The sequence below is a fragment of the Lytechinus variegatus genome, chromosome 6 (genome assembly GCF_018143015.1).
Source record: "Lytechinus variegatus isolate NC3 chromosome 6, Lvar_3.0, whole genome shotgun sequence".
Classification (NCBI taxonomy): Eukaryota; Metazoa; Echinodermata; class Echinoidea; order Temnopleuroida; family Toxopneustidae; genus Lytechinus; species Lytechinus variegatus.
Window position 1 is genome coordinate 26,666,539 of NC_054745.1, and position 72,089 is coordinate 26,738,627.

The window sequence follows — 72,089 nt, forward strand, 5'->3', positions numbered from 1 at the left end:
TTTTCTTAGTTTCATTCAGAGACTTTTCAATTTGTTTTCTCCCTTGCCCTTTTACATGTAAAATTGCTTTAAAAAGGTCCATTTTGATGAAAGTATGTTTTCGTGAAATTTGAACATAACCCTGAAGCACGTTTGAAACAAACGGTTCAAGAACTAACTGCATTCGCAAAGGTCAGGTAATATGCATACATGTACATGATGAGTTTTACATCAAAGTTAGATTGAAACCATCACAATGTATATGCATATTGCAAGCATGTTTTAGCTTTGTTTTACACAGGTAGACCGATCAAACAGCATATTCGGGCTGTCGAACAGGTCCAGGTCTGTGAAACATACTATAGTTTTTACCCCATTTTTTTTTCTTCCTCTGGAGCTTCTCGCGCCCCACCAGTGGGTCGTGGCCCTCCGTTTGAGAAGCGCTGGACTATATACATCTCTATGCCTTCATCAGTGCATGAGTGCTCAACAATGAGGAGCGCCGTGCTGCATAGTCAGGCCTGCACCAAGAAATAATCCTCAGGATAGAGTATACTATGGGTTAGAGGCTGTGGGCACACGACAGTAAGCCAGTTCGTAGTTCCTTTCTACGCATGATCAAAAGATTCTACGCATGATGAGAAGAAGGTCGTTTGTACTTTTTAAGTGATATAGTGGTTTCAAATCTAATGAGATAAGCACCAACTTGGATGTCTTGATTCAGAGCTACCAAGTCTCACGCATTGTGCGTGAGACTCACGCATTCAGGGTCCGTCTCACGATCTCACGCATGGCACCCATTTTTCTCACGCATCGGGACCCAACAGAAAAAAAGAGAGAAAAAGTAGCATTATTCGCTAGATTATACGACTGGCCGACCGCCTTCGCGTCTAGCCCGGCACGCGAGACGAATCGAGAGTGCAGTCAGCGCACAGCTAGTACGTGATACGATGAATCGTGTGCGTGCATCGCATGGTTTGGTAGTGGATCGATATCATGATGAAGCCCATATCTCATGCGCCTTTTTGCAACGTACGAGTGTAAATCATGAAAATCTCACGCATAACATTTTTTTGAACTTGGCATCTCTGCTTGATTATTCATTTATTCTTTTGAATAGTGGTTTTTATTTACATACGCAAAAAATAATGATGCGTCCACGAACGACTGGTATTTTCACATTTCAAAAATACCTTGATAAAGTGTTCATTGGTGTGCTATTCTAGTCACCTGTTCTATTCAATTTCTTCATCCTGCTATGTAAGGCAAGTTTACGTAACATCTTGCTTGGAAATCTGCCTATCATGATGAAAGAAATAAAAGGTAATTTGACCAAAATTATCCATGAATTATAAACTACGAACTGGTCTATAGACCCAAACCCCTGTTAAACCCTGTGCATTCATCCATGCTTGGATGCACAACTCAGATATGCTGCATAGTCAGGCCAGTCAAGGGATCTTATCCTTACTTGGAGAGTCAGATATACCGGTACCGCTCAGAGGACGTGTTTAAACTACTACAGTACAACTCCTCTTCGCCCTTTATCTCGATAATCCGGGTTTCTTCTTACCTGGCTAATCCCCGAGGTGCATTTACAATAGGAACCAAAAGGTATGGTGAGACTACCACATATCGACCACCTCCTTTGAAACCAACCACCTTGCGCGCATTAAAATTATTGCGTATTACAAACGACACACGCGGGAGAGTAGGCGCAGTGTCCATAGAAACGATAAGAATCGATTTTACGAGAATGAAATAAGCAACAAAAAGTAAAAATTTAGTAGAATTAATCAAAATTGTAATGACCAGACCCAAGCCCCGCTGAAAAACCAAGAAATCCGATGGGAAACGGCTTTAGAACAAATATCCGTCGTCAATCGTCGAATCATGTGCCGGAGCTCGCAGTGGAAGTAGTGAGACGATCATTTACCATGTTGACGTCATAGAACTGATATGGAAGAGTAAAAATATTTCGCCACCGCGACAAGAATCGGCCGTAAACTTGGTGTATCGCAGGTGGTCGGTTTCAAAAGACTGGTGCAAATGAGCAAATGTAAAATTGTCGTATTCGTTGTTCGTCGATATATACGCGGATTGAATTGGAGCCGCTGAGCGAAACATGGGAATCTGATCTGCTCAATTTTCTGCACAAATGAGACGAAAACTGGGTAAAATTGATGAATATTTTTGCAAATACAATGCTTGGAAGATTAGGTGGTCGATAAGGGGTAGTTCCAACCATACACCTGTAAAGAGCTGTTTGTATTTTTTTATACTGATAAGGCCCCCAAATCTGTGCAGTATCCCTTGTCTGTGCATACATGTATCTGGGCATTTTCTAATAACAGAAAACACTCAACACCAAATTTAAGCAAAGTATTTATAAATGTATATTGTCGCTTCTTAAAACCAAGCCAATATTTTTACCATAATTATTAGGCTTGGGCTCTATGACACCAAAATTTAGTAGTTACTTTGCTTAAATTTGGTTTGTCAAAGTAAAATACAGAACCTGTCTATAGTGACCGCCCAAGGGAAACAAAATGTGGCCTTTATAGACATGTGGCTGCTACGGACAGGTTCTTATACACACACTCTGCTCCATGGGAATCAATTTTAGTGGCCACTATAGGCAGGTGGCTGCTATAGACAGGTGGCCACTAACACAGGTTTGACTGTACTTTAATAGAATAGAATTGAATACAACAGTAAGCATTTTTAAAGCAAGCTAAAATAAAAAGTACCGTAATTTACTTTTTTCAATCAATGAAAAATTGGCCTTGAAGTTTGATATTTTTAATTCCTTTACCATTACATGTATGTATTTCAGATTGTTTGGTTGAAAGTCTAGTTATGTCAGCGGTGGGTGCCATGGCCCAGAGCTCGCTCTACAAATCTATCCTGGCGAGCGAGATGGACATCGACCCGGAGATGAGCAATCTAAGCTTTGCGCTCAGGTGAGTGTGAACTCTTTAAATATTAATGATAATAATAATAATTTAAAGATAAATTGCCAGTTGTGGTAAAGATCTCAAAATGACTTTTCACAGAATCCAATATAATGACCACCCAAGTGTCTGTTTGTTGAATAAAAATATGTGCCAAAGGATTTTGGAAGAAATTGTGTAATTGCTGAGAAATAAGCAAAAATAAGCAACGATTCAAGCACTTTCGTTGGGTCTTTATTCCAACAATAATATTATACACTGTCCCACCTGTGCCTATCTGTGTTGGCGATCCTCAGTGTGATCGTTTTTCAGCCTAGATTTTATGATTTCATGAAGTTCAGTTTAACCGTACCAGATCTAGATCCTCAATGATATCGTGATAATTAAGCCTGGTTTAACAGACTTTCTTGTGAAATCAGTGTTTACTGCAACTACTCTTATTTATCTTTAATTTTGTAGCACACCGTTTGACCTGGGTCATGAGAAACTTCCTGGACCGCTGCCTCCTCTCCCTGCTTGGATGTTGGACACGCCCATGTACAGTAAACTCCCCATGGTTCCAGCGCCTAAGGGCAAGATTGTTCTCTTCACTACCGGTCTATGTAAGAAGGTATGTATAATCTGACACAAAATGGTGGGAAAATAATGAATTTGGGGCATTTCATGTGAAGGCCTCAAACTGCAGCCTTTTTCATCAAAATTCCCAAATTTTGTGCAAAGTGAATTGGTGCGCAGACATCGGTTACCTTTTTTTTTCAATCTGGAAATGACCACCCAAGGTTTTTTCCAAGAAAATCATATATTTTGTGTAGTACACTTAATAATAATATATAAGGAACATTATCTTCTGAGAAATTTTGAGAAATCTTAACTCAAATTGTTAGATGTGCAGACTTTGGGACCACCATCATATATTAGTCGGACACCTGTGCTGTCCAGCAAGTCGAAACCAAGGACAGTTGCAAGATTTGACAATCTGTCAGACCGTGACAAATGTTGATAAAATGGTTTCCAGGCCCTACAAAGATTTACAATCGTAACTATAGAAATACATCGAGTGTCATAATTTTTTCTACAGGAAATTTGCAAAATGTCCTTTGTAAACAAAGGAGAACACACCAAATTGTCAAGAAATCAATGAATTTATGGATACACATTCATATCTAGATTTTTTTTTGAAAAATATGCATTTTATATGTTGACATTGCTGGCCGTCCATAGTTGCAATTGATTGGATCAATCTCAACTCTTTGTAAGATAGGGCCCAGTATAGTGGTAAGCATTGGACTCGGCAATTAATGCAATGTTCATGAGCTCTGCATACTTTTACCAACATGGCTGATCGGTCACTCAAACGTTCAAGGAATTCCTTCCCACCACCCGGTCACCCACGAACTACACATGAAAGGTGAGTGTCGATAAATAAGTGCCTTGCCAAAGGACTTAAGTGCTGCATTGGGATTGGAACCCCCACCTTTTGCTTGAAAGTCTAGGGACTTATCCACTGATCCACAACACATTGCTTGCCACAATGATCAACCTCTTTCGTCATATTTCCATCTTGTCTTTAGCTTCATCAAACACCAGAAAATCTTGACTTTGATCCCGTGGCTGCCGGGTTGTGCTGCGAATATAAGAGCCTCCATGACCCTCACCTCAAGAGCCATTACACGAAACAGGTCACCTACGACAGACTCATCAGTTCGGGATATATCACGCATGATGGCATGGTAAGCAGAATATGATTAATTGATGGTCGTACGAAATGTGAGATTGGGGGATACATTGAGTGAACCATTGAAAAACAATATATAACTAGATAAACAGATGGATCAAAGATAAACAGTTGGATCAATTGCTACAGTAGGAAGAGATAGATGGATGGATGGATAGATAGATAGATAGATAGATGGATGAATAGATAGATGGATAGATGGATGGATGGATGGATGGATAGGTGGATGGATGGAGATAGATAGAAACAAGTAGATAGATAGATAGATAGATATAGGATAGATGGATGGAGATAGATAGAAACAAGTAGATAGATACATGTAGATAGATAGATAAATAGATAGATAGATAGAAATGAACTGATGGATGGACGAATGGAGAGAGGGATGGAGGGAGGGAGGAGATGGATGGATGGATGGGTGGGTGGATGGTTGAATGAATGGATGGATGGGTGGATAGATGGATGGACTGACAGACAGACTGACGAATGGATAGATTCATATATGCATGGATGGTTGGATAGTCTCATTAAACCTGCATCTCTTGATGTTCTGGTAGGCTGGAAATGATGGATTTGTATGAAATGGCTAGATAGTTGGACGGATTTTTAAAAAAGATGTTTTTTGTATGATCTTGTACTAGATGATGCACTTTTGTTCCCCTATGTTTGATCCTCCAGGTCAAATGTACACTGAAAGAGTTCAACGACTATCACCAGTATCTGAAATCTGTTCAACTTGAAAAGATAACACAGGAACGGAAGAGAACGGTGAGCTTTTAAACCTTTTCATATTGATGCAAGAGGCATATCCTTAAAGCCTGTGTATAGCTTTGGTAAAGGGTCAATAATGTGATTGATAATCGAATATCATCTAATATGACAGTCTTACTGAAGCGTAGAGACCGTTAGATATTTTTCCAACTGCACTTCTCTGAGAAAATTTCAAATATTCAAATCTTGGATATATAGCGCCCTCTCTCGGCGATGCTTGTTTTAAATTAAAAAATGGGCATTCAAGCACTTATCTTATAAATTTAGTGATTAGATATCCAAAAGTTACAGACAAAGAACATATCTTGAAAGTTTCAGCCCATTCCATGATTTGGAATAGGATTTAATTGAAAGACAAAAACACACAGATATTTTAATTTGATCGGGTTACCAGATCGAGTTAAATTTCCATGTAAAATCGCAAAATTTATCCTGTAAAACACATTTTCATTTCATATCCTCCACATCATAACTGTTATAGGGCATATCCATTCATATTTGCTAGCAATGAATTGGAATAGTGATAGGTGCATTTTGGTGGATTTACCAAAACTATACACAAGCTTTAAAACACAGACATGAGCAAGCATACACTGTACCCAAAAAAGTGGACTAAAGGCCACCGCATACCATTCGACTGTTCGCGATCCTATTTTGGAACAAATTGCTCTTTGCTCATTTTCTGAAAATGTGAATGGAACATATCATTTTATTTGAGGTTATAATTAATTCAAAGAATACTAATATAACCATTTTGAAAGATTGCAAACTTTTATTTTGGAGTCAAGGCCAAATTAGTTTCAAATCGTATGACGTCTTTCCGACTAGATATTAAATTTATTTTATTTTATACGAAGGATGAAAGCACAGTCACAGATTTGAACATAGGTATTCGTACGATGATTTCAAACATTACACAGTAAGATATTCCAAGTCTCAATATTAGCATCAAATTCTTCAACATTTTATTCTAAAATCGGGCCGAGAACAGTCATAAGATGTGAGGTGGCCTTTGATGACCATGTGGAATGTCATAAATTCTTTTTCTAGTTTCCATTCTTTTCTTGCTATACATGTTCATAAATCATTTCTTTCCCTTTTTTGGGTGCTTTATCATTCTCCCTGTCTAAATCTGTGTACTTGTTTTTCCTCACGTCTTTTCCCATGCACATAATCTGTCTTTTGAGTTTTCTTGCTTTTTCTCTCTCTATTGTTTCTCTCTCACTATCTCTCTGTGGCGTCTTTCTCTCTATTACTCTTCTCTCTTTCTTCCTCACTTTCTCACTTTCCCTCGTACTCATTCAATCTCTGTCGTTATCTCTCTCCTCTCTTTCTCTCTATCTCCATCTTTCTACCTGTCTACCCGTTTTCTCTCGCCGTCTTTTCCGTCCCCAAGTTGCATGAGGAGAGGGACCGTCTCCACCGACAGCGCAAACAGAGCATTCGCAAGGATGTTAGCGAGAGAGACCGGCTTATCAAAGATTCTCTCATAAAGCAAAAGAAAGTTAGGGAGAAAGAAAGAAAAAAGTAAGTAGGGGGAAGGGGGAAGTATGGACAAAGCCCCTATTTTGCAAGGTTTTTATGACTTCCGGAAGGAAGATATACATATGATAGACTCTTTATTTTAATTTTTTTAAAGGAAAATGAAACCTTTGGTACAAGATCGCTTGTGTGTAAACAGAAACTCTCTTAAAAAGGTAGGTCTTAAGTTTAGTTTTGAAGTTGGTAATAGATAATGCATTTCTTGTTGAGAAAGGGAAGAAAGTTATCGAGAAAGGATAATGTAGAAAGGGAGAGAGATTTTTCTCTCATTAAGGAGGAACATTTAAGAAGAAAGGAGAAATTAAAAAGAAAAAGAGAAAAATGTCAGATCACCAAAAATAATGATTCTTCAAATAAACAATTACTGTTATTCGCTCTACTTAGGTTATCCCGCAAGCTCCAGAATGACTACAGGAAGACGATGATGAGGCTGTTGGACCAACGCCGTAAGAAGAAGGCGCTCCAGCAGAGCAGACGCAAGGAGAGCGAGGAGAAGCATCACAACATCAGGGCAACGCTGGAAGAGGAGGTGGGGGGAGAATGACAGGTGGTGGTGGTGGTGGTGGTGGTGATAGTGGCAGTAGCAGTGTTGATGATGATGTTGATTGTGGTGGCGATGATTATGATGATGATGATTATAATGAAGGCAGAGGTGCCAAGTAGTACGGATTTTCAGTATTAAGTACTGAAAAAAAAGAAGAATGCTGATGGTTTCTTTGAATTCTAAAGTTTCAGTTTAATGTGTTGTCCTGTGATATTTCTTTCAAAATACTGATTTCCTCACCAAAAATATTGATTTTCAGCTTTAGAAATACTGAAATGTTCTTGTTCAGGTTGGCAGCTCTGTGAAGGTGATGATGATAGTTGTGATAGCAGTGGTGATAATGATGATATTCTTGGTGGTGATGAAGATAAATATGGTGGTGTTGATTTGTGAATGGGATGATGATGATTGTGGTGATGATGATGGTGATGATGATGATGATGATGGTGGTTATGGTGATGGTGAAGTTGGTGATGGCAGCGATGATGATGATGTGGTGGTAGTGAAGATGATGATGATGACAATGATGATGATGATGACAATGATAATGATGATGATGATGATAAATGATGATTTTGGAAGTAATGATGATGATGGTGGTGGTGATGGTTTTGATTTTGATAATAATAAAGTGATTATGGCATGTTGAGGGTCATAATGGCGGTGATGGTTGTGATGATTAGATATAATGTATTTTTCATTATCTTTTTAACAATTTGATGAATGTATTGGTCATGAGCTATATAAAAAAAAATCAAAAGATTGAAGTTACATTGAAATAAAAATAAATAAAAATAAATCTTCATCAACCCTTGCAGTATTGATTTACACATACGTATGATAGTGTCGTGTTTAATATTTAATAACACACCAAGCCTCAAAAATACCTTGTATCCACAAGTTACTCAAAGCCTTTTTTTTTGTTGAAGTATATGTACAGACGTTGATTCAGACGGATTATACAAATTAGTTTTGAGAGGCAGACTGTGGTGCAAAAACAATGTGGCCCATAAAATGGTACTGTGTCTTTATCCGGCTTGATCCGCGCCTGCAATATGTGCAGTACCATGTACAAGTACTCTTTGTTCCTATTTCTACAAAATAAAACTTTGTTTTTGAGTTGCGTTTGTATTTTGAAAGCTAGAGCTAGCTTTGTCCTGAAAATTTTGATAGTCAATGACCTGTGCAGATGTACTTTCTAAGTGTAGTGTGTACAGTTACTTGTTTTACTCGACATTTTTCTCATATCTTGATACGAGATACTCTGTTTGGATACTGAAGCGAATGCAACTTAGATGTAAAATTGTTTTTTTCAACCCTGGCTCTCGATCATAACAGGCTCAATTAAAGAAGAACATGATCAAAGCTAAAAGAACGTCGGAGGAGATCAGACGAGAGGAGCAACTAAAAGCTCAACATGAAAAGGAGAAGGAGGAAAAGGAAAAAAAGGTAATTCAAGATAATCAAGGAAAAAATGAAGCAATTGATTTTTTTAATTCAAATTCATAGCACATCATGAAAAAAATTAGAAATTTAAAAAGGGTAATATGCAGCGATGAATGTGAATGCTTATGTAGCCAATTCAAAGCATACAGGCTTTTCATATGAGGCTTCAAAATTCTATTTGTTACCATTTCTGATTTCTGGTCAATGTAAGCGAATGTCAAAGTTGAAGATCAGTGGACTAATTGGACTAAAAGCTAGATTAATGAATTAAACTGTTCTTACAAACTCCCCTGAACAGGGGAAAAATTACATAGGGGTTTCTGGGGGATTCCCCCCCCCCCAAAGAAAATATATATATATATATATGTGTTTTTTATGTATATGTATATTTATATAGGTTAAAAAACAAATGAATAAATAAATTAATTAATTAAATAAATATATGTATCAATAACTAAATATATGGATGAATAAATCAAATTAAGAAAAAAATAAATAAATGAAAATCAAATTAATTGTATAAATATATCAATAAATAAATAATAAATAAATAAATAAATAAATAAATAAATGAATGAATGAATGAATGAATGAATGAATGAATGAATGAATGAATGAATGAATGAATGAATGAATGAATGAATGAATGAATGAATGAATGAATGAATAAATAAAGAAAGAAATATGAATAAATAAATGAATAAAGAAAGAAAGAAATATAGAGCAATAAATATAAAGAAATAAATCTAAAAAAATGAATTTAAAGAAATGAAGAAATTAAAGTGAGAAAAATCTTATAAAAAGAAATGAGCAAAATAGCCATGGAATTTTTTTTTTTCGAAGAAAGCCTTCGGGAGTAATCCCTATTCACTGCATGTTGATGCTTGTCCAATGTTACAAATTTAAAAGTGGCTCCTGGGAATGAAAAATTATTTTTCTTTGCCCGTCGTGACGTTACAGTTGGAAGATCAATGGACTCGTCGGGAACTCGCCCGGGCGAAGAGGATGATGAGAGAGAAACTCCTAGAGGCCCAGAAGAAAGAGGAGATGCAAGAGAGAGTGCTGAGGAGAGAGGAAATGGTTGCTAAGCAATGGGAAACACAGGAAGGTAATGATGCTCTTTTGTATAAAGGCCACCGCACACCTTACGACCCGACTGGCTTGCGACTGAGTGAGGGGAGGTGTGACGTCCCAGCCCTTGTCAGCTTGGGAGTCGTAGACCGGGTCAGAGACAAGTCGCAAGGAAAATCAGAAGGATTCGACATGTCGAATCCTTATGACTGGATCGCAAGCTCAATCCAACTTCCAGCCAATCAGACAGCAGAGTTGCACTACGCGTATATGATAAAAAACGGGCATACTTAGTAGTAAGCGCATTTTTCTCAGTTGCTATGGCAAAAGCAAAAAGCGCGGGCATGAATCGCAGATAGCATGGTAGTCGGGTCGTAAGGTGTGCGGTGGTCATAAGAGATTTCAAAACTCGGCAGCACGTCTAGTTTCCCTCACTAAAAAAAAACACGACCATATAATACCTTCTTTTAAACAATTGTACCTGCTTCCCCATAAAATTTTGCATAAAGTTCAACGTCTGCAACGTGGGCGCGTCATGGTCTAGTGGGTCTGACTCTTGCCTTTCAAACAGAGGGTCGTGGGTTCGAATCCTAGTCATGGCGTGTTTTCCTTCAGCAATAAATTTATCCTCACTGTGCTGCACTCGACCCAGGTGAGGTGAATGAGTACCCGGCAGGATTAATTCCTTGAATGCTTGAGCGCCTAGGCAGCCCAGCTAAAGCCGGGATAATAATAGCAGGGCCCACTGGGAGAACAGTTTTCGGAACTGAAGTGGCTACCCTGGGTAAATATACTGCTATTAGTACTATTATATTATTATTATTATCCTAACAATCAAATCTCTTCATGTACAAGCTCCAGAATATCTCTCTGAATTAATCCAGGCACACATTCCCAGTAGGTCCCTTCATACTGAAAGTAAAAATTTCTTAATTTTCAAGGAAGCAAAAACTAAATTTTGGGGTAATGGGTCCTTTTCAAGCTTTGCACACATCTTTGAAATACTGTACCCTTTGTTGCATCCCCAATATCATATTGTTCAGATCCAATCTAAAGACTTATCTCGCAAGAAAAAGACATATTCAACATAGCTCCATTTGCAGTGACCTTGATGTTTTTAAATTTTTTCATTATATAATCTTAAGTTCTCTGTTTGTATATTTCAAATTTTCTACAAGGTAAAGCGCTATATAAGGCTAAATTATCGTTACTATTTATTCCATAAAACAAAGTAAAAATATTCATATTTTATTGTTTGAGATAGTAATCAGAAACAGAAATCCTCTGAAAATTATGTTTGCCCAGTTGATCGTGGGCACGGCAGCCACTGAGCAGCACAAGATTGACATAGCTCTATCCATTAAATCGTTGAACACCAAACACAGACCTGCCAACCAGTACGTTTTTGCAACCAAAATATGGCAATACGTTTTTTCTTTAAAAAATATGTTTTTGTAAAAATTATTTTTTTTTTAATAAATCATAACTTATTGAGAAAAATCATCTCTATATGTCTCTATTTCATAAAACTTACACAAATATGGTTATTAGATCATTGTAATTTCAAGTAACTTTTTTTTTTCTAATCATTTTATTAAAACCTGGGTGAGATATGCACATGTTTAAGTAATGATTTTTTTTCATCTGCAAGAGCAGTGCGCATTTTAGTTTGCATGCAGCTTGAGCGCCACGCATAAATACACTTTTGGGGGGGAAAATACACTTTTTTTTATCACAGAATACAATTTTTCATTCCCAGAGGTTGACAGGTCTGCCAACAGGGTAGCAATAACTCTCCCATCTTTTAACATTTTGTTCTGAGATGCCGCCTGCACCCCCAAAGCGCTAAGTCACCAAAATTAATTTTGAGATTTTTATTGATTTTGATAAAGATCGTTCTAAGTTTTCAAATAATATATAATTTCGTCGCACGCACCATGAACCGTCCTCTCTGCGCACTGCGATGCGAAAGTTACGCGCACTGTATCTAATCCATGAACCGTCCTCTCTGTTGCGTTGCCCACTGTGGCGTAAATAATTAACTTCAAGAAAATATAAAGATATGGGATGAAACTTTGGAACCTGAACTTTTTGACGAAGACACTTGTAAATAATTTGCTCTCCTTGTAGGTGCACTTATTGCTGGTTTAAAAAAAAACTTTTCGTTAAATGTGTTTTCTGCAAAAGTAACTTTCACATCAAAGAGCGTAGAGAGGACGGTTCGTGGTGCGTGCGAAGATTTGTCGAAATTGATAAAAAATAACCCACAATAGTACTGAATGTAGAAGAAATCTACTGAATAGATAGGTAAATAAGATAAAATATAAATCATGGATAAATGAAAAATAAACATATGATTAATGAATAAAGGATTGAGTATTAAGTAAAAAGATAAAATATTGAATAGATAGAGAAATACATTTTTTGATGACAGAATAATTGAATACAAAGTAAGAGATGAATTCAAATAGAAGACAAGATTAGTTAATTGTCACTATTTTATCGTGCAACATTCTCTACTGTGCACAGGCCATAAGTTGATTCAGCTGGTTCCATGACATTTGCTCCGGCGACAATTGCTTTGATGGAAAATCTGCACTTTAAGCCAAACATAAAACCTAACCAACACAAAATAAACCCTAATCCTTGTCTTAACATTACTCTGACCCGAAAACTATTAATCACAACTCTAATGCTATGCCCTCTGAAATATTAGGACCGGAGCAAATAGCAAGTTTTCGATTTTGCACGTCGACTAGTGGACTACGACGAAAGTGCGTCATAATAGTCTGCTTTATGTTTATGGTATACAGAACCGCTGGAGTAAATCACCACGTGGCTTCAATCAATGGGCAAGGATTTTATTGCTCGTTATCTACATTTCGAACGAGCGTGATCTGAGCAAAATCCACGGTCGTCATCATGAAGTTGACGTGTCAGGAATGGCTTGCACATGCTCAGTGTCTTCCAATCATGTGCTCGACTGACTTTGTATACCATCAACACAAAGCAGACTATTATGACGTACTTTCGTCGCAGTCCACTAGTCGACGTGCAAATTGAAAACTCCCTAATGTCGCAGGAGCAAATGTTGTATCCCCAATACTACTTAACTCATTGACAGAAGTCCTTTAATCAGTTTTACCAACCTCATCAACATTTTTTTCATTTTCCCCCTTATTCTGGCTCAGTTACATTTCATATTCAATTCTTTAAAGAAATATCATTTGTTAATAATTTCTTTCTTATTTTATTCATGCAAGCTTATGAATGACTGACTTTATCCCCACAGAATCATATTGTGGTTACAACTATCCAATATTACTGTTATCCCATGTATAAAATTATTCTAATCTTCTCCTTTCTTAATTTACAACATATAACATTTATTTATTTCATTACTTTTATATGTCATTTTGTTATAGCAATTGTTATTGTATATATTTTGTATTTTACCTTGTACAGAATTTCGCAATTCAGCCTTTGGCTGCGATGAAGATTTCTGAATAAACCATTTCAATTTCAATTTCAAAACAATTCCCATGTAGGGTGCTATGATAAAGAACAACAAGTCATGTTGTTTTCCTGTTCACAGATAATCTCACCCGTATTAGAGAATATAGACAAAAGTCGGCCTTACGAAAGGAGGTCTTCGTTGCTGAGCGACTTGAGAAGAAGGTCGAGGACTTGTGCCGTAAATACACCGCAGGACCAAAACGTAAGTATGAAAATGCAAAATAATGGAAAATTGGTGATACCATACATGTACTTCAGGGCCCTGACTTAAGAAGAATTACGATTGCTCCGATCACCCTCAAATATATGGAAGTCCATCAACATCATACTATTTTTCTTCAGGAAATTTGCAGTGTCATTTGTAAACAAAGAGGAGCACGGCAAATTTTTAAGAGAGCAATGAATGCATGAATACACAGCTGATCTACTAATAATAATAATAATTGTAAATTTATATTGCGCAATTTCTATTTGGATATACTCAACTGCGCATTACAATACATAACAGATAAGCAGAAAAACAATTATTAACAGGATACGCAAAAATTTAGTTCACTAAATTAATCGAAGAAAAATAAGTAAAGATTAATTATTTCTACAAAATACATAATCAAGAACATGAAAAAGTGACTTCTTATTAAAAACTATCTTGAAAGAGGTGGGATTTCAGTTTGGTTTTAAATAAGTTGACAGAGGATGCATTTCTTATTGAGGAAGGGAGACTATTCCAGAGTTTGGGTGCAGCACTGATAAAGGCACGGTCACCTAGTGTGATCTTTGTTTTACATGTTGGGAGACTGAGGAGCATTGTGTCATGGGAACTACGAAGCCTGTAAGACTGGGTGGGTGATTTTAATTTAAGGAGTTCACTGAGATAGGTGGGGGCCATGTCATGTAGTATCTTATATGTTAGGAGCATTATTTTGAATTTGATTCGCTGACGTACTGGAAGCCAATGTAGATGGATGAGTAGGGGCCTTACATGGGAAAATTTTGGCGAATTACAAATGAGTCTGGCACATGCATTTTGAACACGCTGTAATTTGTTTATCTGAGAATCTGGTAAGCCAAAAAGTAGTCCATTACAATAATCCAACTTGCTTGTTACAAATGCATGGACCAGTGTATCAATACATGTGCTGCTTAAATATTTTCGGATATGACGTAAGTTGTAGAGATGATAAAAGGCAGTTTTGCATGTTTTGGATATGTGGGTTTCCATGTTTAGCTGCGAGTCAAACCAGACACCAAGGTTTTTTGCAACCATGGTCTGCTTTACTACAGTATTTCCAACTGTTATGCAATCTATATTTAGTTTAGACACTTGTCTAGGTGTTCCAATAATAAGAAACTCAGTTTTGCTATCATTGAGTTTCAACTTACTGCTCAACATCCATCTACGAAGTTCCTGTAGACAGTGTTCAAGAGACAAAACACAGGACTGTTCTTGTTCCCTGACTGGGCTGAAGGAAATGTATAATTGAGTGTCATCTGCATAACAGTGACAAGATATTTTTTCAGAGTATGCTTTGATAACCGAAAAAAGCCTACTAGAATAAAGGGAAAAAAGGAGAGGTCCGAGCCTGGACCCTTGGGGAATGCCCCATCTAACATCAAATTTCTTTGAGGTAATGTCACCAATTGATATTTGTTGCTGCCTATCGGAAAGGTAAGACTGCAACCAAGACAAAGCAGAGTCTGTTATCCCAAAATCAGTTTCCAATATTTCACATATCTACTGTAGGAAATGTATTGAACAAACATGTATCATAGATGTTGGCGTTGCTGGCTTTCCATAGTTGTGGTTGATTAGATCAATCGTAACTCTTTCTTATCATTCTTATCATTAGGCGGGAGGCGGAGGTTCCCACCAATCAATCCCAAGCTGACTACCAACATGACTACTTGGAATGTGAAAGAGAAACTCTGCAAGGAGAAAGAGGAGGCGGGCTCCACTACCACTAGTACTGATAAGCTTCCTCCAATCATCTATTCAGGTGGGGGTGATGATGATGATGACGATGATGATGGTGGTGGTGGTGATGATGATGGTGATGAGGATGATGATGATGATGATGGTGATGATGATGATGATGATGGTGTGATGATGATGATGATGATGGTAATAACGATGATGATTATGATGTTGGTAATGGTGATGATGATGATGATGATGAGGATGATGATGATGATGATGATGATGATGATGATGATGATGATGATGATGATGGTAATAACGATGATGATTATGATGTTGGTAATGGTGATGATGATGATGAGAATGATAGCGATGATGATGGTGGTGATGGTGATGATGGTGATGATGGTGATAATGATGGTGGTGGTGATGATGGTGGTGGTTATGATGATGATGATGATGATGATGATGGTGATGATGGTGATGACTGTGATAATGATGGTGGTGTTGATGATGATGATGGTGGTGAGGATGATGATGGTGATGATGATGATAATGATGATGATGGTTATTATGATAATGATGATTATTATGATAATGATGACAATGATGGTGATGATGGTGGTGGTGATGATGGTGATGAGGATGATGGTGATGATGGTGGTGATGGTGATGATGATGGTAATGGTGATAGTGATGATGATGATGATTGTAATGTAAGGGTGCATTTATTCGACACTTTTTTACCCTAGAATCATGATTAGAATCATGATTCAAATCACGATTCTGCAGAATCACGATTGCGTTTAGTCGAAATTGAATATAATCATGATTAGAATCACAAACATGAAACACGAAAAAAGGGGCGTTTGGAAAGACGTTTCTGTAGAATCACGAACGAAAAAGGTCGTATAAACGATATCGTGATTTGAATCATGATTCTATGACGTCATTGTGTCGTGCTTCTTCCGGGTTCGACTCAAAGGCGCGCGCTGTGTTTCGTGCAGGTTAATTTTCGTGTAGCAGTATTGCCAGCATTTAGGAATTATCATTCTGTGTATTGTACCCAGGGGCGTAGATAGCGGGGGGGATGGGGGGATGCATCCCCCCCAGAATTTTAGGTGGGGGGGATGGTGTGTACAATCATCCCCCCCAGGTTTCTGTGGGGGAAGAAGCAAAACTATACAGTAATAAAGCAATGAATGCTAGTTAAAATCAATCAATAATAATAGCAGTAATAATCATAACGTACAGCAATGACAAACATGATCAAAATTGGACTTTTATTCAGAGTCAATCATCTTATATATATTTACAACTTTGCAGGTATCGGAGCAAGTTTTAAGTAATAACAACTGTCTTGCGTCGTCATATACATTTAAGGATCGTTATTCAGAGTTTCACCAAGTACATTTCCTTATAATAATTATGTATTTGCAAAGGAGATAAGTTCAAAATATTTCATTACAGATTTAAGAAAGTGTCGCTTAATCACTCCCTTTCAGAGCAATTGCTTTCATAACACATGAACACTGTTCAAACGAATTAATAAGAAATTACCTATACACATACACTGACCCTTTTCCCTGCTGGCCATGTCCTCAACCCCTACTTTGCAAAGGAAAGGTGAAAATTTTCAGTCTCTAAGGAGCGAATTAGTAAATGAATGATTTTGGAATGAAAGTGCAAATTTTGGATGGCCTCAGTGATATCCGAGGTTTTTTTCACTCAATATTCACTCTTTCATATATTCACTCCTTAAAGAGTGAACTATTTCATTAATTTTTTCAGAGTACTTTGCACTTTTCAAAGAAGGTAGAATCATCCAATATATAGACATGCCTTAATTCACGAAGGCAGATTGAATCAATCCAAAGATAAGATTAATTTATGGTCTAAGATCACAGAACAAGCCTAACTCGACCCTCAGCGTGTTCATTGTCGGACCTTTGACAAAAAACATAATCATCTCGCGCATTTACGCGATAAAAATTATCTATACAGTTTACTTCCGACAACCCGGTGAGGTTTATTTCATTTCCATACTTAATTCAATCAAGCCTTTGTAATCATGGTAATTTTAAACAGAGTGTGCTTATCATTTTAGTGTCCGCATATCTGCACGTGGATAAGAAATATAATGTTGAGCTTTTTTTATTTTACCCCTATTACTATAATTGTAATTGATATTTTTTTAGTTATTTGGCTGTTTATTTGTTTATTCCTTTAGTTGTTTAGTTGTTGATTCATTCGTTTGATCATTAACAATATCGCTACTTTTAAAAGAGTATACTACTATCATTGACTATACTAGTAAAATAAGGAATACTAGTTATTCTAGATCATGTTTAGCAGGACTGTCATGACCAAGATGATAACTAGACATCCGACAAATGACATTTCTCTTATGATCATCTTTACTCATTGTCATTAATCAAACAAAAGATTACTGCCATGAAAAATGTGCAAGGAAGTTTATTACTGGATGCCCTGTTTATTGCTGAAAGCAAAGTGATAATCCATGAGGCAGATCGTGTTATTTTGTTATCTTTAACTCGTCTGCTTTGGCCCATGATATTTTGTTTTTATCGAGTACGTTATCTCCTTCATTCTTTATATTTATATATCAATTATATATATATATATATTTATATATATATATAAATATATAATTTGTATATATAATTTATACATTTATACATATACATATATATATATATATATATTCTATATATATATATTTATACATATATATATATATATATATATATATATATATATATATATATGACCCAGCTAGTAGGGATCATCCCCCCAGGTCTAAGGACCTGTCTACGCCACTGATTGTACCCCCGGAGTTGTACTGTAGCGTCATTTGTATATTTCATTGTTTTCATCAATCATTTCTTTAACTTCCAAAGGCACAAATTGGACTGATCGACGATGAATTAACTCAGGGCTCTCCTTGTGCTTTGGGCTCAGCCTGAAGCACAAGCATCCCTTACCGGGATTCACAGAAATAAGACGATCCCTTTCAGCGGCGCTTGCGAGGGAGGGATTTCAACGGAGATGTGGCACCGCCTGTCGAGACAAAATTAACAGAATTCGTGCCCAGTACAGGACCATCATAGACAAGAAAAATCGATCGGGAGGTGGGAGGGAGGATAATGACCCTTTCTGGTTCCCGATCAAAAACAATATGAGGTACATGTACAATACACGGAATTCTGGAAGTAAAAGATTTATTTTTCGGAAGCCGAGTAAGCGTTGCACTTGCACAAACGTTTGCTCGTTAGCTCCGGCGGCAGCAAAAATCTAGCAGCCGACGTGAAGTTAGAAACACGTGCGAAAATGTTGACCTATACTTCCTGGGTCAAACTGCGCACTGTGATGCGCACTGGATCGGCCCGAATTCAGGGAGAAACAGCGTTAGAAAGATGGTCGTATAAACGCTGATTCTGTCGGATCGTGATTCATGCTGCTGTTTTGAATCATGATTCAAATTGTGATTCAAATCATGATTCTGGGTCGAGGTCGCATAAACGCAGCCTAAATACGCACGGCTTATGGCAGTATGAAGACTGTCTACCACCATCTATATAATTGTGATTGCAGCTTTAACATTTTCATTTTGTGATCGTTTTCAGATGAATCAGGAATAGACAAACGTCGCAGTGCCCCACCCTCTATGGTCATCTATGAAACATCCTCTTTACCTTCTGTTAAATCTTCAGGTAACACATTGATCATTTAATACCCTATCACATTGTTCCGTGCAAGCCTTGTGGGTGACTTGATGATGACTGATTATGCTACCTGCAGGTCACCCGCGGGTCGCACACATCGACATTTTCTTGTATATACATCATCTCGCACGCAGGAGAGCAACAAATTTTCAATACTCCCTGAGCATGTGGAATTACCATTGTTGAACATTTTATGGTTCAGTCAAGTTGGTTCTTACTGTCAAATCTGTAAAAATTGAAATATTGTTTAATTCAAACAATAAAAAACAAAAAGAAATAGACTGAGGGCCATCATCAATTCTCTCATGCATGTGACTAAATTGTGCATATAAATATTTTGTGAAAACTAAGCGAAACTTAACTTTCTTATTTTACATCCGATTTCGATGAAATTTTCAGCATTATGCTTGTTTGAATTTTCTCGATTGATTTAAATAAAAAAAATTCTGAGGTGGACTGGGGGGATGTTATATTTTTATTTGTATTCATATTTGCTTCTCTTGCTATTTCTTTATTATTTCTATCATTTTATTCATGTCTATATGTTTATCTTTATGATTCCTTTGATGCTATTCCTTTGTCTAGTTATCTTTGATGATTCCTAATCATTTTTCTTCACCTTATATTCATTTTGTAATTGAACAATATAACCTTGCAATTATCCACTTTTTTAAATGTGAGACCCATATTTGTTTTTCTTTTACGTCGCTACCTCACTGAATGAGCTGCTCAAGTCAGAGCAATTTGAGAGTATTTCAACCAACTAGAAAAACATAAATAAATGATTTCAATATAGAATTGCCCAATTGGTGAATTTTTCCCTCTCCATTTGTTCATTCATTCACTTCATTTATTTAATTTATTCCATTTTTTGGATGACATATACACATACATGTATGTCTGTATGATCATGCAAGCAAATATTATATGGTAGTTTCTATCTTCTTTTTCATATTTTTGTGGGGTTATTTTATCATCTTTTTAGAGTTTTCCAAGGAAATTGTGACCATATTGGAGGAGTTTGAGCCTCCGACTTCAGGTAGGTGATATGTTCATAATGATGATGTTGATGACGGTGATGATGACCATTATGGAAGAGTTACGAGTTTGGGACTACAGGCAAAGTCTTGATGATGGTGATGACGACGATGATGATGAAGAAGATAATTATGATGGCATTGATGATGATAATGATGGTGATGATGATGATGATGATATTGATTGTGATACATTGATTGTGATGATGGTGGTGATGATGATAATGATGATTATAATAATGAAGAACGCACTGATACATTGATTAAGATGATGGCTGGGATACGATGGTGTTGGTGTTGATGATGATGTCACCCAGTCTCACTAAATGAATGTGAAAGAGTGACATCACAATACGGGAGGAATATTAAGGATTAATCATTAATCTGTAGAATGAGAAATTTATAATGAACGTTGATGCAGCATTTGTGAAAATGTTGTGGTGTAGTGGTTAGGTCACTTGACTCTTAAACCAAGGGTTGAGGGTTTGAACCCCACTCGGTGCTATTGTCCTTTGGCAAGGTACTTACCCACGTTTATCACTCTCCACCCAGGTGTTAAATGGGTACCTGGTAGGATGTGAACGTCAATGTGATTAGATTAGGATGTGTGCATCGATATGGTTGCCTGGCCAGGATACTCACCAGGGAGTGGAGACGGTGTATGTGTGGAACAGTGATGGATCCTATGACCGGGGTAATAATAACTACAATGTAAAGCACTTAGAAACCAATGTATTAAGCGCTATATAAATGTAGCTATTACTATCATGAAATGCTTAAATTTCTCCATAATATCCTAGTGGAGTCTATGGGGGATGCCCCTGTATCTATGCCAGAAGTCCTGGACTCCTTCACAGTGGTTGCCAGGCAACTCGTCTCTGGCGTCTTTAAGGAGCTGAAGGCCGATCCAGAGTTCGATGACGTGGAATGGGAAGAGGGAAACGATGGCACATGGAAGACGGATGGACAGAAGGATAGAGCTCCATCAGAGAGGTGATGAAATGTTAATTGATTATTGATGATAATGACATTTTATTTTCCCACTTTGCCCAGTTCAAATTTGCTTTTCCAGCGATCCCCGGGCCAACATTCAATTCGATAGTGACAGAATATTGGTGTTTTACTCAGTATTTTGCTTAAGTAAAACACTTAAAATATTTTTTTCTTTCCTCGTTTTGATGTGAAACTGTTCGATTCCTTTCTTACCACTTGCTATTGATTTTTTATAACCTTTTGTGATTCATTGAAATTGTAATTTCTATTTTTGTTTGTTTTTTGCCTTTTTATAGGTCTGGTAGTCCTGATGTCTACATTGATGTAAGTATCTTGTTAAAAGGGTACCCAATACTGAAACAACTTTCTTCCATATAAAATCACATGATTTATTTTGCAGAAAAGAATCTGCATGACTTTCCAAATTATCTGTTGCATTTCTATTTATACAAACAGCGAATAAGAAAAAGTTCATGAATAATAATGTCATTTTACATATCTTGTGCGCATCAGCATTTAAGCATGACTGTAAGGCACTCTCACAGAGCTGCTAACCACTACGTTTTGGGCGTATTTAGTACGTTTTTGCAACCAAAATACGACAGTAAGTTTTTTCTTGTAACAGTACGATTTTGTAAAAAATATTTTTCTATATATATATTTTTTTGCAAAATCATAATTTATTGAGAAAAATCATCTCTATATGTCTCTATTTTTTTTAATTGATTGATTGGCCGATATGGCCTTTTATTGCATCCAAGATAAAATCATACATTTAACATGATAAAACAATATTTACAAGTATTATAAAGAGGCAAAGGGATAAAAAAGCAAAATACAATTTTAGAGATAACAATTACAACAAATGAAAGCACAACATACAAGTACCGGATGCAGGGGACCAGCAAAGGCCAAAGGCCTATCAAGGCTAGTCCCCGAACATAACATAACAATAAATAAATAAAGTATACACCAAATACAAAAGGGCAAAAAAAACAGGCAACTGAAAGTCTATTTAATGAACGATTGATTAATAAGATATGATTTGTATTGTCTTTTAAAAAGAGACATTGACTGATAAGATTTCTGTTCTGATTTCAAATTATTCCAAATAATAGGTCCTCTATGATTAATAATGGAACGAGAAAAATCATATTTGTACTTTGGCAAGTATAGATCATTATAGTTTCTTGTTGCATATTTATTGACTGCCTTTTGAAAAATAAATAAATCATTAAAACATTCAGGCAAAACATTTTTAAAATACTGATACATAAATATGGCAACGCAGTACACATTCAGGTCAAATATTGTTAATATTTCACAAAACATACACAAATATTGTTATTGGATCAATGTAATGTCAGGTAACTTTTTTTTTTTCAATCATTTTGTTAAAACCAGGGTGAGATATATTCATGTTTCAATGTTTGTTTGTTTTCATCTGCAAGAGCAGTGCGCATTTCAGCTTGCATGCAGCTTGAGCGCCGCGACGAGCGTGCGCGCCACGCATTTTATTATGAAATACAGTTGTTGCTTTTTTTTAATCATAGAATACAATTTGTCATTCCCAGAGGTTGACAGGTCTGCACTCAAGTTTTTGTGAAACACCAACTTCCCAAACAAATATTAACCGTCAATTTTTTTTTCGTTGCTCTTACTAGGCAAGTGAGGTCAGCCCCTACGCGAGCCTGATGGTAGCCAATGCCTTGAAGAATGTCTTGAACCAGGTAGAAGACACTCAACCTTCCTTGATACAGGTATTCAAGGTTTATTTTCATTTCGTCTAATGCCAATTCGTCTAATGCCAATTCGTCCAATGCCAAGTCGTCCAATTGCCAGCTCGTCTACTATTATTTGATTTGAATAGTAATGAGTCAGAAAGAAGAGGATCGAGGGTATTTGAATTCCAGTTCATCGTGGCTTAACCGTGAACCAGAATAGCCTGGTGGTTGAGTCGCTGCCCGGAAAGCAGTAGATGGCAGGTTCGAATCCCACTGGTTCCAATTTTTTCTGACTTATGATTTATGATTTTCATACAGATCGAGCATACTGATCTTATGATTTTCATTACAGATCGAGCATACTGATCTTAAACAAATAGGAGTAATGCCGAAAATTTGTTAAACAAATTATAATCTCCTCCTATAAAAAGCCTCTTAATTTACTATTATTTGATTGATTGAAGGATTTTATTAAAAATATCCATTCTCGCAGTCCAAAGACTGAATTACAGTGGTTACAATGTACAAGATAAAATAAATAATACAATTAAACATTTGAATCAAGAAATAAATAGTAAATTAAGTAGTTATATACATGCACAATTGAAAGTAGTACTTTTTGTGGCAATTATTAATGAGAAATAAATGTGTATTCACTGCGAATAGCAATTCAATCTAGGAAGTATGATATTACTAGAAAGTTATTAGAATTTAATATTTGGTATACCATCAGTTCATTCATTATCCAAATGGTCTCTATTGCCAATTTGTCCACTCACCATTTTGTCTGATAACTAGTTATTATGTGAAACAAAAATTGGATCCCTCTTTGAACAATTGGGAATTGCTTTTATTGAAACCTTTTGTGCACAACTGTGTGTCATCCTTGATTCTCTCATTTGCATATTGCCCATGTTGTGTGCATTAACTGTTTCGTGAAAATTAGCAAAACTTTAATAATAATCCATAACCTTTTTTGTGTTTATCTTATTTTGACGAAATTCACAGCATTATGCTTTGCTGATTTTTTTTTTTTTATTCAAATCAACCTTTTTTTTTGGGGGGGGGAAGGTGGAATTGACTTCTAATGGGAACAGTCATGTTATTCACTTGTTTACGTGTTTATTGTGTAAGTTTATCCATGATAAAGATACATGTACACACGGCATTCAGATAAACTTCATGAGAATTTTGCATGAACTGTAGAAGAAATTTTTCAGGAGTAGATTGTCTTAGTTTCCTGTGAAAACCGCAAATTACGCAATTATTCTGATTTTATGGAAGGTTGACTTTGACCTTGTGCTGCAGACTTCATGGTAGATAGATTTCCGAATAGTGATGGCAAAAAGTTAAAATGAGAATAAGAAGAATGGAAATTCATAATTTGTCCAGAATAAAGAAGAATCTTTTGTCACTATATCATTTAACCTTGAATAATTTTATAAAAAAAAACACAGCCTCTTTACGTTGAGGCCACTCCATTATATTTTAAAATGTCTTATGTCATTTCCTAAGTTTTATTTCATGACCTTAAAATAATAATAATAATGAGAATAGCCAATTTTTATAGAGCGCTTTCCCCAGAAAGGCTCAAAGCACGTTACAGCATATTATTACCCCGGTCATTGGATTCATTTTAATCCCGCACGAAAAGTGCACGATTTCAACTCCCTTGGGAGCATCCCTTGCATTCATCGCAGCCTCATTATGGTGCGGGCAAAATCAAACATACAAAATGGGTCTACTTTTTAGACCATGAGCCAGGTATTGTTTTTCGTTTTGTGTTAGGTTTCCATGATTGAAGAAAGGGCTCCATCTATCGTATCTAAAGTTTAGGAGGGCGCACTTCATCATTAATAATAATAATAATAATAGCCAGTTTTTATAAAGCGCTTTTCCCAGAATGGCTCAAAGCACGTTGCAGCATATTATTCTGTAATCATTATCATTCTATCTGGTCATGCCTTCCGCATATAAAAATGAGCCAAATTTATCAGAGTATGAGCCGATTTTCTTCTTTCCTTTTATGTTAGATTTCCACAATTGAAGAAAGGGCTCGGTCTATCGTCTCTAAAGTTCTGGAAGGCGCCATTGAGAGTATCTGTCCATCGAGTCTTGTAAAAATGGTGAAGAATGAGGTAAACTACAGTAATATGTTTAAAGTTTGGCTGTCTGATGCTTTGTGGACAAAGGGTGGTTTCAAGTCCAGTGTTGGCCTTGGTGTTGGTGTTGAAATTTGGATTGCTTCCCCTAGCTCCAAAACTTATTCAGAGTTTGGAAAACTGATCCAGATCACATCATTGACATCTCAACATCTAGTGAGTGAGTTTTCGGGACAATCTTTATTTAATGTTTGGTATTATAATCATGTATAAATTGACCTAACACCAACACCAAAAGGTCAACACTGAACTTGAAATCACCCAAAGAGTAGCTCTATAACAACTTTTTCCAAACGACGTATTCTTTGATGTTTGAAGGTTTGCATGGTGGTATGTACATGTACAATCTCGGAAGTTGTTAACCGTACACCATGTGTGAAATCCTGGGCCCGTCTTTCAAAGAGTTGTGATTGATCTTATCAATCGCAACTATGGACGGCCAGAAACATCAACATCTATTATGCATGTTTGTTCAAAATATTTTCTAGCTGTGATGTATATTCATGCATTCATTGTTTTCTTGAAAATTCACTGCGCTTCTCTTTGCGTAAAAAGGACATTGTGCAAATTTTTCGTGACAAAATTATGACACTGATGGATTTCCATAGAGTTACGAGTGATTGGATCAATCATAACTCTTTGTAAGACGGGGTCCTGGACAGACTGAGATAGAAAACATGGATAGAAATGGTAATGAAAAGGAAAGGCGAGAAGGTGGAGAAAGCCTGTGCCTACTTCTCAGCCTACCACTCTTAGTTTACAGTCCTTGGACTACACTCATTTCGAAAAGAATAATCTACTTTTTTTTAATTTCCACTTTCGCCTTTCCATTTCACAGAGCTGCCAAATAGAACCGATTTTCAGTATTTACATGTAGTACTGAAGAGTGAGAAAAATACTGACAGTTTAATGTAAAATACTGATTTCTAAAGTTTCAGCTTCATGTGTTGTCCTATGGTATTTTTCGAAAATATTGATTTCCTCACCGAAATACTGATTTTCAACTTTAAAAATACTGAAATGTTCTTTTCAGGTTGGCAGCTCTGATTTCACCTCCATTTTTATCCACTTTTTCTTTTTCTGTCCCTTCAGGACTTTACACATGGTGTACCACACACCACTTCCGCGACCTAATTTTTTTTTTTTTTTCAATTGGATAGGTACTCAACCAATTTCTTAGCTTGCCTTGTATACCAATCTGAGTTGTTCAATTGTAACAGAGGAAGCACTGCATAAACTAGGGGACCGTTTCATGAGAGTTGTCGGAAAGGACAAGTTGTCTTTCTCCGACAGTTACCATAGCAACAATCAGAGGCAGTGCTTCTCAGCCAATAAAATGCAAGAATCTCTCTAAATAGCCAGTGCTGATAACTTTCATGAAAGCCACCCCCCCCCCCCCCCCCCCGTGACGTGACTTGTAGGTAACGTTCATTTGCAATAGGGAAAGCTTTATTGCATTATCCGGCTTAAACTTATTGACCAAATACCAAACATGACTGAACGCTTTGTTGTTATTCTTTAAATATGATCGCAAGCATATTTTAATGAAATATTTTATAAAATAAAAATAATCATAGAATCAAAGGATTTAAAATGTGCTCTTCAACTTTATTGCCAATGACCCCCATATGCTCATGTGCAAATAGACTGTCGTGTGGTCTGGTGGTCAGAGCATTGGACTTGTGATCGTAAGGTTTAGAGTTTGAATCCCCGCTCTACCATTGTCTCCACTGTGATAAAAAGACCCGTGAGTAATTTCTGTTATCTGTAAGATCAGCCACTGTGCCTGATTATCTTTGACATAAAATGTTTCTATTTAATTGGTTATATACCAGTTTGGCGCTATACCAATCAAAATCTGTCCTACGAAGTTCCTACGGGAGTTACCCTAACATGAAGCTAAAGGAATTCCAAGAACAAAGGTGCATGTTAACAAAAAATGAAATTAATGTTGTTTACCCGATATGTTTCTTACAATAGCGACCTTCATCGTCCGAACGAGCCAAAACAATCGTCTTATCTGCCATTGAGGGCGCACTGACCCGTATCCAGACTGCAGAGGATGTGAGTGACGGAGGTCAAAGGTCATATGATTTAGATGACCGGCTTGGTGAAGAGACTGACGAGGCAGTGGATCTCTCATCCATCATTGAAATCTTTAAGGTAAACAGACGATTCTTTGAAAATTTGTATGGAAGCTTTAACCCTAAATAGACTGGGCTATTTCAACGCCTAAGAAGACTGGGGGGGGGGGGCTGATTCATCGCATGATCGCGAAGAAAATTGGCACACGCGTTACCCATGGCATTATCTACAAAACTATAACATCAAATTCTGCAAAAAATCTCATGTCTCATTAATTATGCTAATTTATGCGTAAAATCATAAGTTTGCTCTTATTAATAAAATAATGCCCCTGAAATGCTAATTTTTGTTTCACATACTCTAGATAGGCATCTGATCATATTGATTTTTTAAAAAATTCAAAATCACATTTATTTTCTTATGTATTCTATTGTTTTCTTAATTTCTTATGTATTTCTGTGTTTTTCGACTATTTGTTTTTTATTGTTTTTTCAATGGAAATTGTCGGGGACTTTATTTTGACCATAAAAAAGATAAAATTAATTGATTTTAAGCAATAAAAGGAAAAATAATGATGCATTTGTGAATATTGGCTAAGAACACTATTTGCATTGGATTTGTATTGGATTTTTGAGTAATTTGGGGTCTGCATGCAATTACGAAATGTTGCGTAATTTTGGAACCCCGTACCCGGGGGTCACAATTTTGGTCTCAAAAGTTGCGCGTGACTTGAAAGTAAAAAGTCATCGAGCGGCTGAATCGGCTGAATTTCGCGCGGCTGAATCAGCCCCCTCCCAGTCTTTTTAGGGTTAAAGTGCCAACAAGATGCCAAGACGACCAATGAGAAGTTGTAAAAGTGATTATAAAAAGTAAATGGTGGATTTAATGTGACACCCACATTGTGTATGCACCACTTCCTGTTTGAAACAAAACCTGGGCCCTGCTGTACAAAGAGTTACGATTGATCCGATCAATCGCAACTATGGACGGCCAGCAACGTCAACATCTACATGTATTATGCATGTTTGTTCAAAATATTTTCTAGCTGTGATGTATATTCATGCATTCATTGTTTTCTTGAAAATTCACTGCGCTTCTCTTTGCATAAAAAGGACATTGTGCAAATTTTTCATAGAAAAACTTATGACACTGATGGATTTCCATAGAATTACAATTGATCGGATCAATCGTAACTCTTTGTACATCAGGGCCCAGGTTGTGACATGGAGGGCTATAGATCGAGCTGTGGATTAAAAAATATTCTTGCCATTTACCTTTTTTATATGTCACTTTGGCGGGGTAAATTATCTCCTTATCTCGCTGTCACTTTACAGCTTCCGTAAATTGAAGTAGGCATTTGTCCATTGCGCCTTGTCCACTAGATCTGGCTGTGGCGCAGGCATAGATTTATTTTGGCCACTTGCACTCAAGCACCCGTCAAGTTATCTCTTTCTGTTCGTTTCTCACCTTGACCAGGAGCCCGTTGACTCGATCCCATCCATCACGCACACCCAAGCCTCTAGTGAAAGCGAGAGCGAAGCCGAAGAAGAAGGCGATACTGTCATCGGCATCGTGGAAAACCCGATCCTCATGGACGAGATCCAGCACACCGGAGGCCCGTCGGGCGATACCGACGTCGACGAGGGCCTGCACGTCGTCATGCACAAGGCCGATGACGGTCACTTGGTCATGGAGGGTGCGGTGCTGACTGCTGAACACGACACGCAGACGATCACGGAGAGAATCCTTTCCAATATCACCTTGGAGAGGGTTTCAGGCAGTTTGTCAGGGGTAAGGCTACACTAACAACTGTTAGAAGCTATTGATATTCTTAAATTTCATTGGTTGATAGCAATCATGACACGCAGACATCCAAGAGGCAATTCTATCCAATATCACTCACCCTGGGGAGACTTTCAGGCTGCCTGTCTTGGGGAAATTGTATACTACATTATGTTTTCATTTCTGATCGGCTGATTGAAAATTTTTCATTGAAATTTGTTGATACGAAGCCTTCATACAAAGGGTTCCATGACATTTGTTCCGGCGATAATTGCTCTGATGGAAAATCTGCACATTAAGCTGAACCTAAAACCTAATCTCCCAAACTAAATAAACCCTAATCCTTATCTTTACATTATTCTAATCCAAAAACTCTTCTTCAGTCCTTACTCTAACCCTTTGCCCCCTGAGAGCAAGTGTCGTGTCAGCATAAAAAGACCCAAGATTCTGGCATGTAAGTGTTGACGTCATGTCTGAACTGTTTCCAATCAGGCATCAAGCTCCCGCAGCGGACTGACCCGAGAGGAACCAGCAGCGCCCTCATCAAGCAGCTCCGAAGACGAAGGCGAAGAGATCCCCGAAGACCACTCCTCGATCATCCCGATCTACCAAAAGAACCTGATCAATGTCGGAGGACACATGGTGGAGTCCCATCTCTCTGCGATCTCCATGAAACCTGAGGCAGATGGGAAGTTCCCCAGCAAGGGCAAGTGCGCTGCCAGGAACTCCTTCAGGAATATCTTCCGTCCAGACATGACGTACTGTCAGGGTTCAGCCAGGATGCTTCGGGATACCCTGGTCAGAGACATCTCGAGCCGCCACACGGCCAGTCTGCCGACGGGGATGGACATGGTCTGTGAGGTTTTGGAAAAGGAGGAGCAAGTAAGTATTATAGCTTTTCAAAATCATAATCTCACATTTTTCAAAAGAATCAGCTTGTATGAAAATTGGTAATTGTTGCTACACTTTGCAAGATTTGTATGTTAGAACAGCATTCCAATATAATGCAGATCATTAAATGTTTATTGACTTCAAAGAAGGATTGTCTGCAAGGGAGGTCAATTTGACAAAAAACAATCTTGTATTCTTTCCATACAATTCCAACAAAAATTTTCTATATTCATCAAAGTGAATCCATTCCTTTTTTACTCTAACAATTCTGTTTTAATGTTAATAAAAGCTGGATTTATGTGGCACTTTTTGCCAGGGTCTTTAACTCGACTACCTCTTATGGGGTGTTGCTAGTAACTTGCAATCAATTGCAAGTCTATTTTTGGTCCCTAAATCAATCATATGTCTTGTAGTTAATTGCAAATTAGTGATTGATCGCCAATCTTCTCCTTGAAACAAGAAGTTTAATCTGATTTGCTACAGCTAACGTTGATCTATCGGTTGTAAAATTGAAACAGACTATTTGCAATTGATTGCAAGTATTTTCTTGCAACACCCCCTAAATCAACAACCTTCAGTGCATTCAAGGAATTTATTTTACCGTGTCCCCATTCACTGTGCCTGGGTCAAGAACAGTGCAATGTGGATCAATTTCTTGCTGAGGGAAATTATGCCATGGCTGGGATTTGAACCCACGACCCTCTGTTTCCTTGTAGGACATCATGGAGAAGCATTCGGACGAGGCTCTGGTCGGCGTGGAGGAGACAGAGGGACTTTGTTACCTGCCAACCAAGAGGAGACCCAAACCGGCCCCACCCCAGACACCTGCCCCCGAGCCGGTCCAGGGAGAGACTCCTGCGACTGAGACAGTTCCTGCCACCGAGCCACCTTCAGCTTCTGAGCCGGTCCAGGCTGAGCGGACACCTGCCACCGAGCCACTCCAGGCCAGGACAGATCTAGACGCCGAGCCAGAACAGGTTAAGAAGAAATCGAGTGACACTCCTGGTAATGATGGTAAGTTTCTTACGCTTTTTGAATCTGTCAAAGAACCAATGAAACAAAACCCCGTTGAAAAAAGGAGGCCATTTATGTCTAAAGGCCACCGCACACCTTACGACTGTTTGTGATCCGATGTTGGAACAAATTGCATTTTGATCATGTTCTGAAAATGTGAATGGAACATATCAGTATATATGAGGTTAAAATTAATTGAAAGAATACTAATATAACCATTTTGAAAGATTGCAAGCCTTTATTTTGTATTAAATTCCAAATTAGTTTCCAATCGTAGTCAATCGTACGACTGCTATGACGTCATTACGACTAGTTATTAAATTTGCTTTTTTTATTCTAAGAAGGATGATAGCATAGTTACAGATTTGAACATAGGTATTCGTAAGATGATTTCGAACATTACACAGTAAGATATTCCAAGTCTCAATATTAGCATCAAATTCTACTATGTATGTTCCAAAATTGAGTGGCAGACCAATCATAAGGTGTGCGGTCGCTTTAGATTATGTTGGGTTTTGGAAAACTACTTTATCATCGAGTCATCCTTTGCAGCATTTTTATGCCTTCCTCCACCGTAGATGGTTGACAAAGACATGTTTTCAGGTTGTCTGGTCGTTCATCTGTCTAGCTTTTGTTCTCCTAATTAATAACTAAAGAAGTATTGAACAGATCAACCTCGTACTCAATCAATTTTTTGCTCCCTTTTCATAGATTACTGCAGGGAAAAACTCGTGTTGTTGTTTTTCATATTTTTGCTAAATTGGGAGGCCTTGTACAACACAAATAGCGAACATTCTTATTTGTGCAATGGTGCAAGATTTTGCATGAGCTGGAAGAAAGATGCTCTATTCAAGAGGCGTTGAGTTGATTAGAGCGTCTCTTTCTTTCACCGAATGCGAAATCTCGCACCATTGCACTCATGCCTATTCGCTATTTGTATACTGTGTCTTACAGGTGTCCTAACAGCAAAGAGCTCAGAAGATAGATCTACCAAGCCTGATGGTGATCGTAAGGAAGCTTTGGTGGATGCTGATGGCACAGGTGGTGCAGATGCTGCAGCATCAGCAACGGAAGGGAATCCAAAAGCTACCACTTCATATCATACTGAGCATCAGGTCATTCCATCATCCAAGTCGGCTGAAGAGGCACAAGAGAGGGCGCTCTCCGCAGAGAGAGAAAGCACTAGGCGTGAAGTCTCCACGCACTCTGTCGACGCCTCCCCGAACCTCGCCGATAGCAGCTCAGGAGAGGACAGTGAATCCCCCAAGGGTCGGAAATCGAAGAAGGTGAAGTCTTCGGGCGGGCTGAGCGGGCTGTTCTCTCGCATCAGCCATGTGTTTTCCGGGACACGCAAGTCAAGCGCCAGCATCCCGTCACATGAAAGCTCATCGGAACCGGCTAGTCGGCGGTCATCAAAGAAGAGCATTGAGAGATTTACCGTCGGGGCTTTGTCAGATGGTACACAAGCACCCGAGGAAGCACCTAGCAGTAAGTCACAGAATACTTGGGTTAAACAAGGGCTTGGCGCTGGCTTGTAAATGATTTAATTTTCATGCCTCTTAAAGGTGAATGCCAGTTGTGGTAACGATATCAAAATGAGTTTGTACAGAATCCAATGAAAAAACCACCAAAGTGTCTGTTTGTATGAATAAACAATATGTGCCAAAGAATTCTGGAAGAAATTGTGTAATTGCTGAGAAATTAGCAAATAAGCACAGGATTCGGGTCAAGCGTCGGGCCGACATTCAAAGCAATAATAATACACTGTCCCACGTGCGCTTATATATGTTGGTGATCTTCAGTGTAAACATTTTTCGGGCGTAGATTTCACAAAGTTCGGTTTATGTAACTGTACCGAATCTAGATCCTCGATGGTATACTGACAATTAAGCCTGGTTTTACTGACTTTCTCATGAAATCAGTGTTAACTGCAACTACTGGCATTTCTCTTTAAAAAAACCACTGGTATTATATTACCTTCACAACCGAACTCTGTCGAGACGGCTTGTTCCTTCAACAATATTTCCCTTTCTTCTTTTTTCCCATATTGATCAATCATTTCTTTTGGATGTCATGGATGGGGAGGGGACATACAGACTACTCTTATCCATCTCCTTTCGTTGCCCCTTGCCCATATTTTAGATATCTTATAGGGGAAAGTGACTGATAGTATGAAGTATTGTAATGGTAGATTGTCAGTCAGTGTTTACTTTATTTTAATGAGGTGTCAAGTTGAACATTGTTACCACGTTAGTTGAAATTGAAGGCAAGTTACCATCATGATAATTTTATCAAACTTTTCTGCTAATCTGCCCAGTAAATCATTAGTAGATGAGTAAAGACAACTTCCCTTTATGGCAATAACAACTATCAATTCAATTTGTTTATTCTTTTCCATTTGATAAATACAATCAAATGTACATTCATGTTATGAACAGTTAAGGTATTACATGGATATTAAACAGATATATCAGGCTTTGAGAGAGAATAGTGGAATTATTTATCCGAGGTTGGTCTGGCAATTACTATCCCGAGGGAAATATCGTAGTTTTGCCAGTCCAACCGAGGATTAATAATTTCCACTATGCTTTCGAATGAAACGCCTGATATATTTGTTTATATCCTACTTTTAATAATTTATAAGCAAAATCTATCGGCAGAGCTCGCAAGTCCGGTTACTTGTGTTGAATTACCTACTTTTCTCCGAGCCACCGCGCTCAGCGGAACGCAGATTAGTGCCTGCACCGACGCATCACGGGACTTGCCCGGGAGAGAGAGCTCGCTGGCGGGTGCGCCCGAGAGCTTAGCTAAATATCCAGTTTTCTGAAATAATCACGTCAGAATATTGGTATAGCAAAAAATATATCGAGGTCTGACATCACGCAACGTCATAGTTGCAATATATTTGGTCACATGATGCTATTTGAACCAATCACTATACAGGATTCAATCTATGTTAGATATAAAAAAATATATATATCAAATACATCACCATAACAAAATAAAATTATGACTGTAAGATTTTTTTAAAATGGGAAATCAAACACCTGTAGAAACTTTTAGAAATGCTTATTAATGACGTGTCAAAAAAAAATTCTATTACAGATATGTTTACCTACCATGCGATAATAAATGGCGCATGTATTTGAATTCGACACCTTGCCCCCCCCACACTATCACCATCAAAAACAATGGCTGCATCACACCAAAATGATGTTAAACAATAAGAGTAGCTTCTCCCCTCTTTGTCATTCGACAATGCAAGGGATAGAGCTTCGTCAATTTGGCGTTGCTGCTGGGCCCACGATTAATTGGGCAAAACGTATTTCTGAGAACTTCTGTTTCTGATTTGTTTCGAACCATAAAATATGGATTTTTTTCATCATTAACGATATCAGGTGAGACAAGCCAACCTTCCTCCGTCGGCTTGCACCAAGACTCGAGCAACCTCCAACGTTCCAGCATCCACCGCGGCTCTAGCATTCACCACGGCGCCAGCGTCCATTTCACCTCGAAGACCGTCGACCCTCCAGCCAGGAGAGAGAGTATCTACGCCTCCCACCGACCCCAGACGCCCATCCCTGCTATGCATCATGATCCAACCCTCGATGATGACGACGATGATGATGACGATGAGGTGGTCATCGATGCGGAGAATCCGAAAGGAGATGGTCCGGTTCGGGAAGGTGTCAAGGAAGCCAGTTCCGAGGCTTTGGCAACGGGAGAAGATGCACGTGCAGCAGACAATGAAGGTGAGTGTTATCTGGATAGAGGCTTTCTTTGGTGCATTATCCCTTTGGAGACTCAATGGCCCGAATTGGGTTGAACCCATGGTTTATGTAGATTTCCTGTATATATTACATTTATTTACTGCGTATTTTGAACAATGTGCAATGCTGATGCGTGCTTTTGTCATAGTGCGCCAAATTGACGCTTGTTGCCGTAGTTATCCACGCTATTTTATTCACGAGTCCACGCTTCAAACAGTGGACTCATGAATAAAATATTGTACTTAACCTTGGCAACAGGCGTCAATGGTTTTCAAAACCACCTTTGTGAATTTGGGCCAGTGGTTTTGCTATAACACATGTTTTTCATACTCTCCAGCCTGCATAATTATTATAATAATAGTCAGTTCTTGTATAGCCCATAACACATGAAAAAATCTCTATGCGTTTCCAAAGGACTTGGATATTATTACCCCGGCTGTAGCTCAAGCAGCCTTTCCAGTGATTGGCATCTCAAGGAATAAATTCCTGCCAGGTACCCATTCACCTTACCTGGGTTGAGTGTGGCACAGTGTGGATACATATCTGGCTGAAGGAAACTATGCATATATGCAGGGCCTGTCTGCAATGAGTTAAAACAGTGTTTTGGTCTGTCAAATTTGACTGTGCCATAACAGAGCATATTGAATGATTCACAGAAATATGATTAGTTCCCCACAGACTTAGGTACAAAACATGCTGTTCATTATTGTGGTGCAGTGCATGGTCTAAAGAACAATGAAAAAATAGCATAATAGCGATGGTGATTATATTGGATGGTATTTCATAAATATGACACTTGTTAGGCCAATATTGCACTCAACTTCATTGTCGGACCAAAAAAATCAATCGTTCCAGGGGCCCGTTTCATAAAGCTGTTCGTAAGTTACGAATGACTTTACGCACAACTGAGGACTCTTTCTTGTGCTATATGATATATCCCTATGTAGCTGACTTATGTATAAGAACATGTTCCAGTCGTTCGTAAAGTTGTGTGTAACTTTACGAACAGCTTTATGAAACACCACCCAGGGCCAGTAAGAAATGTGTTTCGAATACTAAATTATTATCATCAGATTGGATATTCCTATTTGTATTTACAGAAGAAAAGCAAACACCACCTACTGATCAGCAAGAGAAGGCTGTTGCCATGGAATCAGATACCGAGGCCGAGTCTGTTGTCATGGAAACAGCCACCACTGGTGAGGCCGAGGCTACTCCTGCTGAAAATGAGCTTCCGAAAGCAACAGGTAATGTCAAAAAAGCAGAAATAGCAGAAATGTTCCATTTGAACATAACTCAAATATTCAAACTCAGATACCGGTAATCAAACTTTATATCTGTTCAGTATCGAGTTGACTTTGGTTTTGAGGGCTTGGCGATTCGACAGGGTCAATGTGAGTCCATTACAAACATATCTAGAGGTTTTTATGTAAGTTTTACCCGGTGCAATTCAGTCTTTCAGTATTCTAGTTTATTATGTGGTTTTCTCTCGAAACTTTATCTCCTGAAGATGAGAGCTCTGTTGCCATGGAAACTGATGGACACACCCCTGAGGAAGAAACACATGAGCCAGAGACTAAAGGTGCAGATGAAAGGACAGAACCAGCTGAAAACACTGATGATGTTCCAGGTGAAAAGGAAGTTCAAGAGGACAAACCAGGTACGTGGAGCCTCACTTGAATGCAAGTCCTTTCAAATATCAATTTTATTTTCTTGAGCCGTTAGAGATGGAACCCACATATATGTAGACTGGGGTCCTTCATTCAATACAGTGAACTAATTGTTGCGATGACCCTTATTAAATAGCGTCAATTTACCATGCTGTTCTAAAAGAATGCATTCATTATGTAATGCGTTCTCAATATGCTGAATTGGGAGGTGCAATAGCTCAGCCGGTAGAGTGGGGGTTTCAAATTCCCGTGACCGGGGTTTGATTTCCAATGTGCGCAAGTTCCCCTTTTTAAGGCATTTATCCTCATTACCAGGTCCCTTGGAGAGGACCTTATGCCGTTGTTCCTCTGGTTGCTTGCTTACAAGCATTCATGCTTAGTAATCGCATAAATATTCAACGCCATTTACTATTTACCAATTGAGCATAATTTAATGCAAGATATATGCATTAGCCATAGATTCAAATCAGAGAATCTAAAGAAACTTTGTAAATTTGGGACTAAAATCCTAAATGAATAATAAAAAAACTCTATCATGGCCAATTTGAAATGCAATAATTGTAAGACTTTGTAATTCCTGATTTAATTTTCATGTCATGCAGCATCTGAAGATGATCCGCACGCTGAAGATCCCTCAAACCCTAATACTCCGACAGAACGCCCGCTGCAAGTCGAGAATGACAGCAACAATTCAAACACCGATAGCGGTGCCAAATCACCCGACCGTCTTCCCTCCATCCGTACGAGCCAGCTGCAGTCCCCACGAACACCCAGCTCGTCATCATCTAGCCGAGCATACGGGGTGCCTAGTCAGTCGGGAAGCCGCGCTTCTCAGGCTAGTCCACGGCCCATGCCCCCAACATTGAGGCCACCATCAGATCGGAGTCCCTCAGGGTCCCATTCTATGACCATCACTGGTCATTCATTGACACCTGCAGGATCCAAGATGGTCAAGTCAGTGACATCGACCTCGGAGAAAGGAAGGCATGGTGCCCTGAGTCCTAAGGCTCCAGCATCCATGCGGAACAGTCGGGCAGGGCTGTCGAACCACAAGCGGATTTCTTCCCCGCGTAAGAAGTCTACCGTGTCGAGCCAGTCAGCTGGCAAGGTTAGTATGCAACAATGCTTTGCTTTGACAGTCACTCCCCACTTACTCACTTCTCGTTGTTTCTTTGGGTTCTTAAGTTCCACAAATGCTACTCTCTACAAGCAATCCCCATGTGCTTGGGGTCCTAGTTTTGCTTCTGTTCCCTGGAAGTGTTAGATAGCAACTATCCTCTCCTGGCAGTCCATGTATGTACCTGTATTTTCATTTCTCAAGCAATTTTTCAAAAGGGAATCCGTACAGATCTTTATAGGACATGATACATAACAGTAAATGCCTCACCTAGATACCCTTACACACCCAAACATGTGATTACAGCAAAACTGCCCAATTGAACATTTCATTGTATACCCCTGTCTAGAGAATCCCTCTCCTGCAAAGTGTGTATACTATAGCATTTTTTAAAGTGAATCCTTGATCTTTGAACAGGAAGCATACATTTACATGTATACTGCATAATAAAGTATCTTATATTGACATGCTTACACACCCACACACACAAAAGGTGATTATGGCCAGATTGCCCAACTGTAACTTGGATTGGCTGTCACTTTGTGTACCCCTTTCAAATGACGTAATTTCCTTCAGCTAGAACTTGATCCACATTGTGCTGCACTCAACCCAGGTGAGGTAAATGGGTACCCGGTAGGATTAATTCTTTGAATGCACCATGCGCCTTTACCGGCTGTAGCTATAGCTGGGGTAATGCATATTGCGCCATCGGATAGGTAACTAGATAATCGTTGCCGCCTCATAAATGCTATGTATTTATTTCATGAATAACTCTGCCCCTTAGGTCAAGAGTGCGTACGGAAGCTCTGCTGGTCTTTCAGTAAGTGGATATCAAATCCTCCCTACCAAGCCATCCAAATCGACTTCCTCCAGCAGACGTGCGTCTCGCAATCAGGCCAGTCTGATCAGTGCGACGGAGCTTGGAACATCGCGGACTTCAAGGACCAAGCAGGGGAGTCGCGGTAGCGTGATCATGCCTAGACCGCCCTCTGGTATCAAGCCGTCAGGTTCCGCTCAGTCTGGTCATCGTGGAGTCAGGCAACCATCGGGAACTCAAGGTAGGTTGATATTGAGAATGATATGAACTGGTGAATACGATGGTGGTGGTGAAGATGATGATGACGACAGTGAGGATGACGATGAGGGTGATAAAGATGGAAAACACTAAAGAGAAAAGGGGGAAGGAAGAAAGTGAGGAGGAATAGAAAGATAAGATGATGAAGCAGAAGGTGATGGAGGAAAAGCAAAATACGCAGAAAAAATAGATTTTTTTTTTTAGTTTATTGTAATCACAATTTTAATCTTGATTGCCTAAATATTTAGCCCTTGATGGTAATCCTCTATCTTCCTGTTCCTCTACAGCCGTGTCAAACCCAACCCTTACAACCTCCAAAGGTAGCTCTTCAGTTCTTGTCAATCATCGGAGCTCCAACGAAAGGCTGCTGCCACGTCGGGCATCCCTTGAGAAAGAAAACCGGATGGAGCGCCTGTCTACGGAGAGCGTGACTAGCAAAAGATCCAGCAAGGAGAAAGTCGGGAAGAAGAAATCCAGTGGGACCCAACAAGCAACAGGTACAAAGTAGTAAAATTGGCAAGGCGTTATCTACAATTGCCACCCTCCACCCAGGGATTCGTTGCAGAAAGAGTCGTGTTTGAACGCAAGTCAAAAAATCAATCGCAAGTCCCAAATGCGCGCTGCTGATTGGTAGAAAATCAAGTTGCGCATGATTTTTAGGGTTGCTATCGATTGCTACTATTTCTGCAACGGGCCCCAGGTGTAGTAAATGGGTACCCGGTAGGAAGGAATTCATTGAATGCTTGGGAGTAGTCTTGATTCATATACCATTTGATAAAACAATGGAAAATATATTTGCCCATATTCTGAAGTAGGTTTTGACCTAAACTCAGGTTTAACATTGTGGTTTAAGTATGGATAGCCAATAGTTATATAAATCACTAACAGTAGAGATATCACATTTCGGTTTATTTGGCTCTCGAATCATTCATAATTGTCTAGGAAGTATGAATAGATGATTGTCTTCACCATTAAAGAATCGGGAAAGAGCACAGTAAATACAAGAGAAACATACAACTTAATAAAAATTTGGACACTTTTGGCTTCCCGTAATTTTAGCACAGAGTTAGACCATGGTCTAAGTTAAACCTAACTTCAGAATACGGGCCATTGGAAATAGCAGGTATCTCAAATTGTGATTGCTCTTCATCTTGATTAATTACACTGTATGGATCCTGTTATGTAGACTCCTGTGCTTCTGACTAATATTGATATAAACATACCTTTTGGAAATCAAGTTAGGTCATTGCATGGAATCATGCTCTTTGGAATTATTTTCCTAACTTATTCTTCATCTTCTTGGGTGACAACACAAGTCCTAGGCCTGTTCAGTGGAGGGTACAAGGGTTGGCTTTGGGGTTCGAAGATAGGGACGGTGATTTTCCGTTTCTAAAAATGGCCTTTTCCGTGTCAGAAAATCTTAAATTCCGTTTCAGCGTGTCTGAAAATGGTAATTCCGTTCCCCCATAGACTTTGTGTACATGAAAAAGTGACAATTACGTTAACATACAAAATCAATACGCATGGAGTAGAGATGTCAAAATACTCGTATCTGCCTCTATACTGACAATGCTTTAAAATCGATTTTAATCGAAGATATTCAAGTACAAAAACTATTCAAAGAAACATGATCGATATGAATACATCCTCACCTTTCATATTATTAGCATTATTTTATGGTTAAATGAGATTTTTTCGCTGATTTGGGGCCTTTTTGGACATTGTTTTGAGCAGTCGACAACTTTGGCCTATCTGCCATTCTGGATTTGTTGAATATACCGTGATCATGCTTATGACCGAACACAGAGGGCAGCAACACATGGCCGTGTTTCTGCCTTTATGCGGACGGCTCTAGTAGGAGAGGGCAGACCACTAGATGTTGCATCCCTGCAGAAGCCCTATTTCTACATTTGCACTGTCCTGTTCCAGGTTGGCCATTCCTCACATACAAACCTGGGGGAAGGGGGGATGTTTTGCTAGGTCCATAGCAGAGCTTGTCCTAATTTTTAACGTGTCACCTTTAAATCCATTTCAATAGAAAATGGACCCTTCCTCAAATAAATATTTATTGTTTCTCCTCCTCTTTCTTCTCAGAAGAGCCGGTTGACGATCAAAAGCCTGCAGCCCCTATGCCTAAGATCAAGGAGTCCCTGACCCCTCGACCTCCCAGTCAACCTGCGACCTCGAAACAGAGGTCGCGACCTAACTCAGGAATCAAGAGAGCTGCCGAAGATAATACCTCAGATGCCGGACAAAATATGCTTGGTGGGTTTGAGTCCCATACAGGGACACAACTATTTTAATGATTGCATGCTGCGTTTGATCCTCAAATTTGCAGCGGTTATGAGTTCTTCCAAAGTTAATGTACATGTACACTCGTCTATTTCAAACTTGGCCACTCATCACATGGTCTACCTTCATTTTGTCTAATGCCATTGCGTCGATCAACATTTCGTCTAACAACCATTTGGTCCAATAACTGTTATTTTATCCTCACTTTTTGTCTAATCTCCAATTTTTCTATGACCACTTCGTCTCGTAACCAGTTGGTGTAATGTCCATTTTATTTTGATTAATTTCACCCATTTAACACTTTTTCCAATTAGACCAAATGGTGTATGGACTAAATGGCCATTAGACCAACTAGTTATTAGATGAAATGGTGAGTGACCAAAATGGCAATTAGACCTTGTGGATAGTGGACGAACCGATTGTTGACGGGTTGGTAATTGGACCAACTGAAAATACACCGTTTTAACAATTGTATTGATATTGAATTCACAAAAGTTAACAATTTTTGTCTAATTTATTGTATTATTATTCATATCTGGAATGCCTCTTGATTCGACTAGTGCAAAATCTATTTGCTTTTTATGCTTTTCACTTTATGTTTTGATGCGATTCCTGGTAACATATCATGAAATGCGTAGTCAATAATGAATGCTGGAATTCTATCATAGTGTATACATGTATGTATGTCTCATTCAATCAAATAGCATCAATTCAGTAGCTTACTGTATTACAAAAATTGTAAATTGTAATAACATGTAATAACAAGTATTATTATATGAAACAGACTCGATCTGTATGCTTATTTTTATTTTTCCCCCTTTTCTGACAGGGAATGACCAGGCGGCATCAGAGGACTAAAATAAGAGATCGCAATCTGAATGTGATGATACTGCAGTGATAAACAAACAAATCATAAAGGAAAAGAAATTGATGAATTGCTCTTATAATGAACTGCTGTGATTAGAAATCAGGATTTTACTACAGTATTGAGGAAGCATAAACAAAGGCTTGTTAAAATTGCAATCTGAATATGATGATACTGCGGGATAAACAGACAAAAAGTAGAGGAAATTATCCCAAGGAACTGCTATTATTAGAATTGCTCTTATTAGGCTACAATATTTAGAAACTGTTTGCTAAGGGGAATTAATTATCATAGTTTCAATCAATGTTTGTTTTTAATCAAGGTAAAGGAATCTTTGAAGAAAATCAGTTTAGAAAAGAAAACAGTGATTAATTAACTTGTGGGAATCATGGTGAAAAAATGCATCAGTAATTAATTAATTCTAGGAAAAGGATATGATTATAAATGCAGTTTATAATGATTTATATGACAGTGAAAATAAAACAAGTCATTGATTATATTAATGAGTTCAATAGAATTACAGCATATCTTCATTTCTCTTCAATTATTAGTAATCTTTATTTCTAATTTTCAAGTTTTGATTTGAGAAATTACCCAATCCTTTAAAATTAATGTATTTATGCTAATTAGAAATATTAAGTGATATAATTTCTGAAGGAAAAACACACCTTGAAAAATTCTTGCAAATAATGTTGGTATGCATATATAGTATATTTGTTGATACTGGCATAGACTCTTTGATAAGATTATTTATTTGTGAAGAAATAATTTTGAAAATGATGGCTATAATTGTATTCAGCATTATTTTACTTTATTTCTGAATGTAAAAATATATTCATAGGGGCAATATAATGAATAATTTCAAAAGCAGCTGATTATATTCAATGAATGAAAACGTTAAAAGAGACCAAAAAATTCCTTGCCAGGCATAGGTTTTGTCTCGCCCACCAGAGGTGAAGGCGAGACTTAGGGATCCAAATGTCGTCCGTCCGTTGTCCGTCCGTCACAAACCTGTTATGACATAACTCCACAAACGTAAGTCACTTTTCAACCAAACTTGGATGGTAGATGGACTTTGGGGACCTGCATGTTATGCTGCAGTCTGAGGTCACATAGTAAGGTCAAAGGTCATTTTCAGGTCAACGTTAAAGTTTAGCCTACATGCAAGACTCTCTTATGACACCTAACTCCGCAACCGTAAGTCACTTTTCAACCAAACTTTGATGGTAGATGGACTTGGGGGACCTGCATGTTATGCTGCAGTCGGAGGTCACATGGTAAGGTCAAAGGTCGTTTTCAGGTCAACGTTAAAGTTTACATGCAAGACTCTTATGACACCCAACTCCGCAACCGTAAGTCACTTTTCAACCAAACTTGGATGGTAGATGGACTTGGGGGACCTGCATGTTATGCTGCAGTTGGAAGTCACATGGTTAGGTCAAAGGTCATTTTGAGGTCAACGTTAAAGTTTACATGCAAGACTCTCTTATGACACCTAACTCCGCAACCGTAAGTTACTTTTCAACAAAACTTGGATGGTAGATGTACTTAGGCGACCTGCATGTTATGCTGCAGTCGGAGGTCACATGGTAAGGTCAAAGGTCATTTTCAGGTCAACATTAAAGTTTACGTGCAAGGCTCTTATGACAAGTGTTATTCCATCCCAGTCATTTTACAATGAAGTTTCGATATAATTCTCTTGCATGCCCTCGCAAATCACAATATTTCTGGTTATTTTCATAAGTGGGCGAGACACAAAATTGCTTTTGCCTTGTTTTATTTTTTATAGAGGAGAGCTAACATTCATTTAGTATATATTTTTACATCATGAAATGATGAATCAATATATCTTTGAATGAAATCATTCAAGAGACAAGTGTGTGCGTTATTATGGACACTTTTTTATTTATTTATCATTATGAGACTGAACCGTATTATTTAGAGAGGAGATCATTGTTGATGAAAATGGAAAATTGTTAATGGTTGTGCCCCTCAATATTTCAACGAAATTGTGTCTGAATATGTACCCTCTAGAAATCGAAGATCTTCAGCAACCGGGTTGTTGACAACTCATAGTCAAATGCTCGTTTGGTGAAAAAGCTTTTGCTATAAATAGTGCTCCAACTTTTGTGGAATACACTCTCTTCAACAATACGCAATGCAAGTCTACAGAGGCATTCAAAGCCAACCAATAAAGGTGACTGCACACCTTACGATTGGTCTGCGACCCAATTTCAAAATGAAACGAATTTGAATTTGATGCTAATATTGAGACTTTGAATATCTTACTTTGTAATGTTGTAAATCATACGAATACCTATGTTGAAATCTGTGTCTATGCTCTCATCCTTCTTAGAATGAAAGCAAATGAAATATCCAGTCGTAATGACGTCATAGCAGTCCTACGATTGGCCACGATTTGAAACTAACTCGGCCTTTACTCCAAAATAAAGGCTTGCAATCTTTTAAAATGGTTATATTAGTGTTCTTTCAATTAATTTTAACCTCAAATAAAATGATATGTTCCATTCACATTTTCAGAAAATGAGCGAATAGCTATTTGTTCCAAAATCGGATCGGGAACAGTCGTAAGGTGTGCAGTGGCCTTGAGACATATCTGTTCTCATCATATTTCAAATAACACCCCCACCCCTTTCTGTGTGATAATTCCCTCTGTGTCTCTGAATAGGAAGCAAGATAGAAGGCTCACTCTAAATGCTAAATATTATTATTATGAGATAAAATACATATGTAGCCTACTGTATATATAACAGCATTCATCTTGATGTGATAGATTCAAATCATATTTGAATGAAACTATTTGAGAGACAAGTGTGAGTTGATAATTCATTTCTGCGTGTAATTAATGGAATTATTATAGTGAGACTGAATATTTCTTGCCAGATAAATTTTTTCATTATTTATATAGGAGATAAAATATCTATATTTTTGCATCGTGAAGTGATGAATAAATTCAGAATAGAATGAAACCATATACATACATGAGACTAATGTGTTTTATTGTTGAATGTTTAGTGTTATCATCTCTTTGAGAGGACATAAGTCTAGGGTACTAGGGATAGATTGGTTCGGTGAATTAAAGGGGAAATTCACCCTGAAGACTTTTTTTTAAATAACAGAAAAAAAATAGTAAAAATATGGGGGGAAAATCCATTGAAGATTCAGAAAATTATTGGAATTTAAGTTCTTGATTTGTGACGTCATTAATGAGCAGCTCATTTATGACGTCACAAATGTAATATAAAATGCATAAATTTCAATTTTTTTAATGATTTGTGATGACTTGTCCTTGTGTTCTTTATGAGAATGAGTGTGAAATTTATTTGTTGATATACTAAAGGTACGGAACACACTTAAATTTCCTGAGAAAGTGACTTTTTATTGATTTTTTACCATATGATATGTAGAAAATCTGCTTGCATATGACGTCACATATCAAATGATTTAGATTCTAATTAGTTTTTTTTAATATTTGATGGATTTTTCTCAAACCTTTACCTATATTTGTTTACTATTTTTCTGCCATTTTTACAATGAGCTGTTGTTGAATTAATTCTATGTGAGATGACACTGATTTAATTAGATGTACAGTAGCCAGGCACGGATGGGGGGGGCTTTTGAGAAGCCAAATAAAAATTTGTAATGTAAAAATGCCAATAAATGCGAGGTGTGGCCCCTCTTTAAATTGAAGCTCTTTTTTTGTTTTGCTTGTCAAATATTTTCAGGTACGAATTTAATAGATTTGTGGTTGAAAGCTTTTTTTGGGGGGGGTTTGTCAAAATTTTCCTCCGAAAAAATTGCCCCCCCCCCTTTTGAAAATCCTGGATCCCCCTGTCTGCAGCACACAAAGCTTAGCAATGCTCGTAGAAACAATTTTCTACGATTGATCCCATTGACTACAATGTACAATCAATCGTAAAAATCAAACGTACGATCAATCGCTAACCTTTGTGTTACGGGACCCTGCACCCTGTCTGACAAAGAGTTTCAATTGATCTGTTCAAACTCAACTGATGAAAAAATGATAATGATAATAAGAATAGTAATGACGGGTAGATCCAGGATTTTCCAAAGGGGGAGCACATTTTCCCAAGGGAAATTTGACAAGCAAAAAAAAAATTCATCCAAAATCTAATGTCACTTCGTCCATGGAAAATTTGTAAAGCAAAAAAAAATGGGTCCTCACTTAAAAACGGGGATGGGGTCGCACTTGTAATAAAATGACATATTTACATAAATGTTGATTATGCTTCTCGAAAGGGGGGGGCACGCGCCGGATTTGCCCCCTTCCCCTCGATCCGCCAGTGAAGAATAATGATAACGGGAATGATTATGATAGAACCATGATTTATAAAAATGTAAGTTATGCATGATAATAATAGACATACGATGTGTAATACAAATCAATTATTCATAATTCTTAATCATTTGATATTTTCATCATCATAGCACAGGACATGATGCTGAAATCAAAACTATTGCTAACAAAATTGTATACCACCCTCTAGTGGCGGGATTTTTCACATCTTCTTTTCTTCTAGGAAGAAATAAGTGAGAAATTCCGCCAAAAGTTGACGTACCCCTCCCCCACCAAAAAAAAATGCATTTGGTCTGTTAACATAGTTTAATACTGAAATAATCCTCTTTTTTAATGATTCTGATAAAGGGGCAATAGACTTATTACATATGTTGGTGTCCACAGGCACAATACCCCCCTAAAAAAATCTAAAATTTAAGGGTACGAGTTTTCCACACCATCAGTCATATTTACCTGCAAAGAAAAAATAGCCCTACTAATAATTCACCGTATATCCAATAAAAATCCAAATCCAATTTCAGTTTATTTATTAAGCCATCATCAGGTACAAACAATTACATAAATACATACGAATATAGAAAATCATACAAATACTAAATATAACAAATCCAGTCAAATGTGGGGGAAAGATTTTCATTTTGTTTTTACTTCCTACAATATTTCTACTTTTTTGTAATAAAAGCAATAAACTTAGAAAGAGAAAAAATGTACCCTCTTATCTTTTGGTAAATTTTATTGGGACATTGTTGGTTAAAAATTGATCCAAAGCTGTGCTAATATTGACCTGATATTTGATTGAGGTGACCATTATACAAACAAAAGCAAAAAGGGTAGTAATTAAAGGGAAAGTTCACCCTGACAAAGTTTAGAAATGTCAACTTAAAAGAATAATAAAACATTTTGCCGAAATTTTTAGAAAAATCCATCAAAGAATAAAGTTATTAGAATTTTCATTATTTGATTTTTGAAGTCATGTGCGTGGACTCGCTAAAAGTAAAAAAAAAGCAATGAGATTTCATTTTCTCAGAAAATTGAAAATGATTTCGACTGTACCTTGAATATATCAAAAGATAAACAAAATTGTAAACAAAAATTAGTCATCAAGAACAATTAAAGAATTTAAATTTATGCATTTTATTTGACATTACATATGGGGCGTGCAGCTGCTCGGATCAAGAATAAAACAAAACTTGAAATTTTAATAATCATTTAAAATATTTTTTAATCATTTTTTCTGCTATTTAATTTACAACAAACTTTTTTGTCGGGGTGAACTTCCCTTTAACATCTCTGTATGTCTTCTACTGAAAGTGGGGGACCAAGGGCCTCAAGCCCCTCCGGCATTCGTGGTTCTACGGCCCCTGCATTTGTCCAGAAAGAGAAAAGAATTAAAAGATAACAATTAAGATGGCATTAGCGGGAAATGAAGGCAGAATGGAATGCCAAAAAGCTAAACTGGAAATCGATCGAAGAAAAGGGACAAGAAAAAAGAAAGAAAGAATAACTTAATAACACGACCGGGCTGCCGAGGATTAGAAAGAATGGGAAGAAAGATGACTGGTTATAAAATTGTGTTATATGCTTGTTAGATTTTATGCAATATCGGTCGCGATCTGGGCCCTGCCCCAGTCCCCACTCAGTAGGGGCTTCATCTGTAACCTTCAATGGGCTCTATAACGGCCCCCTGTATGGACCCTCAGCACATTAAGCTTTACGTTCAATCACTGGCATACAGGGGGGGGGTGGGGTTTGGATCCACACCAAAGGGAAAATAAAAAAAATATATGGGAGGTATAAGGGTGAAATATATTATTTTCTAAATATTACGTCAAAATCTATCCGCAAAATTCATTTTTTGTGATAAAGATGTCAAATTTCTTGCTCGCTCGCTGCGGCCCTCGAAACTTTTTTGAAAAGATAAAAAAAATCACTGCCTGTTCATACCAAATGATATCACCGGAAAATGTTTTGCTCCCCCCCCCCCCCGGGCAACCAACCCCTGTTAAGCCCCTGAGTATCTTGTTAGCTACTAGACAGGAATTAATCTAAAACGCTGAAGCTTTCTCCCTGGCTCGTATTCCCGGCTGAGTTGAAAGTTTGTTGTCTTCATACTCAAGCGTGCTTTTTTTCAATAGGTACTTTTTTATTCGTTTTTTTAAAGTATTCTTTGATTGCTTCTTCCAGTGAATATACAAACATAAACTGACTTCATAAATTTCATAACCTCTTGAATGATGCATTAAATTCATAAATAATACCTCAAGGTCAGGGGCGGATCCAGGATTTTCCAAGGGGGGGGGGGCAAATTTTCCAGAGGAAAATTTCGACACTCGATCCCAAAAAAAAATAAACCACAAATAATATTAAGGATATTTCGTATCTGAAAAAAATTGACACCCCCCCAAAAAAAAGGTCTTCAATTTCAAAAGATGGGGCACACTTCTGTTTTAATGGCATTTTTACATCACAAATTGTGATTCTCAAAGGGGGGCACGTGCCTGCTGTGCCCCCGGCCCCCTGGATCCGCCGCAGTGCTCAAGGTACCAGGAATATAATTTTTACATCAATTCACTCATTTTGCAATTCACTGAAAGAAATTAAGAAATATAATACAGAAGAAAAAGAGAAGAAAATAAACACATCCCACATGGAGGGGGGGGGGCGGGTAGAACCCCTTCCCCGTCATGTTCCACTTATGCCCGCCCCCCGAAAAAAATAATAGTAAAGAATAAATAAAATAATAATAAAAATGGTACATAATTATAAATGAATAAATAAATAAACAAATAAATAAAACAATAATGAAATAAATTAAACATAAAAAATAAAGGAAAAAACCCCCGAAATATTGTATCTTATATTTAGCCCTAAATACCAAAATAATTATGTTGCTCTCTTCACTATATAAGTTAGGCCTAGGCCTAAAATAGGCCTATATTGTGCACGATTTTGGCTCATCGATCATGCCACTGATTTGATATGTCGATCACCTCCTTCTCATTCATATTTTTAAAAATTGTTTTAATAAAGAAATTCCATTTGTTCATCCAGTCATGAAATAATTATGACAAATAAAGCAGATTGCCACTAATATAGGGCAATATCAATAAAATTAACGGTATTTACTTTTTTAATCATGATGAGTTCAAAGATTATTTGGTCAGTTGGTCACATATCTGAAATATGACTAATAACATTGACTTATTCGAACAATACTAACTCTGTAATATATATGTTTTAATCGCCGGATGGCCACACCCACTCAATGACCACTTCTTTGAAACGGATTCGCTCCGATTGTAAAACCACCTCCCACATGACGTCATGCTGTGATGATGCAGATGGGGCGAATACTATATCGGATATTACTTTCGACTATAATGCTCGTGGTGCTAGTGGCAGTAATTGTATCCGATATAAACGCCTCAAACGGTAGTAATGTCGGCATAAACGAAATTGCGTCTCCCAACGACCGGTTGAGATTGGAACCAGTCGAAAGATACAGATCTACTCTTGGGATACAGGGAAAGTTGTAAGGAAGCTAAGTAGTCGAATAGATTAGAAGATGGACCGAGCTTGCTGATATTGAGTAAGATGGTAAGTACCGTAGTACTAGTAAAGATAAATACCGTAGGCCTACGAAAAATACAAAAATCTGCCCTGCTCGTGTAGCTCGAGTCTTCTCAAATCTTATCTGTCTCTGACTGAGTGAGCCGGAGCCTGGGCTGTGATGTGCATGTGCAGCGCATGTCTGTGGCGGTGGCTGCGCTGAAAAAATTAGTCGAGCGTTGTTGATTTAATTTTAAAGACTTTGTATTTACTGATCAATGTTGATGTTACTAACTTGATTTGCACTGCAATATCTTATAAATCCATGGAAATATTACAGCACCAGCAGACGCACTTTGTCTGTCATAACTGTGCGCAGCTCAGGCCACTTCAAAAATGACAAAAATAAATTTCATTAGGCCCTAAAATATTCTCACTTTCTCAAAATATCAGAATTCAGTTTCAGATGATTTAGATTTTATTTTTTGTAGGCCTGTCTCTTTATTTCAATATTCAACATGTTCAAGGATCCGAGTACAATTCCAACATTTGTAGTAAATTTTATTCTACTCTAGATCTATTTTTTACAGTAATAATGTAATTTTATGATTTATTGCCATTCGATGATGATAGGATGCGGGGTGGACCCGACGTTCTCCGAACTAAGCCGAGATATGAAAACAGAGAGATAAGAGGAAATTGTTTGAACCCAGGCCATATTAAGATCTAACTCCTGAAGAGGGGAACAAGCAGAAAATGACTGGATAAACTGAATGAAAACTCAGAGGTGGATGGGCATAGCATAGTCTAGTCTTTTGGAAAAGAAAAATTGAGACATGCATTTAAAGGAGAATCAATGAATGAAGCCCTTGAAAAAAAGATTAGCATACATTACATTAGACAGCTGGCAGCCTTCTGTTTCGAGGATTTTTTTTATTGTTTTTATTTTTTAAATTTCTCCTCGTACACAGACGGCTCGCTATCGTGCAGCCACCATTTCAGGACTTACAATGCAAAATCCCCCGTCGGGGCTCTTCAATTTTTGTCTTTAATGAATCAAACTTTTGAAAATTAAAGCGACCAAATTGATATTCCCTCTTGGCATTAATTGCCAAAAAACTGAAAAATCTAGTTAAAAGGAACAAAAACAGTGACTTGCATGTACCTCGGCTGTCGTGCAACTTCACCTCCCTGTTTTATCCGAACTTAGTTCATAAACATGGCCATTGAGTCCCCTGTACAGATCGCGCTAGAACTTTGGTTTCTGTATTTGGTGAATGAAGCCAACGGAATTCAGCTGAACAACCAACATAACACAGACCGAAGCTCTTGGTCTAACATAACATGTATGATGTGTAAATAGATCTACACGTATGAAAGCAGAAAAAAAAGTACCGGTATCAAATATAAATGAAAGTTTGAGAATAATTGGACAAAGATGAAAACAATAATAAGAATGTTAGGAGAAATTGAATAAAAATAACTGCACTTCCTCATTTGCAAAGCCACAAAGAATTGTGATGTCACAGAAGTGTTCTCTCCCCTCCGTACACTGAGAACATATTTGTCCCCCAAATTTTGCTCATTATTGTGAAACTCAACTATTGCAAACTCTTTGTCCATGATATATTTTATTATACCTCGATTCCATGTCCTCATGAAAAAAAAATACATCATTTATGGACAGACTTGATATATTAATAGTAAAAATTTAAGGAAAATATTAAATAAGGGAAAGTAATTGGGCCTGGGGGGGAGTTTCAGTTGTGTGACATCACACATGTTGGTCGCATTGAGGATGTCCATCATTAATGACGTCAAAATTTGAATGCTTGAGATTTTCTTTTTCAATTTTTCTGAAAATTTCATTGATTTGTTCCCTTGGATTTATTCTCCTTTAAATGGCTATTAAAGACAACAACAACAAAAACCTGAAATAAAACAAAATACCATCCAACAGTGCAATTCTCCCAAACCAAAATTTGTGATCGTTGAGGTCATAACTGTAACCTCATGTGTCTCTCTACATTTACATTCTGTGATTAAATTTAAAATAAAAAAAAACAAAAGCAGGAGTGTTGAATACAGTAAACTTACTGAGGAATTAGCTTTATATTTGCACCAAGGTTTGTAGGGACAGTGATTTTCTGTTTTACCGGTAAAACTAAAACAGAAATGTTGTTTGGTTCTTACACATTTCATGTAAAAATTCATGGAATTCACCAGTTGCAAAACGGAATTCAGGTTTTTGTTGTGTGCATTTTCAGTGACAAAGTACAATTTCCCTTTTTAGATCAAGTTGAAAAGGAATTTAATACAGATTTTCAGAAACGGAAAAGACCATTTTTTTAAACAGAAAATCACTGTCTTTACAAGGTAATATCTGTGCAGCAACTGGAAACAAAGGAAATTGGTTTAGGAATATAAACATGAACAAATTATGGGTTTAAAGAAACCAGTAAACCACCATAAGAAATGAGTACATACTTTTCTATTTTACTTGACAATCAGGGACTTGTTCATAAAGAGACCACAGAGATTGGGGACTGAAAAGAAACCAAACATAAATCTCAATTCTTTGCCCTGATGAGTTATTGAAATTCCTGCTAGCCAGCCATTGAGCTGGCTACACCATAACAGCAAAATTGTATGGCTTCATGAATATTCCGCAAGCTATTCATGGTATGCATGCTCGTATTGTACATGGAGGGTAGAGATAGTGCAATACCAGTAGAATGGAATTGAACCATTACAAAGCTTGTTTTTTATTCTTTGTGATTATAAACCCCTGTCCTTCCCTGTTAAAGAATTTCATAAAAGATCTCCAGTTTTGTTAAAATATGAGTTTCCATCTTCAACTATGGATATTTTCAAGGCATTAAACGGGGGGGGGGGGGGGGGTATAATTGAGGGGAAAAACATCACAAAGATTTTTTTTTTCTTTGTGAAATTTAACACCCCTTCCGTATACTGTATTCTACACTCAAGACATGCTTTTATTGGTTAAAGTGTCAAATATGAGTCTGGGCTAGCAGACTGCATGTACATGTAATTTCTGTGATTGGTATGCTCGTACAATGCAGTCACAGGTATTACAAGTTCATGTAGTATGTACTCTCTAAGACCACCGCACACCTTACGACTGCTCGCGATCCGATTTTGCAATACTCACATTTTTCTCATTTTCTGAAAATGTGAATGGAACATATCATTTTATTTGAGGTTAACATTAATTGAAAGAATACTAACCATTTTTAAACATTGCAAGTCTTTATTTTGGAGTAAAGGCCATATTAGTTTCAAATCGTAGCCAATCGTACGACTGCTATGATGTCATTACAACTAGATATTAAATTCGCTTTTATTCTAAAAAGAAGGATGATAGCATAGTCATAGATTTGAACATAAGTATTCGTACAATGACTAAGAACATTACACAGTAAGATATTCCAAGTCTCAATATTAGCTTCAAATTCTACTACATTTATTTTGAAATCAGGTCTCAGATCAATCGTAAGGTGTGCGGTCGCCTTTAAACATTTTACAGCAATTTTGCAAACTTAGTACATTAGCTCCACGAAAGGAATTCAAATCCCCTTCATTAAAATTTTTGAACCACAATTTGTCACATCTCTATAATAAATACCAGTATTGAAGCCCCTTTTTAATATTGTTGAATATCTTTTCTCTCGAGCACATTGAACTCTTTGTCATCAAACCAGTTCAAGTCGCTTTAATAAGGCCCTGGTACACCGCCACACATTCCATCTAATACTGCTCATACTGTGGGAAATATCCATGGAATGTCATTGCACTATTCATACTTAATCTCTATGGTATCTTGAACTTGAATAATTTTCATGCTATACCATGCACGACCACCACGTACCAATTCACTGCGCACACACACTGTCGAGTGTGCATTGGGCCATATTATGATTCTTATAAATTTCTTTATACTCTTTGTTACAAGCAAAAAGACAGTACTGTATTGTTGCAGCAAACAATCATGAGAAAGTCTTTTAAATCAATGTCAAAACTCAACACATTTTGCCTGCACATCAAGATCTGGTACATTTATGTAAACTTATCTTTGTAAAATCATGAAAGCAATAATTCTGATGATCACCTACACAGAAAACTGAGAAAAGCATATGTGGGACAGTGTATTCAAATCGGTTCGCGAAATACCTGACATTGGATGGAATTCCATGGTTATTTTGCTAATTTCTCAGCATTTACGCATTTTCTTCCTGAGCTATTTGTCACACTTTGTGGTAATTTCATTGGATTCTGTTCAAACTCATTTTGAGATTGTTACCACAACTGGTATTTATTTTAGAAATGTTCGTCCTGTAGTCTCTCAAATTTTTTTTGCCCTACTTTTTTTATGGAAATCACTGACACATAATAATTTCGTTTGAGGTTATGAAATGTCAGAATGTTTTCCGATTTCATGGAGCATGTGAAAAATTTGCACAATAAATGTCTTGCTTTTGATTACATGCAATGGTGCACCTGCATGTCAATAACGGCTACATTCATGTCTATCTATTGAAACGTGTCAATTGTTTACACACACATGATGCACAATCAAATCCAATAAATCTAAATTTGACAAAAGGACAGATCTGTCAGTTTCTGGAAGTGGGAAAAATTATGACTTGCGTTACATCAAAATCCGAATGGGTTTTGAAACTTGTCACAAGCTGTGAATTGATCTTGTTTTTTTTTCAGGGGGGGGGCATGTGCCATGTGCTACTTGAATGGGCCACCTTTTCTGATCGTCTTTTTAAATTTTCACATTCAATGTACATGTACAGTACATGGATGGTTTGGCACCCAAGCCTGGCACCAAAATTGTGTGTGGACAAAGAGACTTTGTATACATGGTTCATCAAAAAGGCAGAAAATTTCTTCGATTCTTCTACAGACCTGTACAATGTTTATAATTTGTTTTATGTATTATTGTACATTGCTATTTAATATCCTGAACCAAACATGTAGTGCATGTCCAATACATTGGCAAACGAGTAGACTATGCAGTGGAACTCTTACAAGCCCCCCCCCCCTGAAGTCCATGCAATATACATGTAGATTACACAAGTTTCTAAAAAAAACTATAGGGCAAAAAAAAAGTAAGAGCATACTTATAATTCCAATCAAAGATAAATGATTTCGAACAGAATCCAATGAAATTACCACCAAAGTGTTAATGTGATAAATACAAGTAGCGCTTGAAGAAAATGATGGAATGCTGAGAAATTAGCAAAATAAGCACGGAATTCCATCAAATGTTGGGTATTTTTCCAAATTCTCTCTGTCTCATGTACAGTATAAATGTAACTGACCTCTGAGGGATAAATCATTGGTCTGGACCAATAGACCTATCATTGGTCAGGGCTTGTGGTTAGCTATCTATTGTCATCGGTCAAGTCTCTCTGTAAAGGAGAACAATAGGAGGTGCTCAAACTGACCTTGGTGGTTAGGGATTGCCAATTTACACAACTTTAAAGAGGGTGGATAGTTTTGGTAAATTCCTCGAAATCGGCCTGTCACCATTCTAATTAATTTGTATGTAATATGAATGTGTATGCCATAAAACAGTCATGATGTAGATGATATGAAATGAAATGGTGTTTTTCATGATAAATTATGCTCTTTTTGTGTGAATTTAACTCTGCGGGGATACCCGATAAAGTTTCAAAGATACCATAGGCCTAGGTCCTGCTGTCGGATCACCACTGCTGCCGTGCGTGTGCTACGCGAGAACGACAATGTAGTCCGCTACACAATTTAGTTGTAACTCAGCTCAGTTTACCATTACAAGGCTCGTTGATGTTGATACATTGCGTTTTCCTTTTTTTTCTTGCATCAGATTAGACTTTAGATCTGAAATCCTCGATCGCATATCGATATTACTTTACGTTACATGCAACATCACTCTGTTTTCCTACCTTCCTTGCTCTTGCCTCGGCTGGGGCTTGCATTCGATAAACAAACCCGATCGTCCTCATTTAAAAAAAAAGAAGTGGAACCACGGTGTGATACGCTGTTGCACATAAATATGCTCTCTAACTGTCGATATAACACGGGAACAATTTGTAAAACTGAATATAGAATGAATACACAACTGGCACAGAACTGGAAAAAAAACACATCTTTTCGGTTCTTCTCTGACTTCCCGCGTGTTAGTCTCGGCTCATATGTTGTTTCAGATCGTTTAATAAAAAAAGTTTATTCTATGATTCTGATTAATAAAGAGAAAAAAGGGGAAATAAAACCAACAGAAAGAAACCCTTACAAACGAATTTCCAAGATTATGCATCCTGTTTTATTTTTTGGAAATGCACCGATTTCTCAATAAAATTATATACAAACCGTCTTTGGGTTACCAGTGTTTGAATTTATAGACTAGCTTCACTATGCACGTTGGCTACATGTATCGGCCTGGCCTATGGGAATTTCATTCACTTGCATGATACGTGTGTGTGTGTGCGAGGCCGGGATGTGTGTTTTTGTGTTGAAGAATCACTGCAGGTTACGTAAGGAGGTTTGCCCTGCACGCTGAATTTATACTGTACTCGTGGTAATAAAAGGTCATGGACAGTTCAGTCCACTGGTTGTACACGTACATGTAGTTAGAATCCATGCAGGATATGCAAATCCCTGGTCCATGCATGTTCACTTTTCTCAGTCACTGATGTTCTGTCAGGAGAACATATGAATTCATCTCCTACCCAGAGATAATCGAGCTCTAACTAAAACTCAGTATGTAATCATTGTCCAATTTTGGAAAGCTGGCAATCCTATGGAAATAGTAATGAACTTGTACATAAAGTTATGGAATTTATTACAGAACGTCACCGGCAATTGCCAACATTTTGTTCAAAACAAGAATATATATATATATAAACAGATAAACAAAAACAAGAGTATTTTTTGTCAAACAAAACATAAAATGACATTCAGTTTGAAAGTATATTTTTCCAAAATTTCACATGGTAAACCACTAACTAAATAGGCCTGCCAAAAAAATGAAATGTTGGTCGATCGTCATACTTTTCTCCATATTTCTATTTTCTCCTTTCTCTTTATAACTGCCATGGGGGGGGGGGACACTGCATGACGCCATATTACTGTTATGAATATCTATCTCACTTTTCAGATCTCTATGCATATATTCAGTGATCGATGTGCGCAGATTTTACCTTCTTATAACTTTAGACTGAATGAATATATTATTTTTATAACGTGTTTTTTTTGTGGGGGCGGGGTCATTTTCATATGGAAAAAATGGCAACGGTCACTTGATCTGCAACTAACTGTCCTATATCCACATGAGAAGCATAGCGATCAATTGAACGGAGTCCATCGCAACAAAAAAGTTTATTTGAATAAAAAGAAAAATCCAAGCACTGAACATTTCATCAAAATGGGATGTAAACTTTTTTTATGATCATAATTTCACATAACAGTAATTTATATGCACATCCTGGTCTGTATATGACTGACGACGTGTATGAAATATGACTATCTAATTTCCTCCTCATTGAAATGTGTCAAAAAGTGTTATTTGTTCCTGAATATGTGGATAACCGTTGTGGATTACATTTTGATGGTTGCATTCAAGTTGGTCCTTATTTTCAAATCTCTAAGACTATTCAAACAATTTCATTTCTTTCATTTTACATCCGGTTTTCGTGGAATTTTCAAAATTATGCAGTGTTTGATTTTTTTAATTAATTGATTCAAATCAATACTTTCTGGGGTGGACATTGAACCATGTGCGCAATGCAAAAATAGCAGGGACAATGATTTAATTATAAGCACATTGTTCCAGTCATTATAAGCACAAGAAGAAGAAACTGAGAACGAGAAGGAAAAATTGCAAGAGAGAAATTAGTAGATAAAGAAAGAAAGAACTGAAGAAGGGGGAGGGGCTAAAATCGCGTCGTTGGGAATTTGTTCTGACAACGATGGCCTCAAAACTTTATTGCAACTTTCCGTTTCTAACTTTACAAACAAGTCATGCACATACACATGTACGTCCCTCATTATAAAATGGATAAATATCAGGATATTGTCAATCGGACTGTATTTATGAGAGAAAAGCTAAAAAAAAATATGGTGCGTTATCGGCCTAAATTATTAATTGCAACATAATTCATAGTGCATTGAAATAATAATGGACCTGGCCACGGAGGATGATCTATATTGTTACTGGGGTGCTGTGACAATGCTCAATGTTCATTTTACCCGTTCTAATAAATAAAAAAAAAATCTTACTTGACATCTAACACGAAACGAGTGACCATTTCAAACTTTCTTCAAAACGTAGAATTTTATAAGAACCTTTTTACTGTAATTTTTGAGCTTGCCTGACACATTCATTCCAATTTGATATTGACTAAACATTATACTGATAAATCGTTCTTGTCCCAAACGTTGTTCATGCACCTATACCCTGGTCAAAATAATGGCAATGGGTACATGCTCAGTTTCAAGTTTCCAATTTGCACCTTCCTAATGAGTCTGAGCAGAAATACAATTTAGTAAAGAAGAACATAGCTCTTTTAGAGGCATCTTTACAACTAATATATCGGAGACAGACATGGTACCAGGGGCGTCGATCCATTTTTCAGATTGGGGGGGGGGCAAAATCATTAATGTTCCAAAGGCGCTCGATCGTACAAAACACTCAACCACACACCACACACACACACACACACATAAATATATATGCATATATACATATGTATATATGACTCATGAGACCCAGACACGTATCTCACAAATTAATGCGAGCGCGAAGCGCGAGCTGATTCTTTTTTAGTATACTGACAGGAAAAGCGTGCCTGTTTAGGACTGTTTGTAGTAACTCATGAGGAGGATACATATCTCACTACACAGATAGTACGAGTGCCGAGAGTGAGCTGAAATTTCCTTATATTCTGACCTGAAAACTTGATATTCTAAGCATTTTTGGTACCAATGATAAGATTTGTATCTAAAAGAACAATAGATGCGAGCTGAAAATTTTGATATTTCGATCTGAAAAACAGTTTAGTGGACATTTTTGATGAAGAACAAGATATATATCAAAGAAAGAATGATTGCAAATCGAAGCAGGAGTTCTTTTGAGGCTTAGAACTGAAAGTGGGACATTTACATTCACCTATTTAATCATGAAAAGTATGGGTTTTTGCTACAGAAATGATGCGAGCGCGAAGCGCGAGCTGAAAATTTGTATATTCCAATCTGAAAAGCGGACATTTTGAGCACGATTTTAAATAAAGAACGAGTTGTGTATCACCATCTCGCTTGCTGAACATTACAATCTTGTTTTTTTAATGCATATCCGGAATTATTGGGGGGGGGCAAAATGATATGTTTGCCCCCCCCCAATATTTTCATTGGTGGGGCGATCGCCCCCCCTGCCCCCCAGGATCGACGCCTCTGCATGGTACCAGCCTTCGCTGATGGGGGTGGGGAGGCGGATTTGTTTCTGCCATTTTTTTCCCGATTGGCAGCTAGAAGCTTGATTTGTGTACTATTTGAAGGGGAGCACCACTATACCTTTATTCTCCTTTATTCTTAAAAATTGGCATGAATATATGATAATCTCATAAGCTTTATCTAAATAGTTCGAGCGCGAAGAGCCAGCTAATTTTGTTTTTTAAATTTTATGTGTTTTGTCCTAAAATTTGATCAATCTAGGCAATTAATGTTTGTGGTCCTAAACAAATTGTGTATGCAACTAAATAATTATTGCGAAGAGTGAGTAGAAATCTGTAATATACGTTTTGATCTGATCGAAAGGGACCTTGTCAAGGACTTTTTGCATTTAACAATGAATGCGTTACATGTTTCACCAATCAAATAGCGCGAGCGCAATTTTTTTTACCTAAAGAAGGGAACTCGAAGGCTTTTTTTTGTAAACGTGAACAGGATAGGTATATCACTGAACAATGATGCGAGAGCAAAGCGTAATAGGTAGGCGTATAGGTATAGAAAATAATATAGGTATATAGGCCTATTACCTATAAACCAATCAAATTTTACACAGCGCGAGTAGAAGATACTAATATTCAGACCATAAAAGTGACATTTTTACAGAACACTTTCTAAAAATCAATTTGTAACTTTTTGAATTAAAGTTCGATTACTGAGCTGAAGTATGTTCTGTATACAGACTTTAAAAATTTGATACTTCAAACTCCATATTGTGCATGATATGTAAATCACCTAGCATGCAGGCTATGCGAGCACGAACAGTGAGCAAAAATTTTATAAAGTGACATGAAAGATTTGTTTATTTTCCAAGTCTTCCCTCATTTTATTTCATTCATTCGTCTTCCTTCTCTAATTTATTTCACTTATTTCTCCCCCCTTTTTTTGGTTTTTGCTCCGCCAAAAAGGGGGACGATCCGTCGACCCCTGTGAAAGTTTAAAGTGAAAATATTCTGTAATGATGACAGGATCATGTATAGGCAAGGCTTACAAATCCATGGGGGCGAAGCGGCCACTTATAGCCCCCTCCCCCTCTATTGGCGGCGAAAAGGGAAGCTATAAGAAAAAGAGGGAATGAAAAGATGAGTTAGGGAAGAAAATTATAAAAGAAGGAAGAAAGTATTATAAAACTTAATTGGGAAGGGATAGATAATAAAAAAAGAAATAGTTCATAATATAAACAGAAAATTTGCTCACGCTTCGTACTCGCATTGACTTGAGCGACATAACAATCTGTTCAACATGTTCAAGAGGATATCAACTGCCCTAAACTATTTTTCAAGTCTAGTCAATAAGTACAAATTATTCTGCTCACGATTCGAATATTAATTGTCTTTTTTTATTAAGCAATACACATACTCTTCATGAAATACAAGAAAAGTTCTAAATTCATATTCCAAAATATCAGTTCGCGCTTTGCGTTCACAAATTGCGTTCAATATCCGCTTCACAATTCTCCCATAGTGCTTGAAGGTAGCTTAAGTAACATTTCTCTATCATTTTTCATAATACCATATTCGTGAATTTTCATATACACCAAAAAAATTAAGATATACCCTAAAATTACATTATACTGTACAAAAAACACCGAGAACGAAACATAAATAACCCACTACCATCGATTGATATCGAGGACATGACCTCTTCCCCCTTTCAAATAAATTGAGATCCATTTACGCGCATGCACATCTAATACTCCCCTCTCCCCATTTCTCTCCAAAATAATACGAGTCCGATACCCTCCAGGAATTGCTCGGAGTTCGGGGAGGGGGGGGGGGTGAGTGTCGATCCAGGGGGATAGGGAATACATTAACTTCCCTTAATTCGACAGTCATAAGTTTTTATGAATTATAATGACAAGTATGTTCATGATAAGGAGGGAGTACATTATTATGATCATAATTCTGGTACCATCGAAACTCCCGCTAGCATTGCTGATATATCCTTTTAGCACTTATTAGACTTGGTCTTCCCCCATCATGGTGCATTTGACCCCCCCCCCATTGAAGAGAAAAGAATAGTAAAAGAGAAGGGTGAAACATGAGTATCACGTCAAAATATAACACAAAGTTATATTTTTGTATTGAATTCAAATGGTAAAAAAAGATTGCTCGCTCGTAGCTTTTCAATAGTAATAAGTTTATCCTTTTATGCACTCGTGCCCCCCGTACAAATTTTGGACTGGTTATGGAACCGACCACCCCCCTCAAAAAATAATCATAATGTTAATAAAAAAATTATAGGCCTTAGACTGGTTATGGAACTAACCACCCCCCCCCCTTTAAAAAAGTAATCATAATGATAATAATAAATTATAGGCCTAAATGTAAAAAAAAATTAAATACTCCCATCAGGGACCAAACTTAATTGTGTCAGTTATCCAATCCCATGAAAACCGACACTGGACACCCATACATACATGGCGGTAAAAACGAAAATGGGGGGTGCATGGGGTATGCCCCCAAATTCTTTGGCTAGGATTTAGCATTTAATAACTAGGATAAAATGCTGGGTTGGTACCTCCGAAACCTCGCCGAAATTCAGCAATAACAAATTAGCAAGCTATTCCAGACATTATGGCACATACGTCATCACATTTTTTTTCCTCCCGTTCTTTTTTTTATACTCCTCGATCGTCAGTCCGGAGGTGTTTTTCTGGGCCTAATTCCACTTTCCACTTTTCCTTATCCCTTTTCTTTATTTTTAAATTCATCTTCATCGTTATCACATAGGCCGATCCAGGGGCGAAGTACCCTGGTCCCCCTATATAGTGGCGGAGCAAAATATCACGATCAAGTTTTTCGCTCGCGCTCGCACTTGCATGTTTGATGTCGAGATACAAATCTTCCTCAACAGGCCGATATGGTATGCTAGCTAGCATTATTTGTCAAGTACCCATTCTCTAGTACTCATAATCTCATGTATTCCATAAATTCTCAAAATAATCCTATTCAGGTCTAATTGTCAAAACCTATATATTTATATATATATATATATATATGATATACAAAACCTATTTTAGCTCGGACATCGAGCTGTTGTTATTTTGTTTGATTTACATTTTTTAATTGCAGCCGTAATCCGTTTTATGGTATCATTATCAATGCAGCTCACGCTACGCGCTACCTAGCAATTTTTGTCAAGTACCCATTCTCTAGTACTCATATATTCCATAAATTCTCGAAACATTCCTATTCAGGTCTAATTGTCAAAACCTATCAGCTAGCGCTGCACGCTCGCAATTTGATTGGTGAGAAATTTAACTCTAAAACAAACTATTCAAAAATTCTTTTATGACAATTTATCAAAATTTTCGGTTCGTGATTTGTGCTTTCTATTCATAAATACAAAAATGCTTAGAATATCCAATTTTCCGAACTTGATATCAACAAATTTCTCGCTCTCATCGAGCTTATGAGATAATTAACAATTTCATGAATTTCCAACAATTATATTGTCCTTTTTTCAGAATGTCGACAAGTTTCAGTCTCGCGATTAGGGAGACTAATAGGACGATAATTACCATTTTCATATGACAAAAAATAGAATATCAGCTCGCGCTTCGCGCTCGAATCTTAAGTGCGATCTAACTCCAATTTACAATTGTCATTGTCAGTGTTTGAATCTAGTGCTTATATATTGACGTTTTCATATCTAATATCAAAAATATTCTGCTCGCACTTCGCGCTCGCATAGATGTAGGAAGATTACCTAGTTATACCCATCTTGTGTACCGTTTTTAGCTCTAAATCTCAATTTTTCCCATCGCACTTAGCGCTCGTATTGTATATACCCATCCAGTTCAGGATTAAAGAAAATGCATAGAACTGTAGAATGCCAATTTTCTTAGTTTGAATGTCAAAATGATCGGCTCTCACTTCGCGCTCACATTACTCGATTTTTGAAAATAGGCCTACATGAATGTATCGTCATGGCTATACTGCAATCAGAACAGGTCCCCTTCTATCAGGCTAGCGCTTCAGATTCATGTTCGCAGTAGTTATTAGTTAGATATACGAATCTTGCTCAGGATCAAAATCACTACTAAGAACGTTTTTTCAGGAAAAAATATGACATTTCCAAAAAAACTTATAGCTCTCGCTTTACGCTCGCACTATTGAATAGGGGATTATAGGATTAAACATTTATGCTGTTGAGAATAAAGTTGACTATTACAGGGGCCGCGGAATGGTTTTCAAGGGGGGGGGGCTGACCATTAAACAATCGCAATCATATGGTAATTTTTACGTTTTTGTACACGGTTTTGGAAAAAATTGGGGGGGGGGGGTAAATCCCCCAGCCCCCCTCCCCTCCCGCTTATAGCGATCGATCGTGGAAAATATGGGTGAACCCCCCCCCCCCCATATTGGCGAAAGCTGGATACGCCCCTGCTATCATAATAGCTCGTTCCATTCTAATTTCCTGTTTCCTTATTCCTCATTTCCTTCCCCTTCACGAGACAAATTCCCGTTCCATTTTCCAATTTCTTATATATATATATATATATATATATATATATATATATATATATATATATATATATATATATATATATATTTAATCCCCATCATTTATTAGTATTTCGCGATTGTCTCACTTGCAGGCCTACATCTCTTCATTTTTCATTTTCCTCTTTCCTTCCCTTTCTTCTCGCCTTTCTTCTCTCCATGTTCTTTCTTTTCCTTTTCTTATCAATTTCATTGTTTTCTTCTCTTCTTCCTTTTGTTTACCTTTCATTTTCATTTTCTTTTCTCCCTTTTTCCCTTTTCCCTTTCCCAATGCATGCGTTGAAATATGACGTGAAAATCATGAACACAATCATCGTACACCATACGTTGTACACGCAAAAATGTGTATGTGACTGTTTTGCTCAGCGAGCGTGCCAATGTCGATCGCAGTGTAGTGCAGTGCATAGAGTAGATGTATCCCGTGGTTCAACCAATCTTGCACCTTTTCGTACGAGAAAAATTGTAGCCAAAATTTTCACAGAAACATCTCCAATATGTACGTTTTCATGAACATACGTTTACATGAACGTAACATGAAGGTAACATGTGAACTACAGGTTGGACGGACAGCATAAGGGTAAGAAGGTCCATATATTTTTTATTCTCTATGCATTATGCTAACCAATCTATTTTCGATGTTACCGTTGCCTGTACTGTGCTCCTCGACGAACTCGCTGGGGGAGAAACTCGACGGATGCATTGCTGTAACAGCTGATTGACGAGCGTACACGGAATTAGCAGACGATACTCGCAGGGATATTTCGGGTTGGTAAAAGTGGAATGACCAGCGATCGACGAAATAATCAGTCGTGGACGGTAGTGGGCGCTATGTGAGTGCTCGTAAATTCAGCAAAATTCAACGAGGAAAATGAAGTCATTTCTCAGCATTTATTTGAAATTTTGATATTTCCAAGAAGAAATATTGTCAATTTCTCATTGAACTATTATCAGCAATTGTTATTCAATGGAAAAGATCCATTCAAGCGCAATTTTTGTATCCTTTACCAACACTATCCACGAGCTTTAATAGTATGCATAGTATATCAATGCACAAGAATCGATAATTGACCAATTGGACTGATGTATACCTCTTTTATAGTGAGTTCTTCCCACACGTTCCCAGATGTAGGCCTACATGTAAAAGCAGGGGATTTCTCTATCCCAGCAGTTGTAGCCTACAAAGGCTACATGTACATGTACATTGGTACAGGATACATGTAGATGTAGGTAGACTAGAGGCTGCAGCTTTATCCTTGCTTATAGAATTACATGTACATGTACGTGACCCTAAAATCAAGCAAGTCTTGTGAATTATTTCTGGGCTGTACATGCACTACGTAAAATCCCTACCTCAGAAGTAGATATTTATAAGTATTTCTTCGTTTATCTTTATTTTAGTGTTTTACCCCGAATTCTATAATAGGTTTTCTGTTTTTCTGCTTTTATACATGTACATGTACTTTCAGGAATTATTATGGGGTTATCAATCATTGTAGTTAGAATTGAAAAAGGGAGTAGACTTTTGAGCAAAATAGACAGGTTGATGAACATCAAAGCCAATGGACATGATCGTGATTGAGGTGGGGGGAGGGGGGTGTTATGGAAGGGTTAAAAATACACTCCTGCGTAGTATTTGTACATGGTCATTTTCAAACAAAAGTGGACATGGGGGTGAAAATTAAAACTTGCTAAAATTCATTAGGCTTCAATGTTGTTTGAAACTGGATATCTTAAAGTATATTTTTCCATTTCATTAATACATAAAATTATTAGTTATGTCTTGAGATACAGTGAATTTTATGCAAGGGAAATTAAATGTTACAAAATGTTGATTTTTGCATTAAAATTCACATATTGCCTATCACAATATAAAATTTGTATTAGAAGCACATTTGTTGGCAAGATACAAGCTGTGTATTGTATCTAACTCCTAAAAAGCAAAAAAAAAATCTGTGAAGTGTTTTTCTGAAAAAAATTGGGTTTCGAAGTTTTCAAAACTGGTTGTCGTGTCACTCACGTTTTAAATGCAAAAAGTTTTCTAGAGCTGTGTATTCTGAAAATTAATTTATCCCAGTACTGGAGCAAATACAGTTTATCTGTACCTTATTGTATATAAAGTAACTTGGTCCAATGTGTTAAGGTAAAGCTAAAATTAACTGTCAAAGTTGTGTCGTGTCACTCACAATGTCGTGTCACTCACGGTATTACATGTATATTGTGTATAAAAAAGGACATCCAGTAATTTTTGAAGCGTTTTACCAGGGATACAGTCAAAATGTTGTTCCTGACATCATTTAGGCCTATTTTAGGCTAATAATTTCCTCCATCTTCCTAATTTTACTCCTTTTTATGGAAATATTGAATTTGACATTGAGTTCATCTATTTTCTCTCCTCTCCGTGGTTGCCTTGGTTTAAAAAATCCTGACAATTTTCCATTGGTGTGAAGACTCGGATCCTAATTCATATTTTGGTGAATGTACTGTGATTAAGAATATAGCAACATAATCAATCAACACAAAATTATGAATGTATCAAGAGAAAAACCACTACATGTATACCCCTTTAAGCAATGGACATATTTACAATGCATAAAGGGTTGGTGATGGTGATGGTTCAAGTCATACCTAGGTATTACTCGAACATTCTCTGTCTCCATTTACAGAAATAAGCAGAAAGTTCACCTTTCTTTTGAGTAATGTTATTTCTTTGTTATACTCAGCTAGAAAAGTCACGGATCCTTTTTTGAAATTTGCAGAAATTTTAGTGGTAAAGTAGTGTACATGAGATATAAGAGATCACCATGAACACCAAACATTTTTTCAAATTCGGAAAAGAAAATATTTTTCTTTTCCTTCTGATTGATTAAATCAACCTTTTCATTTGCCATAAAGCTTGTATTTCAGGACATGAAATAAACAAATTTGCAAGAAAACAAACATTTCAGGTGAGAATGTACTGAGATTTGATAGAACATTTTGGATATTGCTTGAAGCAGCTACATGCCAAGTTCAATTGTTCGGCCACCATTCATACCGCTAGTGATTAACTACATGTAGGGTCTGAACAGCAAACTACCGTAAGTGGGCCGATGTGTGTTCAGAGCAGATTTGCATTTACACATATTCATTACAACAAAATGATGCATGTTCATGTAGGTCCCAACAAGTCCCAACCGAGACCGCATTTTGATTTGAGCAACTTTGGATGGGTTGCCATGTACCAGTAGATCAATTTTTTTTTTTTGGGGGGGTTCCCTGATAAGAACAGAGCTGGACCTCGAGGGGAAAAAGCTATTGAGGTGTAAAGGGAGCCTGGTTGGGATGTTGAATTGGATATTAGTGTGACATCCAAGGGCTTAGAAAAGGAAAGGCTAATGACTTATAGTTGTTATGTAATAGTACTTAGCAGACTGCAAGAATCAGGTACTGACTGCGTCTTTACCTTGTGGCTTTCCCTGGATTCCCGTGTTATGGTATATGATCAAATAATTAAATTAGCAATGAAAAGGCGCTTACAAATTCCAGCAAAAAGCATAGCTCTGAATTTTGGTACAGTGCCTACATGTACTGCATTTACACATACAAGCAGTGTTCAGGAGAAAACCTATGCTTGTTGAGTTGAATTTCCAATTTTCTCAAGGCGATTTGCTGATAGTCCATCTGAAGTGTGCAGCAACGTGATTGTGGTTTGGTACCAAAAAAGACATTTAAACTGCCATGTCCTATTTGGACAATGCCTATAAAAATATTAAAGGAGGATAATATTGTAATCCAATATTTCAAGAAAAGGGAGTCATACATGACATCATTGGCTACCAGACCATGTCAGATGATGTGAGTGACTATTGAGAATACCTTTCTTACAAGGAAAAATTATTCCATCCGTTGTGGATGCTGAATTGTATGAACCTGTAAACTTTATGCAGATAGGGAGAAAGAGTTAAAGTTTTGAATGATATCAGGCCACAAAAAGAATGTTTGAGTTGATGTCAATGCCAAGACCGCATAACACCTCCTTCAAGTGCCCCCTCCTCCTCTAAAGAGGAGAGTGGTAGAAGCCCTAGTGTGACAATGTGGTATGGTATAGGGAATGTGAGTTGATGGGCAAATATGACCATAAACCAAGAATAAAACATCAGGATGACATATTATGAACTTTAAAGAAAGCAGTTATTATGTAATTAAGCTTGTTTTTTGGTTAATGGTATTTTACTCTTCTACATCATGCAAAAAATACTTTCAATGTTGAGATAAATGTTGTATTTTTGCACTTGTCGTGTCACTCACGTTTTGGATGTCGTGTCAGGTTTGATTGATTTTGACTATATGTGTTAGATAGGTACACTATTTATGTCCATTTACTGGTACTCACAGTACTCCATGACAACTACTTGGGCACGAATCCAACCATATGTGTTAGTGGTCAGAAACCCATGTCCAAAATTTGTTGTGTCACTCACGCACCGTTTTTTAATCATATCTACTAAACGAATTGTTGAATTCAAATCAAACTCGTAGTGGCCCATGCCAGTCCTACATTGTATATAATATAGTAGTCATGATTGATTCATAACCTTTAAGTTTGAAGATATGAGCCCTTAAACCTCTCCGATTGTCGTGTCACTCACGTTTGAAAATGACCACATGTACATGTCCTTGTCTGGTGGAAGCCATGATAATCCACTGGTATGTAGATAATCAAGGATTAGAGGGGATTCTGATTTGAAATAGAAAAAATGGAAAGAAATGAAAAGAGATTATTACACCATTTTTGACCTACTGTTGCACCCATTTATCATGGAATTTCCTTGGTTTCATTGTCATTATGTAAAATATTAGGACAAGGCCACCCCAACCAAAAGTTGATTTGAATAAAAAGAGAAATCTCCAACAAGCATACTGTACATGTAACACTGAAAACTTCATCAAAATCGGATGTAAAATTAAATAAAACAGAATATATCCTGGCTGGTATGCAAATGAGGAGACTATGATGACATCCACTCACTATTTGTTTTGTATTTTATATGAAATATTCTAATTCTAAAATGGTTTTGAAATCTAAGCATATAAAAAAAATAAATATCGTTGAAGGTACACTATGTAGATGCCAAGTTCAAAGACCAGTTATGCGTGAGATTTTCTGTGAATCTGAGTGAGATCATAGACATTGTGTACATGGGGATAGGCTGTGATAGTTGCGTGAGACAGAAATTTGAGGGGATGAACAAGAGTCCAAAATGCTTGAGTCTCATGCATAAATGCGTGAGACTTGGTAGCTCTGCAGTTGTGAATTTTTAAGTTTTTATTTTGTCTTACATACCAGGGCCGTCGCCAGGGGGGGGGGTGCGGAGGGTGCGAACGGACCCCCCTTCAGAACCAAAAAAAAAAAAAAATAAAAAAAAAAAAAAAAAAAAAAAAAAAAAAAAAAAACCCCGGAGGGGGGGGGGTAGGGATACTTGAGGGCTCTTTTGAAAAAGATCTGGCCGGCGGGCTATATAACTGCATGAAATTGAGTTAATACGTTGTTTTTTATGTTTTTTGTGTTTTTTTTTCATAAAAAGCACCCCCCTAGAAAAAAGCTGGTGACGGCCCTGCATACAATGCAGGGATGTATCATTAGACACATCATTTTATGCCCCCTTCTTAAAAGATGTTCCAAGAACAGGAAATTGACATGGGGGAGCTAATGTAGTTTGCATTATGATGTCACAAATTGAAAATATGGTCCAACCGAGGTCCAATTACCGTACTAGTATCCTGGAGATACTGCAATAGAGCCCTCAAAACAGTAAAAAAAAATAAAAAAATAAATAAAAAGATAATAACAGAAGAGAGAGAGAGCATTATAATTTGGAAATACTACATTTGTAATAATGTATTTACATGTAGGTTGGGCGAAAAAAAGCAATGAATGCACTGATTCTGCTCCTGGGAGAATGATCCTCCAAATAGAGAATGAGAGGACCAGATTTTATCAAAAGATTTCTATTTTAAGTGTCCCCCCTGATTCCAACCTAAGACCTTTACATTGTATGAGATCAGTAGAAGCCTGAGTGGATTGTCATTATTCAAGGGTTTCAATTGTTGAAAAAAAGGTGATTCGGAAGGGGCCTAAAAGGGGGTGCAAGTGTTAACAGCAGATTTTGTAAACAGATCTCTGAAAGCTCAGTGTTCAGACATACAGTGTATGTACATATACGCGTACATGTACATGTATACATTCATATTGTACATGTTGGCCTACAGTTTTCCAGTGTATCTTGTATACTGAGATTTCATGGTCGTTTTGTGTGCATACTTTACCTGTACATTGTAGGTCTACTATATAAATTGTGGGACCATATCAGTTAGTGCTTAATGCCATTTGCCAATATGATTGAAAAAATACCTCCACTAATTAAAAATACCTTTCTTGCGGGTGATAATTCCTATTCATATCGATTATCTGATTGATACATGTACATGTAGGCACTCTTTTCCATGTAGACTGCATGTACACCGACACTGGCACCGGTCCGACTGTCTCAGTCCAGTTAAAATTGCTGTTGGGCCAGTAACTATTCAGAAATACAATGTAGTCCGACATGACCAGTAAAAGACAAACTGATACAAATGATATCTCTTTTGTAAATCATACCGGTATTGGCTCTGGCATCTTACAAATTTCTCTCACAAATTATGTTGTGTGTGTGTGTGTACTGTTCGTTTTTATGATTTTTTTTTGGGGGGGGGCCAGTAAAAGCAATGAAAGAAAGCAAAATAAATCTCTATTAAAAAAAAAAAATTGGGGGGACCAGTAAATTTTAGGTTCAGACCAGTAAAAAATTGAAGAACTGGGTATCTACTGGTCCGACATTTACAAGTTGGACCAGTAGAAAATAAAAAGTTACTGTGGAGCCCTGACTATGTATAGCCTACATGTATTCTTTAACAGTGATTTTAAGAACTTGCTCAAGCCTTGCCTGGTCTCTAAAACATGATTTCAACTGTTAGACGTTCAAATTTTGAATGTTTTTCAGACGCTCAAGCTTTGAAAGAAACCAGACCAATTATTAATATACCCATTTAAAGCACACATATTCAGAATTTTGTCTGCAATTCATATCGTATCCATTCTCTCAATATTTGAAATGAAGCACATATATGCATTTAGCTGCTAATTTTCCCCAAAACAGAGGTTTGAGCCAATTCCTAAAATCATTCATGCCACGCGCATGATTAATTAGAGGCACAAACCCTGCGCGAAGCACATACTTGTAGCATCTAGGTCGGGTCTTTGACCTGAGCATGCCACTCCAGAGATTCTATAGAACTCAAAGAATGGTTTGAGCCAGTTCGTAAAATCAAAGAAGAGGGTTGAGCTGGAACTTCATAAAAAATTGAATATATATGCTGTTATTCTTGAAATAAAAGAAATTTTGATCTGAAATTTGGCAAATCAAAAGAGTGAATCACGGGCTTTCAGAATGTACAAAAAATAATAAATTTAGAAAATTTGCCAGAAAATTAGGTTTGAGCCGTTTCGTAAAATCACTGACGAAAATATAAAGTTTCAATTTCAGTCTAGAGTTTTCTTGAGAAACAATATTGTGAAATTGATACATCCATACAGTGTACATGTACATGTATGACAATGAAAACAAAGTCCAATACACCTACATGTATAAAGCTTTAATAGACTAGCTACATTACGTGTAAGATTTGAAATGTCAGGGATCATGATTTTGTATTTTGGTAATTATTTACAATTACAGGTATAGCCTACTCCCTATATACTTACACACAATTGTTTACTCATGACTCATGCAACTAGTGCAATACACATGAAGCTTCATGTTTAAAATTCGTTGTTTGATTTATAGGACAAAGTACATACAGGATTTGTCTGTTGAATACATATAATCAGTTCAATTGATAAAGCAATTTAAAATTTGAAAAGCAATTATAGGGCTGAATGTTTACTTGTAGGCGTTTACATGTGTACAATGTTACATTGTAGGCCTAAAGTTTCCAAGAAAATAATTAATTTTTTTATAACGGTGCATGCCCGTGCACTTTAGATGAATAAAGGGGTTAGGACCTCTGTCATTGTAGTTTAAAGCCTGTGTATAGCTTTGGTAAAGGGTCAATAATGTGATTGATAATCGAATATCATCTAATATGACAGTCTTACTGAAGCGTAGAGACCGTTAGATATTTTTCCAACTGCACTTCTCTGAGAAAATTTCAAATATTCAAATCTTGGATATATAGCGCCCTCTCTCGGCGATGCTTGTTTTAAATTAAAAAATGGGCATTCAAGCACTTATCTTATAAATTTAGTGATTAGATATCCAAAAGTTACAGACAAAGAACATATCTTGAAAGTTTCAGCCCATTCCATGATTTGGAATAGGATTTAATTGAAAGACAAAAACACACAAATATTTTAATTTGATCGGGTGACCCGATCAAGTTAAATTTCCATGTAAAATCGCA

General features: G+C 37.3%; 2 protein-coding genes across 2 annotated transcripts in view; both read left to right on the plus strand.

The window, feature by feature from the left end:
• The first annotated feature begins 5,350 nt into the window (after positions 1 to 5,350).
• Positions 5,351 to 42,796, plus strand: LOC121417285 (serine/arginine repetitive matrix protein 2-like). The gene is made up of 25 exons (XM_041610930.1): positions 5,351 to 5,436; positions 7,366 to 7,510; positions 8,864 to 8,974; positions 9,932 to 10,079; positions 13,638 to 13,760; positions 15,409 to 15,555; positions 19,124 to 19,210; positions 20,208 to 20,261; positions 21,060 to 21,252; positions 21,549 to 21,576; positions 22,917 to 23,012; positions 25,010 to 25,114; positions 27,191 to 27,301; positions 28,700 to 29,014; positions 29,498 to 29,887; positions 30,613 to 30,910; positions 31,865 to 32,398; positions 34,309 to 34,662; positions 35,781 to 35,927; positions 36,191 to 36,340; positions 36,953 to 37,458; positions 38,252 to 38,525; positions 38,830 to 39,039; positions 40,637 to 40,807; positions 41,664 to 42,796. The coding sequence occupies exons 2-25, from the start codon at positions 7,403 to 7,405 to the stop codon at positions 41,690 to 41,692; spliced, it is 4,689 nt and encodes a 1,562-aa protein (XP_041466864.1). The 5' UTR covers positions 5,351 to 5,436; positions 7,366 to 7,402; the 3' UTR covers positions 41,693 to 42,796.
• A 6,644-nt stretch (positions 42,797 to 49,440) lies between these two features.
• The window catches only part of LOC121417286, a 34,817-nt gene continuing 12,168 nt past the window's right edge, over positions 49,441 to 72,089 (plus strand). Inside the window, exon 1 of the mRNA XM_041610931.1 lies at positions 49,441 to 49,635. The gene's annotated coding sequence lies outside the window, so the exon portion shown is untranslated. The remainder of the gene's footprint in view (positions 49,636 to 72,089) is intronic.

Excerpts from the sequence above, each read along its gene's own strand:
- LOC121417285 (XM_041610930.1), top strand. The coding sequence starts at position 7,403 with ATGATGAGGCTGTTGGACCAACGCCGTAAGAAGAAGGCGCTCCAGCAG. Across the intron at positions 36,341-36,952 it reads AGTTCAAGAGGACAAACCAG|CATCTGAAGATGATCCGCAC; the intron begins GTACGTGGAGCC and ends CATGTCATGCAG. Across the intron at positions 40,808-41,663 it reads TGCCGGACAAAATATGCTTG|GGAATGACCAGGCGGCATCA; the intron begins GTGGGTTTGAGT and ends CTTTTCTGACAG.